Source organism: Amblyomma americanum, chromosome 10 (genome assembly GCF_052857255.1).
Source record: "Amblyomma americanum isolate KBUSLIRL-KWMA chromosome 10, ASM5285725v1, whole genome shotgun sequence".
Lineage (NCBI taxonomy): Eukaryota > Metazoa > Arthropoda > Arachnida > Ixodida > Ixodidae > Amblyomma > Amblyomma americanum.
The window spans coordinates 77,656,072-77,728,160 of NC_135506.1; the positions used below are offsets into that span (position 1 = coordinate 77,656,072).

General features: G+C 45.3%; 2 protein-coding genes across 2 annotated transcripts in view; both read right to left on the reverse strand.

The window, feature by feature from the left end:
- Positions 1–795: 795 nt before the first annotated feature.
- Positions 796–29,095, reverse strand: LOC144107713 (mitochondrial amidoxime-reducing component 1-like). Its single transcript, XM_077640844.1, has 8 exons — positions 28,776–29,095; positions 26,366–26,647; positions 19,927–20,103; positions 15,280–15,427; positions 11,482–11,628; positions 11,344–11,405; positions 6,924–6,995; positions 796–6,389 (listed from the first exon to the last, which is right to left on the reverse strand). Exons 2-8 carry the CDS (start codon positions 26,611–26,613, stop codon positions 6,245–6,247), a joined length of 999 nt encoding a protein of 332 aa, XP_077496970.1. The 5' UTR covers positions 26,614–26,647; positions 28,776–29,095; the 3' UTR covers positions 796–6,244.
- Positions 29,096–62,023: 32,928 nt separating this feature from the next.
- LOC144108430 (neprilysin-1-like) overlaps positions 62,024–72,089 on the reverse strand; it is a 45,434-nt gene continuing 35,368 nt past the window's right edge. The window contains exons 9-11 of the mRNA XM_077641670.1: positions 70,563–70,798; positions 69,160–69,282; positions 62,024–62,587 (exon numbers count right to left, since the gene is read on the reverse strand). Of these exons, the coding sequence (XP_077497796.1) occupies positions 62,243–62,587; positions 69,160–69,282; positions 70,563–70,798 (704 nt within the window). The 3' untranslated portion in view covers positions 62,024–62,242. The remainder of the gene's footprint in view (positions 62,588–69,159; positions 69,283–70,562; positions 70,799–72,089) is intronic.

Sequence of the window (72,089 nt, forward strand, 5' to 3'; positions counted from 1 at the left end):
AAAAATGTACATAATCTTGATTTCCTTTCAGTGTACAGTCAATAGGAGGCAAGGAAAAGGCTATTTTAAATCGGCTTGAGCCCCCAAAACTCCACAACTGCACCTTCAAAGGGGGGAAGGAACAAAATGATTGCGGTTCGCATTTTCTCATACATTGGTAACTACAGACAAGTACGTGGTAATCAACTAGGTACCGGGTAAACAAACTATGATTGCGATCACGAAGACATACAGAAACTGCAATAGCTGTTTGTTCAGTCGCTTGCGTTCCGGCTCATAGGGAAGGCTAGTATGGTTAAGAGGCACAGGTTAATAAAACCGCAAAAAAGTAATTGCAGCTCTTTGTACATGTTACGCGAGTACTAAATTTACTTTTCCTGTTTCACAAGCTCAAAGAAAGCACACTACATTGCAATCACCTCAGCAGTGACGGTGCCAAGGGTAGGCGAGGAGTGGTGGCCGCCACACCACAAATTTTCCTGACCACATTGCAAAGCTGCCTACCGTTTCAGGAGGAATGTAATTGGAAAGGGCACATGTACAACCCTCACTTACCATGTGACACCACTTTTATGATTATGTGGCCTTTATGATTAAAAAGAAGGGGGTCACATGCATTTGTGATATAGCTGTAGCTCTGCGACATAATGAATTTGCTATCTTGAAACGTCTTTATGAAGACCTGTGCCACCAGGACTTCTTTCTTCCTTTCCGGCGTCCGGCTCCCAAACCTGGGTGGGGCTGTTGTGGCTTTTATTATTATGTTTGTTTTTTGTTGTTTTATTTTTTGTTCTTACGTTTTAGGTTTTCACTGCTTTTGCATATGTCGAATACATGACACTGCTTTTGCTATGATTGAGTGACACTGCTATATATTGCTAAGATTTTGTTTAGGTTTATCTTTCGATTATAAGCTAGTGCTTAGTGTAATCTTTACATAAGCTAGGTATTTAAGCAAATTATAGATAAGCCTTCTGCGTTTTGTTTTTAATTCGCCGGAAAGGTTGGATTAAAGCACGCGGAATTAAAGCACGCGTGAAGCGGCGGAGAAATTCCTTTTTAGGCAGTACGGCATCTGCTGCGGATAATCTCAGTAGAGGAAGCGGGTATATGGTACTGCCAGTGGATCAGACGCACTGTCCGCTTCCCCAAGATGGTGCGTATTGCGTCGAGCCCACACAACTCGGACAGGGCGTGGATATGATTTCACGATGGTGCACGCATCGACAACAATGCCCAGGGGACAGGCTACAGACTAGAGCCCTTTGAGTGTTGAGTCGGTATATAGGAATAGATGGTTCGGTGGTGGAATACAGAGGTGGTCTTTTAAAGTGGACAAGCCGCCACGAATGGCAATGAGCTCTGCTATACCAGAGTGAAGCGGCGCCTCTGTAATATAGGAACATGTCTGGCTTGCATTAGGTAGAGCTAGACAGAGGAGACTGGTGTGCAACATATCTTTTGTGCTTGCATCTTAAGCTTTGAAGTGCGCCTACAGAGTGTGCTGGGAAAGGAGGCTCTGTTCCTCTCACATACTGAGCGATGAGCGTTGCACGCAACACTTAGGCGTCGGTTGTCGGTGACCTGGGGAATGTGCCAAGGGGGGGGGGGGGTTCCAAAGGCATTGCGTGAAGAAGAGGATAAGTATATATTATCAAAGCAGTTTGCTAGGGCAGATGCTGCAGGGGTTAGTGATACTTTCAGGCTGTGTGAATTATGGCGCTGCTCCACAAGCTCATCAATGATATTCAGCTGAGCTTATGCTTCTAGTGTGTGAATAAGGGTCAAGCAAGGAAGGCCAGTGATAACTCGCATGACCTCTCTGTGGACTGTTCCCAAACGGTCCGAATATCTTAGGGTAAGGTGCTGGAACTGGGCTTGATAAACGAGCCGAGGCTGCAACACAGAGTGGGCTAACGTTCGAGCCACATTAAAACACGCACCATCTGTTTTCTGGGCAATTCGGCGAAATAGGTGCAGCTTTCTGGCTACCTTCTGCCGGGCTGTTCAAACCCACGGTGCTGCAGGTCTAGAGCCGTCTAGATCGACACCTAGCACCCGCATCGAAGAGGCTGTAGTAAGGAGTTGGCCTTTCAGTGACAGTTGTATAGGTGTGAGCAACAGGCGGGGTCTACCCCATCTGTTTGTGATAGCCATACATTTTGTCTTTTCAACCGGCAGTGCCAGGCCAATCTTGGCGCACCACTGAGAGGTCTTGTCCATAGCGGTCGAAGGCCTATTTCTTGGCTGCCAAGGTCTATGTGTACTGACCAAACCGTTACATCATCATGAAATAAGATATCTGGAATAGTAAGCAGTTGTCATGCCAAGGAAGGGAAGCAGGACGATGTTAAATAATACTGGGACCAGCACTGATCCTTGAGGTACACCCCTTTTTATGGTGAAGTGGCCAACACATTCCTTGCCGATGCGGATTGCGATGGAATGGTCTTCCAAGAACGAAGCCACAAAGTTCTGTACTCGAGAAGGGAGATGAAGCCAATGTAGAATGGTCAGGATCGCTGAGTGCCGACGTTGTCATACGCTTTGTGAACGTCCATGGCTAGAAGCGTGCGGATTTGCGGCATCTGCCTCCGACCAGCACCATGCTTGATAGGTGGTCCAATCCATCCTCGGTGCTGAAGTGAGGGCGAAAGACAATCTGAGCTGGGTGGTACCGGTGATATTGTTCCATCCACCATGAGAGCCGGGCAGCTACCATCCGTTCTAGTACCTTACATAGTGTGGGCGCAAGCGCTATCAGGCGAAGGTTGCTTAATCATGATCTTTTCTGGGCTTGATCGGCACCACCTCAGCATGTTTCCACAATGTTGGGACGTCTCCGGATGTACAAATTGTGTTCAGGGCCTCAAGTAACCACTCCTATGTCGGGCCTTCGATATTTTTGAAAACCTCATTGTAAGTCCATCCAGCCCGGGAGCTTTAATTACGCAGTTTCGTTTGATCTATGGCTGCAAGAAACTGAGCCATGGTGAACTTCTTCATACCTTCAAGGCCCTCTTTGCTTGGAGGCGAGCCCGCTTCTGAAGGAAGAGTATTCGGGTAGATGAATGGTGCTGGTGGTTGGTCGAAGGCCAGAATTAAAGTCCTGACGACCTCTGAAGCGAACTGACTTGGCGTCTGTCCTGAAGCAAGATGCTGAACTTGCGGGATCTTTTGAACGCTTTCCGATTTCCATGAGAAGAAAGGTGCGCCATATCGATGCAGTCGCTGACGATCAGCCAAGAGATGCGCACCAGTCCTTCCATTGCTGGCGAGAAAGGCGCTTCTCATGTTGGCATGCCACAGTCTCGGCGTTGCGACGAAGATGGGTCTCGAGTGACCGCCAGTTCCGCCCGACGACGGCTGCCTAGAGCCGAAGAAGGTGTAGATCTGGAGGCGATCGATCGGCTTTCCTCCACCCAAGTTTCATGAGTGGCAATTTGAAGCACTGCACACAAAATCCGATGGAGCTGATAGCAGGCAGTCGTTGAGTGCCGTCTTGAACAAGTCCCACTCTGTGAAATGGTAACAGCGCTTACGGCACGACGCTGGGAATCGGGATCCAAACTGATAAGACATATTTCGCTGCGGAAAATTTCAAGTACTGTATGTTATTAGCAACCTCCTGCACTTCGTTCCCCTTGCCACATTTCCGTCCTGCCACTCATCGAGACTTCGAGAAGAATGAAATGTGGCGGTATGATACGCGCCACGTGGAGTGAATTGCTCTTAATTCATCCGCGCCTAAAAAGTAGTCCACACTTAGTGAAAATTATAGCCAGACAGTACACTAAACGTCTCACAGTTAGTTTGGGCCGCGATTTTCAGTGTTACCGCTTTGTTTTGTATACGATTTTGTCGGACCTATTTTGTTCTGGCAACACTGCAATTTAGCCCCAGAACACTTCCGTTTGAATGAAAGCTCGCGTGACCCTGGACCGGCGCTTCGCTTTGCCTTATCAAAACCAGTGCGGCGCGTGTCATCTGCATCAGCGCTTTTTCAGTCACAGCGCAAAGCTTTTCAAATGCCGCGACATTGATACCAGAAGCACTCTGGGTCTAGTATCATTCATCATAAGCACCCATGTTTTTTTACAAACATCACAACCATGTAGAATACCGCGCATTCTTTGTTTTCGTTCAAACACTCAGCGAGGCGGCAAGGCTTCGACAAGAACGAATACTACGTGGCGGAGTAATATGGTTTCGCGGACGCACTACTTCCGCAGCCTACGGGTCAAGTTGATGGTTCAGGTAACAGCTGGCAAAATTTTTAAAATGCGACTAAGAAACCAGCGCACTTCGTGCCACGCTGCACCTCATTAGGAATATCGCACACTTGTGCTAGATCACTGTTGGCGAAAAAGATCGTAGTGATTTTTTTTGTGTGTATGCTTCTCACCCTGCGACGTAGAAAATGAGAAAAAATACCCACGCCAACAAGGTACTGCGACAAAATGCACATTTACTTTGCTTTACCAAAACGCTCTAACGATGCAAATACCAGGTGTTTCAGTGAAGACTAAGTAATTATCAAAAATAGGTTTTTGACGTAAAAATATAACTTTTTCAGCATTGTACTACCAGTGTTGATGGATATCGGAAAACCAGTGCATCAATATTCTTAAGCAGCAAGCTGGTTAACTAATCAAACTTTTTAACTAGTAGAGTTAAGCACTTGGTTGCAAATAGAGATTTGTAGCTGGTCGTTAGTATGTAGCCATATCAGTTTTTAGAATTTCAAAAATGCGATTACCCTTGGCGCTGTAGCTCGACAAAATTTGGCTTTGACTAGTTACGTGCACTGGGAAGGTTGCTCTGCTTGCATGCTTTTTGAAAGTGCATGTGTTTTGGCACAATGCAGCCAAATTCTTGCATACATAGACAGACGAAGATGACACAGAATACACAGGACTGGCTCTATTTTTTTAGATGAGTTTGACACAGGTGATCACAGGGTTGATCGTGGCAAGTGGAGATAGGAAAGAGCCCAATGCAGGAGAAATTTGGTTCAACAGAAGCTTTGTTTGGACTAATTGGTTTGAAGTTCTTGTATACATAGCTCTAGACAGACAAAGATGACACAGAGCATGGCATATGGCACGGCACAAACAGAAACACTTCTATAAAACTTCAGTGCCAAACACTGGCATGGGCTGGTCGCTATGTTGACTGCTTGGTGGTGAAACTTCAGGAGAAAAATTTCGCTTGCTCATTATATGCTGGACATGCTGGTTTAAATGGGAAGTACCAAAAAAAATGCTGCTCCACTATGCTTTCCTCTAGCACATTAAAAACAGCAGAGGCCCACGGACACACTACGTACATGTACTAATGTGGAAAAAGCAGACTGCTGTGCAGGGCACTCTCTTGGATAAGGCAATGCACCTTTCGTCCTCGCCATGTAGCCCGTGCGGCAGACTTAACTATGGCGCCCAGAGCCTGAGTGGAGGCGGTCCCTGATGTCGGCAGAGACACGTCGTGCACTGCAGGAGCGCTGCTGCTCTTTGGCCATGCCTATTTACCAAACTCTATCTTACAATATGGATCGGCTCTGCACCGGTGGCTGTCGCAATCTATGGGAGCCTCTTGTAACAGCCACCTTTCAGACCAATCCTGACTCTTCGGTAACGGCGATGCTGACGCCACCTTTTTTGCAGAACGGAGCCTTACGCTGTCGAGTAAAAAGGCATTTTAGTGAACACTTTTGGCTTTGTGTCACCTCTTCAGGCTTTCGATGTTCCTACTGTTTATGGCTCATGCATGCTTGCCTATGGCCCACTTCAATGCTACTACTTCAGCTGGGAGCCAACAGTTAACAGTTCTTATTGACTCCAATAGGTCCCAATTGGTATTTTGAAACCAACTGGGCATTCAAACATTGGTCCAAATTGGTTTCAGTTGTATACAACTGGAACCCATTGGTTCCAATTGTATTTCCAAATGGAGCTTCCAACTGGTTTCAGTCGTGTACAACTGAAACCAATTAGTTGCAACTGTAATTTAAAATGCACTTCCAATTGGTTCCAGGAACACAAGTGGGAATTTGTCATTTGGACTGTTTTTTTTCTCCTGGGCTGTCTATAGGCCAACTTCTATTTTTGACATCGGTGTCCTTTTAACGCCAAGAGCTTTCAAACAGGCATCACGTTAACAAACACCCAGACTGAATAAAGATGGCGTTCATTACAAACTGTAGCAACTCCTACAGCAATAGGCACAAAAAAAAAAATAACTTCCTTCATAACAGTGGCTTTGGAGATACCACAGCGTAGACTGTGTCTCCAACAGTTATCCGGCCATGTGTGACATGATAGGTGCTGATGCCAAATAAGGGCTGTGACTTGTACTTTTCAAGCCCATCCTCAGACTTGTCCACTCGGTACCTGCAAGGGAGAAAGTGAAATGCAGAACCACAAATAATGAGTACTTTACTTCATTACAGCATTTAAAGCATTAACAAAATAATTAACAGTAATAACAGTACTAAATAAAAATAATACTGAATAGAGTTTCATACACTGAAGATATACTCACGCTATCAGGCAGACAGCATTATAGAGTTCTTGATTAGTTTCAACCACTTGGGGTTAAATATGCACTGAAAATCAGTAAATAGCCATTTTTGCCTCTATAAAAACACCACTGCTGCAGCTGGGAATTCAATGTTGTTTACAAGAGTTGACATTTGAGCAAGTTAGTGCTCTATTTTTCCTTTTCAATAACCACCCTGAAGTAAGCATGGTAGAAAGGGCATAGAACTGCCAGTACATGTTTCGTCCTTTTTGTTGTCCTGATCCTCTGTGAAATTACAAAAAAAGAAAAAAGAAAATGAACCTGTAAACTAGTGCCAAGTGGAAGAATGCCATAGGCACTAAGCTACCATGGTAGGTTACCTATGCAAAGAATGGTATGCTTACTTCCGCAAGGTGACCAAGGGCTCCTTGTCAGTCCTGATGCCTGCATCTTGGTCAACGGTCGTGACGAGGCACCTATCATGCAGTCACCAGTTTGATATTGTGAAATCTCTTAAGAGAAAAGTGCGCATGGCAAGAAAGAGAATTTAACTAAACGCAATTAGTAGGCAACCTTATGTACATGTTAATGTACAGCTGTAAGCTGTTTTCCAGGCCTTGGTACAAAAGAAAGCGAGCTGCTAATAACAGAAGGGCAGATAGACACAGACATCTTTATTCCCATAGGTGAAACTTGGCACATAGTAACACTGAAAAATGTGTCCATACAAAGGAATTGTAAGGTTGTCATCTGTGCATACATGTATTTGTTACGTGCTTTGCTCTAGTTTTCTTGAAACGACAACTGAGCAACATTGCTTTGATGCCATGCATCTCAACAGAGAGCATTTGTTCATCGTTTTGCTGAGGGGCTCAGATGCTTCGGCGGGCCAGTTCAGACTGAGCGCATACCTTAGAGCTGTGAGAACATGCCCTCTAAAAGTCTGGCAGTGTTGCTCCAGGAATAGCTCCTTGGAGATGCAGTGGGTGACGACTACGAACAGCAGGCGAGTGGGCAGTTAAGGCTGGAGCTCGGGAGATGATGTATATTCTCCAGTGTGCTCACTTAGGATGACTGATGGACTATCCCAAATCTAACGTCCAGTCCAGCTCAAGTTTTCAATTCTTTGTTATTGTAATCCTTCTGGAGTTTTCAACTGAACTTTTCAACTGAAGTGAATAAGCGAGTCATTAAATCAGTTCATTTCCTCAATATAATCCAGTGTAATCAAGTAATCAGTGTAATTGGCAAAGCGAGGAGATGGGTTTTACCAATTAGAAAAAAGGAGAAACAATGACCACCCTTACCACTTCAGAGAAGAAAAAAATTATTGCACTCAAATCAACCTTATTTTTATGTAAAAAAGATTGCATGCCACAAAATGTGCTGAACAGTTAAACAGCATTTTTGCAATTTAAAATATTTCCAACTTTGATGACTCATACAACCAGAACTAAAGCCCTTCCAGAGCATGCTTTTGTGCATAATTTACAAAGAGAAAGAATACAGGTATAATATTTAGTTTTCTTGAGAAGATAACCTAATTATCAATTTACAATGTTGATTAAATTATACACAATTTGCCTTCAATTAAAAAAGATGTAAAGTACAGATTACTTGCATTCATTTAATATCGGCTAGGTCATCTCTCTACTTAATGCGAGTGTATTCCAAGAGCCAATTGGGGCGAAATTTTTTCTGTGCAAGTGCTACTGGTTGTATACGACATGTTCTCACAAAACTTTATCATTGCAGTAGAGAGGCCTGTACAGGCAGACCGTACAGACTCTCTTTACCACATCATCTGGTTAAAAGAACTAAGGAGACAAAGCAACAGCAGTCAAGTTGGGAAGACTCTGGAGGACTGAAGACGTGTTACTGAGGAGGGAAGAACGGCACATATGTGCCCTAGTCATAAGCAGGATTATTTACGGGCTCCCATTTAAAGAGATTAGAATCGTTGATAGAAGGGCCATTGATACCATCATATGGGGAACCTATAAAACCCCTAAAGATCCCACCAACGACATCAACAGAAGCAAGAGGGTAAAAAAAACCGCCTAACCACAACACAAGCAGGTAGGGATATTCTGACCAGACGAACTATGGCAGGCACTACTAACTAGTGAAGTCCCAAATTCCGACACCTGCAAGAGAGATCTATGTAAACCCGATACCCAGACACATGCACCACAAGCGGCAGAAGGGTAGGAGGGCAATCAGAGTCAAAGCACTGGCAAAAAAATATCAAAAGACCCGGAACCAGTATACATGGACATCGGGGCCTATGCCGAGCCAGGCAGGTTCGCTATTGCTGTGGTCAACAACGAGAAGAGGCAATCATTAGGGTTTCAATCTATGCCAAGGACCCCGCGGAAGCGGAATCACTGGCCATAGCCATCACCATCAGGGCTTAAGACCGACAGGGCAAGTCATCGCACGTCGTGATGGACTCCCAACAAGCCTGCAGGGACTACCTTGCTGGAAAACCTCACCGAAGGGCAAGCACACTATTAAGTACACTCTCAAACTCACACAGAATAACATGAACACCTGGTCATGAAGGCCTAGCCGGAAACAAGGTAGCGAATGATCTAGCCTGAGCTCTCACAAGCCGGGCGGATCCCCATCCCTACCCCATCGCCCTCCTAGGACCGTATGGTGGTAGGCTAGAACACCTTAGGCTAGAAAGACGACACTTCTCACCGCCACACGAACAACTGTCCTCCTCAGATGCCATTGACTGGTGAAGAATACAAACAAACATATCAAAGTCTTCATATTTTGCACAAGACTAGACCCACACAATACCCAAGTTACTGTCCTTGGTGCGAAGCAAGTCCCACGCTCTACCATACATCTTGGGAATGCCAGGACAAACCGGAGAAGAAATTAATATTGCCACACCCGACACACGAGCAGTGGGAGGAGTCCCTGACCAGCGACAACCTGGTCCAGCAAGCCTGGATCATCACCTAGTCCGCAAGTCAGCTGAGCCCTGGACTTGGGGAACCGGGCACCCAGCTTCTGTGAATTATTGACCTATATAAAAGTTTTCTCTCTCTCTGTTCAGCAGCTGGTGCTTATGAAACAAGACGACAACAAGCACTTAACGCTCCGATGCTTGTGCGTGCTCTAGACTGATAGCTGCCGCTGGTCTGGATCTGAACTGTACCGCTAGTTGTTCGCGATGCACCGCCTTGCGAGACGTTCTTCATTATACATAGTATATTTAGGGCCCTTCGTTTTTGGGTTTTATTTTTCCCGGAAATTGGGGGTAAAAATTGGGCGATACTTTTCAAGCTCAAATTCGGGTGGAAATCTATTTATTCAGGTAAAATTTCCGTAATTGGGTTTTTGCGGGTCATTTTTTTGCAGCACAAGACGGTTTACTATAATAGTTTCTTTGCTGGACATAAAATGCCAATTTTTTGTGTATTTCATAAACAGCAGGAACATCGCATGTTCTACTAAAAAATTATTTAGCGATAAAGATTCTTTTCCCTAATCTCTACAAATTCTTCGTTGTGCATGTTGCCAGTCTCCTACGAACCACTCCCCATGTCCGAGCAAGACCGCACATGCCTTTATTTGTACAGTGTGAAAACCTTCAACATCTTAGCGATGATTTTAAATGCGTGAGGTCCTTGGATTACGCTGTCGTTGATAGTGACTGCAATAAGACAACTTGTCAGTAGCCATGTTCATGGTTCTTGCTTTTAAATAACCCTTTTATAAGTTATTCTCAAATTCATCAACCTCATGAAAGTGAAGAGGTATAAGATAGCTAGTTGACCGAAGACACTATTCTGATATGAGCACTGGATATCCTCAATTTTTTTGTGGTGTCTTCAGTTTTTCCAAACTAAAAAACCAACATCATCTAGAAGGCTCATTTTCTGGAAGAAATCAGGTTTGACCCAATTTTGAAAAATATGTTTGGGCTGCAAGAATCGGATAAAATCAGGTTTTATTCGGAAACAAAGGGCCTTAAGTATATCTTCCTATTAAGACAGTTCAGCAACATAGATGCTCTACTGACCACCAGCTAATCAGCAGCTGAAATCACAAAGCTATTTGCTCATAACAGTGGTGGGTCAAATAGCAGATGCAATCTCAAGCTTGAACAATACTGCAGCATTTTTGTGTGAGCAGTAGTGATCAGAATAGCAGAGCCAAAGAGTGCGACAGACCACAGCTTATGTGGAAGTTGTGCTTCAGCTGGAACAGTGGTTCTTTATCTATGAAGGCAATGGTGGCCAAGCTTTGCAGAGGGCGTTAGTGTTGGAAATCTATTTTTGCAGTGCCAGCTTCCCATTGTGGGTACAAGCTCTCACCGCAAGAAATTTAAATAAATACACGTATAATTTGCTTCAGATTTTGAGCATGCACTGAAATCGAAGGCTGGATATTCAAACTAATTTTGCATGCTATAATTAGGTAGTAGCAATAGTAGTTGGTTGCACAAGACAAATTAGATTTACCAACTTTTACTTCACATTAAAAATTAACTTTTTTTTTCAAACAAACTGAACGAAAAATGACAGCCATGCCTTGACTGTTTTCTGTGACGTAGCCACTTCCAATACTATTATGAGCCATATTTTAGAAGCCCACATCACACTATGAACGTGGAGAGCATTTCAGATTCTCAGTAAAGCCAATTTATATTCTAAGATGTGTTAGATTGACTGAGCTATGCCTCTTGCAGTATAGGTTCAGTGCACACTGCTGAATTAATTAAAGTATTGCTCGTGTGATGTGGTGACGCCGCAGTCCCCACACACACACTGGCAGAGAAAGCAGTGAGAACGGACATGTTACCTTGTCGTGCGATGTGAAAAGGCCATCTCTGCATCAGCAATCCTCATGCGCTCCCAGTGGTCCTAAACACAGCAGAAGAGGTGCTCAATCTCCTCACAAACATGCCAAGGACTCAGGAAGCCATGTGTACTCATTTACCTCTGCATAAGCTTCACACCCATCAATAAAGAGGGCTGGTCGAAAATTGTGTCGGCCGATGTTGCTGCCTGGAGGAAGCCTTGGCAAGAAATCTTCAAGAGATGCCTTTGAGAGGACGTGAAATGCTGATTCGTCGTGGCAGGCAACCTGGAATACATTCCATAAAAACCACATGATGTGTGCACAAGGTTCTTGCATAAAAGAGGTCCATTTCTTTTACAGCCTTATTATGACAAAGAGAGGAAGAGGGGAAGAACACTGAGGAACCATACAAGATTCTAAACAGCAGCTTGGCTTCCCTGTCCATTTACTCGCACGAGAGCAGCTCGTTTTACAGCATTACATCACACTAAGAGGTTGCATGCCGAAATGTTGCCAAGAGGAGTTCGTGGCTTCACCTTTGGCCAAGAACATGCTTGCAACCATCTCTGTCATGCGAGATGCCAAGATGACTACGCATAAAAAAATCCAAAACCTGGAGAAGTGAGAATACAATACAGGGCCTACAAATATCTCTTGCTAAAACTTTTGCAACAGTAGCGTGGTTGTATCGTCCAATAAATGCACTCCTGAAAAAATTATTTTTTTTTTACTCACTAATAGCACAGTTACAGGTCATACAATCAAGCAATTTCTCCATGCTTTTTGCAGTCACACTCCCTCAAAGACATATGTCAAGCAACTAGCTTATGCCAGAAATTTTACACTTCTTCCTTCTCTGACAGAGAAAATGAAGCTGCCTCAAAAGCATGTCAGATGCCCATGTTGTGCCAGATGCATGTCTCCACCTCTTGATCACAGGTAGTGGGTCATGCTACACCAGGGGTTCCCAAAAAGGGTACTGCGGAACCCTAGGGTTCCTTGGACTTCTTTTTGAATTCCTTAAGTATCTAAATCCTTGCATGTCTCAACCCTAAATTTGCTCTGGCCACATAATTTTGGGGCTAATCAGACTGTAATTGTTTACTGCAGACTATTACACTTATACAGACAGTCATTACATAAATTTGGACATTTTTTGAAGGGCCATGTGCCTGCATGAGCTTTTTTTGCGTGCATGACAGGAAGGAAGACACAGAAGTAGGGGTGTGCGAATATTGAAATTTCCGAATACGAATCGAATACGAATATCAAGAAAAAATGGCTTCGAATATCGAATATCTGGTCAGCGCAAAAAATAAGTTCAGAAAAGCTAAACAGGCAAACACTGCTGCTCATATTTTTTTTCAAAATAGTGTATGGCCTTTGCAACTGAAATAAATGAAACTAGACTGCCTGAGCACCGTATAAAAAATATCATGATGTGTGCAGAAATGTATACTACTTAATTGAACAGCATAACAGTATCCAACCTGCAAAGTGGTCAGGCAAAATGAAATCCATAGCATGACAAGACTGGAAACAAAAATAACATGATGGCTAGTAAAACCTCATTAATTTGGAGTACAAAGAACCGACAGAAATGTCCGGGTTATTCGAAGGTCGGTTTATAAAACTCCCCGCGGCCCCGAGAAAAAAAAAACTACCGAAAATGCGGTAGTCTTATGAGGCGGCTCTATCGTGCAAACACCTGTAATCACGTGACGAGCACAGAGTTTCGGCGTGCTGGAAGACATCGCGAATGTAAGCGAGGTGGGAACGCACATTGATGTCAGAATGGCGAGACTGCTTCTAAAAAGGAAAAAAAAAATTGACCAGCGACACGTCAGTCATCATCTGAGAGCGGCACGGTGCTGAGATTGGACTACTGGCGAATGCGCGGGCCGAAAATTGCCATTGCCACTGGCGAGTGGCGAAGCTCAGAAACCGAAACTACGTGGCCAGGTTATTTTTTTACCTAGTGACAGAAGCCCTCCGAACGTTGTCACGCCCGCCGTTACGCCCACTTAAGAGGTGCATGGGTTACAGTGCACTATGCAATAAATAGGCTGTATTTTTACAGTATCGCTTGCTCTCTTATGACACCTCGACTCGCCCCTTCGGGAGCCTCACGCGAAATTCCGCAAGTAGGCTTTCCCGCATAGCGTAGTTGACCAAAACAAGATGGCGGTGGTCACGCTCAGAGAGTTAAGGTGACAAAACGAATGCCATGTGTGTGGGCATTAATTAGATAGCATATAACGGAAGGATAAAAAATAAACGCGCTTTCGCGTAGCAATTGTTAGAAGCAGGTTGTCCCCCATCTTATTTGCAGCACGTGTGGTATGTGGGAAAGCCCACTTGCGGAATTGCGCAGGTCAAGCCCAGCGTCATTGGAATGCGATCGGTCCACGCGATAAACGATGGAGAAGAAAGAGAACAGGGCCTTCATATTGTTTTCCTGGAACTTTAAACTCTATATTCAGATAATTTGTCCAGATATTGGGCTTCTGACACAATCAAATTTACGAAAGTCGGTGCAGCATACGATCGCTGCCAAGTATTCGGGAATTTTCGAATATACAGAAATTCACGAATATCATTTCTCGGATACGAATACGAACCAAATATGGAACATATTCGATTCGTATTCGAAATTTCGAATATTCGCACACCCCTACACAGAAGCCAAGAATACTTGCACTGCTCTACAGCACCTTTTGAAAGCCACTGGGGTTCCACAAAGCTAAAAAGACTGAGGAGCCCTGTAAACACAATTATTGTAATAGCACAGCTAAGCTACATAGTAGTGTGTGGGAAGTGGGTCTGAAACAGTGCTGTACTAGCACTTACTGCAAAGACGGCGCACCAGCAAACAAGCAATAAAGCCATGTGATACAGACAGGAACAAGCAAAGTGAAAGAATGATAGAGCACATTACTAAACAGAGATGAGATGCAAACAGACCAGAGTGCAAAGATAAAAATTTTGTTCCCTTACACTGGAAAACAAATGGCCCAGTAAAAAGCAGACCAGATGCCAAAAAAAGCACATCGCACATTAATCGGGATGATGGACCAGTAAAATGCTCGGGCGTCTCTTATGCAGTAAATGCGTCTGTCATGTCACTGGCAGAAGACATGGACAAAAATGATTGCCTTTTGTCTATGTCAAGAGGGTGCGTGAGTGGGTTGTGAATTTTATTTTTTTACCACAAATTGCTGTACAAATGGCCCTAATAGTTTGCAACAAAGATAACCACCTGATGTGCGCACTAACTTAATAATTTCGAATGCCCCATCCTAGTGACGGGTTCTTTACCCAGAGTAACAGATCTTGCAGTCATTAAAATGTGACTGCTTAAACTAGCGAGTTCACAACAAGTGACACAGGATGCCCAGCAATGTTATACGAGGCTTATGGTGCAATATCTTTTGGAGCCCACGCTTTTGCACTCTGAAACTTCTTAGAGCAACTGCTGTGAGGAACAATGTAAGGTCTGTTACACTGCCTAAAGAACCCATCCCCAGAATGAGGCATTTAAAATGAGCAAGTTCAGCATGCAGATCAGGTGGCTGTCATTGTTGTAAAATATTAGGGCCATCTGTACTTTTATTGGTGGTAAAAAATCTAAATCACAGGCCACTCACGCACTCTCTTGAGATAGACAAAAGGCAATTTTTGTCCATTTCTTCTGCCGGTGACATGAAAGATGCACCTGCTTTATAAGAGATGCTCAAGCATTTTACTCATCCCAAGTAATGGGTGATGTGCTAGTCCAATTAATGACGCCATGCACTACTACATCAATGGCTTCACTGCTAGCGATGGCATATAAATGCACCTTAGTGCATTCTGTTGAGACTAAGCAAACTAGAATCCTTTCATCACTGCCACGTTATGAAAAGAAAGATATTCATAAGGAAAAATGCATTATACCACAGCTGAACAGTTTATCGCTTGGTCAAGCGTTTCCTGGTCAAGAATGATCCGCACAAGCCGGATGTCCTCTTTGTTGAGGTACTCCCTTAGCCATCGTGATGCTTCCACAGATACCTCCACTGCTGTGTAGCTGTATTGCCGCATTCTGCATGCAAGATGTGAACAGTATTATGATAAAATGAACAACCAATGAAAGTCTGCAACTCCAGTCTCATACAAAAACGTCTAGAAGAATGCAAGACAATGCAGGAATGATGCCTTAATGCAAGACCTTTGAGCACATGTACACTATGCAAGTGCTCTGCTCATTCCTAAAAAAAAAAGCCATAAAAGATTTTTACAGCTTATGTAATTGCTGCTCCTATACCGGTAAGCAACACAGAGCCTGGCACACATCTATCTGCTCTATTGAAGCCAAGCAGTGAACTAAATAGTGCGCATGCTTCTCAGGAGCATAAAACATGCCACCTGCTGAATGAGTTGGTTACTGCCATTTCAACAACTTGCTCATACCTGCAAGACATTATGTGCAGCTGGCCACCACTGTGCACTCCACACTGAAATGTTTTTCGCGTCTGCTTATTTGTGGTTCAAGGAAACTCAGTTTGATCCTGAGCCCGCACAAAATGCTTTGTTATATTTTTGCATCAGCTATGATCTTGATGGCTAGCCTGCAGCACCTGAGTTTTAAGTGCCCTTTCCAGGCATGCAATTTCTGCGTGAAAAATACCAAACCGCACTTAATACCTCTGAAACCTGTGGCTTAGCCTGCACCTCCCATGGTTGTCTCTCGGAGGGGATCCAACTGCACATGTATGAGTCATCACGGCTGTTCGAGTCAGCATGATTGGCAGTGAGGCGCTAATGAATGAAGTGGTATGCACTGCTGACATTGCATCTATAATGGCAGGGTGGTTTGGTGTTCGCATCAAGTTCTGTTTCCAATTTCAGCACTCATCCTAAGGAACTGTTGAAATAGATCAAAAAGCTTTTGGGGACAGATTCATGAGTTCGGCCCACCAGTTGTTATAGAAGCTATCCCCTGGCCTGGCGTTCGGCGTCTCTAGGACGAAATGCTTGGGAACATGGGTATGTGACCCCAGCTTGAGCCGATCAAAAACATCTTAGTCATGGGCACTCTGTGGCCAAGTTACCATTGTGCCATTAAAATAAAAACATTATGATCACCACTTCTTTTCGTGCGTTTAGGGATCATAGCACTAAAAAAAAAGGTATTAAACTTTGATGAATTGCATACTTCGCTAAAGGGCACAAGTCTGGAACAGGTTCAATGTTATTAATACTTGGGTGTTTATTTTGATGATATGCATTGGGAAACTCAAAATACACAAATGCGCACCAAACTCGTGCGAGGATGTTATGTCTAATTTAGAACGCGTGAATTTTTTTTACTTCGAGATTTTATGCATGTTGTAATTTTCGTTTGCACACAGTCATCTAGATTATTGCAGAGGCTTGGGGCAGTACATATCTGACTTACCTTGAGCCCCTTGAGTGGATACAGAAGCAGGCATTACGGATTCTAACTTCCTCAACTTGTACACAGCACACTATTTTCTCATTCTCGCTAGTTTGCATTCTACTGATTCGAGCCTTATACAAGTTCAATATTTCGAAAATAATTCACATGATTATACAAACCAATGAAAGATTTTCGTTCAACATGTTTACATTACTACAAAGAAACACTAGGGCAGCAACAAGTAAGAATTTTAACTTGCCTGCATGCCGCAACTTATATGGTACAGTAAAAGCTTGTTAACTCAAACTCGGTTAATTCGAACTTACGGTTAATTCAAACTGACGCCCGGGTGCCAGCACAGCCCTGTGTATTCCAATAGGGGAAAACTGCCGATAATTCGAACAAGTCGGCATCTGTTACGGTTAATTTGAACCAGGAGCCACTGGCTGACACCACTCCTTGTAGATAGAAGTTGACCCATAGCGAGTAAAACACGCTCCAAATTTATCATAAATTTAAAACAATGGAAAAGAAAAAAAGCCGAATGCACGAGGCTTACAAAGCCCTCGTTCCGGTGCATTCCGTAGCAGGTTTTCGTTGCTGGAGCACTTGCCCGCACTGCTGATGCTTCGGCGCGAGCCGTTCCAGGTTTTCGTTTTGCTGCGGTCCCGATCACGAGGTGTAAACAACGTAGTATGGCAGTTCGTGCGATGCCGGCTTTTGTTGGTGCCGCGAGCGCAAGCTAAGTGACAGCAGCGTGGAGATGAAGCCCTTGAGTGATGCCAATATAATTGAGGCTGCATGCTCCCAGCAAACGTCACAGGGCTCACGTGCGGTGAGAACAGCCGAGAGTGATGAGTCTGACGGTGGCAACAAGACTATGCCACCGCCAAGTGCACATGAAGTAGCATCGGCGTTCGATGTTGCAGCATGCCACTTCTCTGTCAATGAGAACTCTACGTTGCACAGAAGCTTTGGGCAAGCTGCAGATGATGCTGATGAAGTCTCAGCAGAAGAAACGCAAGCAAATGCACTTTGCCGATTACTATAAATTTTGATAGCCCTTCCCCGTAAATAAACATGTTTTGGAGCATAAATAGCGCCATATATTCCAGCACTAAAGCTCGCTGCTCACGCGAATGCATTGCAGGATACTTGTTTCTGGCACATAACTGGCCGATCAATTTATTTAATTTGATACCAGTACCGGATGAATTTAATTCTCAGAATATGCCCGCCACAAATGTGCAGTAGCGCCTAGCTCGCGATAATGAGTCCAGATGTGACTGCTTCGGGTTCTGCCCGTGCAGCGGGGCACGATAACTGCTCATTGCAGAGCCCATTCGATAATTCGAACAATTTTTCGTTCCCCTTCGGGTTCGAAATAACGAGCTTTCACTGTAAAAGCTTATTACAATTTAGTGGTACACTAATATGAAACGAAATGCCTAAAGATATCAAGCAATCTACCAAGTTTACTGCTGCTCTAGAGAGATTTATGTACAATAACTAATGAACGCTTCTAGTCTTCCCCAAGGTGTAGTTGTTGCTTTTCTGGTGCACTCAGATGTAGTGACATGTACATATTTTACTATGTATTCTTGTGTGCATTTAAATGTTCCTTCAAATCATGCTCTATATGCTTAGTCGTGTACTGTATTATAAAAAGTTTTTACTTTGTTAAGTATTTAGTTCAGTTATATTGTTGTGCATGTCATATAGTGAATTATTTTTTATTGGATCCACAACTAGCCTTTGGCTATGGGTCCAACAAACTGTTTTTGTATTTCATCTCTTATATAAATAAAAAAGCTGTCAAAATATAAAAAATAACATTGCAACTGGTGTGCATCTTAGCAGTGTTTCGTTTGGGGCTAGTAGCCTCATAGTTCACAGAGGAATATTTAGCTCAACACAAAGAACCAGACAAGGGAGTGGATGGGAGGTGTGCTAAAAACCCTGCCCTGAAATGGTGTGCATCGTGGGAGGCCTTCCACTGCTTAAGTGCCTGAAATTGTGAAATAGGTGAAAAATGATCAACGAAATGAGGATTGCCAACTGTCATGAAGCCAGATTATGACCTTAGTAGCCGATAGCCCACTGCTTTTAAAATTTTTACACAGAATAATGCGACTGGACAAATGATTAAAGTTGTGGAAACTGATTGACCAGCAGCTTGGCTACAATAGTGCATCTTCCCATTCAGCATATCTTGAGCGGTATTTCCAATGAAATGAAATCTACAGCCATGAGATGCTCGCCATCTACAGCACAACTTCTGGCTACTGCAAAAAGAGAAATGTCTTTTAGAAACTAAGACATCCAAGAGGCTTCAGGAAATCAACAGATAAAAGAGGACAATGCAACACATCAGCCAATGGGCACACAAAAAGAGAATTTATGAGCACGCTTTGAGATGAGAAAGGAATGCCCAGTTATGCATCATTGTACCGAGCTGAGAACTTTTTTAGGAAATAAAAAAAGGCTGGATACTTCCCAAGCAGACCTTGAATGTGAGCTCCAACAAGTCATGCAACATAATCAGCATTAACAAGAAGACAGAATAAGCAACTTCAACCTGTGACAGCTAACTTGTTCATTAACACAATTCCTGCATTTATAATGATGGCCACATTAGTCACCAACATAGAGGCACTCGCAGCCTTCGAGGTTAATAGATGGGGTGTTTATAAAAAACACTGTTATTATTAGAGTTTTGCTCATTTGGAAGAACTCTGTTGCAACAGAAAGCCAAAAGAATGCAAGTGAATGCATATTTATGATAATCATTCAGTCTGTCTATGTATTTGGTTGAGATACGGCAAGGGAGCATACTCAATATTCCACATACCAGAATGCATTTTTGGCTCCTCAAGATTTGGATGAAAAACTGCCTATATGCTCCTTTTATTTTCAGCAACAGCAGCATTAGCAGCCCACACAGAAACATTAAATGCTTCCTGAGTTTCACTTTAATGTTCAACGTGGCATAGGTTCGTATTAGGATGGAACAAATCATAGCCATGTGCTCTTAGCTGCTACCAAGCATGTGGAGTCCTGAGTAGAAACCATTCCAAACAGCCCACCAGTGGCCTTGCTTCTTGTCCTTTAGTTCACCACTAAAATATGGCAACACACAAGGAATATCTAAAATAACCTACCTCACAGTGAAACAAGGTTTGTTCCTCTCATCAGGGTCAGAGGCATCAATAACAAGTGGTGGGTACCCTTCGGCCAAGAGTGTCAGCTTGCCGTCATCAAAGGTCATTTGGATCAGGCCAAGCCGGGGCTCCTCACGCATGGAGACAAAGTAGTCTCCTTTAACTATCAACAAGAACCTGTAAATAAAAACACATACTATCAGTGAGGTACGAAATGGGAAATGAAAAGGATACTGAGAAGTAACCCAAGCAACAAAGAAGGCAGCATCACAGTGCAAACAAAAATTGAATGGCAAACTTATCTTTACAACATGCCATTAGTTCTACACAGAAAGTAAAAGAGGGTACGTGGCTCCAGGTAAGACTACATCTTCAGAACTCTGCTAAACTTTGGTTTTTCAGCGCTAATCAAGGTATATTTCTCAAGTTGGAATGTTCCCGTGAACATGTACAAAAAGTTTTACAAAATAGGTCAAACAGTTCCTTCTCTATGACCTTTCTCCATGCTCTGTGCCTCCAGAAGCAAGAAACAACATCTTATGACATATAATAAAGTAAGCCCATGATGCAATAGATATTTCAGTTAATGAAGCACAAGAATCCTGGAAGTCATCTGACCAATGGGAGCAGAAAGCTGATTTACAGCAACCAACTTGGAAGGCTGCCGAGGGCGTCTATTGCTACACAATTCTTGAAAATATGACTATGTGGGAGCACAGTCACTATCACAACTCCTAGACAACGAAAACAAACAAACTGCGGGCCTCATCCAAGAAGTGGCCACACGCAATTACCACAGCCTGTCGGAGAGGGAAACGAGGACTTAATATGGCACATGCCCTTGTCACCAGTTGATCCGACTTTGCATAAAACTTAGGCTGCAGAAGAAAAGGCCGATGAAAAGGTTAAAAAAAATTATAAAAGAGAAGTACAGGGCGCATCAAAAGTACCCATGCCACACGGTCTGCTTTTAGGCCGTGTAATACTAAGGCATTTACATCACCCCTGAAGCTCTAAATCTATGTAGGGGATAGAAGAAGTATCACTCTCACCTCTGAGAAATTTGACAGCTCTACAGACATCTCAAGTCTCAGATTATACTGCTGAAAACAGACCCTGGGAGCTTTTAATCCACCCTGTACATTAACATGAGGTCTGATGAGGATATGAACAAAGAAATATCATTATGCGACACTGAAATCAATTTTAACAAAGCACACACCACTCACTAGCCTTTTCATCTATCATTTGAATTATGAATGAATGAATTTTGAATTTTTATGGCACAAGGGCATCTGTGGCCAAAGAGCGCCATGGCACAAGGTTGTTTCTTCTACTCAGGGTGGGGTCAGAGACCCATTTCCCAAGCATTTCACCCTAAAGAAGCCGAGCACCAGACCAGGGGAATGCTTGTACTCATTGTAGCACCAGTGGGTACCTGGCGGCATTAGGGATCAAACCCTGCACTTCCCGCGTGAAAGGCGGATGCTCAAACGACTAGGCCATTGCTGCGGTCAGAATTTGAATTAGCTAACTGATTAACTTGTACTGAATAAAAAATATTCTATGTAGTTAGTCTCCACCTCTAACAAGAGAGTTGAAATTTAAAATGCCAGATAGAGTCAAATTATTAGATTTACAAAATAATTCAAGAAACGATGCCAGGGTTTTACCTATTATTTGGAACCACAGTAGGTTTCACTGCAATATTATTATTACATCCTCAGTGTTTAAGTCCATTTCTTTTAGAAACTCCCTATCAGCCATGCACAAAAAAGAAAGTGACACACACCATTCAAACAAGCTTTTATAAAATAGAAGGCAGGACAAGCTGCCTTTAGAAGTATCCCTAAACATGTGTAAAGAAGCAGCAAGGTGGAAGGTAGCAGTAGTTTTACTGCACACCAAATAATATGCGAGTGCAGGGCAGCTAACAGACCATTTCTTTTGAAACGAAGCTTGAGCTCACAAGTAGTGTTGTTCTGCTAGTAGTTCAGAGACAACAGTAATTATTACAACTGAACACTGCGCATGCAACTTTAATGCAAGAACACGAAAAAAAAAGCGGAAGCAACAAATGCACATGGCTTCCTAAAAATCTTAAGTAAAGAGCAGCGCACAAATTTGTATCAACTTCTCATTTTCATTCTTATAGCTGAGGTGGCATACAGAGCTTCCAAGACAGTGATATGATGGCAAACAAGCAATCGCCTCTTGCCTAAGGAACTGAAGTACCAGCGCATGAGGAAAACCCCCATCTTTAAAAGAGCTATGGCTCTTTCCGTGCCACTTTCACCTGTCAAGAATAAAAGTATAGGTGAGGGCAAGGAAATTTTGAATAGTGCACGGAAGAGACGAGAGGAAACTGACAGGAACAAAGCAAAATTTTGGATGAGCATAGATCCCTGAAGGCTATATAGTGAGACAAAAGAGTGAACCAGACGACTGAGAAAACAAAAAAGGAAAAGCTACTTGTGGAATAAGCTGCAAAGTTCAAACCATGATAAATGCCTCCACAGGCTCTAAAAGATGGCAGCAAAATCACCTGAAGCAAAAAATGCTGCAAGATTCAACTCTGGTACGGTGGTACAAGTGCTACAGTATATTGAGCAAACGAAACAGAAGGCAATGTCTGTCGCCTCCATGAATGTCCCAGCATACTCTTTTAACAAAACTATGCTGAGATGTAGATTAGAGGGTGTATAAACAACAGAGTCATTTATGCAAAGAATGTGAACAGAGTGTCACCATCTGTGAAAAATATGTAACAACATGACCCCTTTCATGTGCATGTCTGTGCAGTGCAGCTCTGGGAAGGGAAGCAGCTTGAAATAAGTAGCACCCAAGAGATGTGCAATCACAGAGGAAGCCATGGTCGCCTGAGATGGTAAACCTTCAAAGTGGTGAGCGTGACATGATGCAATCTACCCAGTCAAGGGAGGAGGACAATGTAGGGACAACAGGAGACTGTTATGTGTTGAGCTACTGATGACATGGACGAAGTCAGATGGCAACAAAGGAATCATGCCCACAGAACAAGGGAATGACAAGTACTCGACTATCTTCACTATACATAGCAGATGCCGTGGTACTCACAGTTATCAACCCTCAAATGCAGGGATACTAGTCTAGACAACTTAGCTGCATTTCCATGACCCAAAGCCAGAAGAAAACAAATGAGACAGAGAAAACTATAGAATCAAAAAAAGAAAACACCTTATGTGAAACTCTGCTTCAGGGACTCGCAAATTAACAATCCGACGTGGAAGTGAACAAGACGCAAGGACACCAATCCTTTACTACTTTCAGAGCATTTGGAAATATGCGCCTCTGCCATTGTTTTGCTTTCATGCATTGAAAAAGAAAAACACACACACTTATTTGGAACACACAAAATTAAGAAGTGATGTTGAAGTGACACCTCCACTTTGTGAAAACAAATGAAGCATAAGGGAAGGTCAGCAAAAAAACTGCCAAATGCTACTGCAAGTTACAAAAATAGGTCATTCAGCTCAAAACGATTTTAATTTCTCCACAAAGCAGATTGTAAATCGATGAAAGCAGTTGATTTCTATCCAATCAATACTAAATGAAATCACTCCTACTCCAGTCTCAGCCACACATACAACTTGAGTCCAGCTTCATGAGAACTGTACTTTCACAATAGACAGTTTAATTAATCAAGGAAATGAGAGCTGATTTGGGTTGATGTGGAGCTATTAACATTGCATTCATAAGCTTTCAAAATCTATCAGTTACCCCTTGGTCTAATCATGTTGCGTGAGGTGCAGCAAGTGTAGAGATTGGCCCATTGTTTGCATATCATTGAGACAACAGGCAAATGCTACCTGTCAGGCATTAAAGCACAGACAAGGATGTCGCAAGAATACCTCAGTGTTCGGGTGACGTTCTCCCTAGAGATAAAAGTATGACACACTAACAAAATATTTTCGCTGAACTTTATGATATCCTCTTTTGAGACTTGTCTCCATGTTTGAAATGACTACCAGGCCTCTTGCCCCTCTTTGAAACTGCAGCAGTATCATGCCCCTAGCTTCTTAGCCCACTTGAATACATCCCTCATGTGCTACAGGTGAATGCAGGAGCTTTAATTGATGACATAACACCGATGTTGCTTAAGCTCTGTAAAGATCTCTGAAACATGCCTATTGTTTTTAACATAGCAAGATGTACAATTTCTCCTCAATAACACACATCACTGACTAGCTCTTTTAGGCTACCAGTAAGTCATACCATTAATTTAATCTGCATGGCCAATTCTAAATACACAGAGTTGCTACTTTACCATATTTCCTGTTTATTTTGTTTTATGTAAGCTTAAGTGCAGCAATCCAGAAAACCTGCAAGGCCACTACAGTAGCTCATATTCAGGTGTGCAATAGTTAGTTTTAATAAATATCAGCAAAACAAAAATTCATTACACCTAAGCTTACTAACTTGGAATATCATTCGATGAAAGCTGATTGGCATTAGTAGCCGAGGAGATGTGGAGAGGCAGGCCCATTTTATTGCATACGCTCACGTGCATACTCTGCCTTCTTCCACTTGTGGTCTCGGTTCAACCACGTTCCCAGCGCAGTTCACGGATTCCAGGGCCACTTGCATGAACAAATAGCCTAGTTCTCAGCGTTGCCTTATTCACAGTCTAAACCCTTCATTGGTTTTGAGGAAAGGCTAATGGGGGTCAGTGGACACCTCAATCACATTGTGTGGGCTGGTGTCCAACTACAAATTGAGGGAGTTAGCAGCTTTCCTTTTCTCAAAACTAACAGAAGGTTTAGACTCCATTGGCTTTGAGGTACACAGCTGGTGTGCCGGGGGTGGTGCCCACCTACAAAGACCTGGCTGCCACTGCACCCCCTAAATTGCTTCTACTAAATGTCTTGTACAAAGCTGCTGTATAACAACAAAAAAATGCGCCATATCTTAAGCATGTAAATATACATCAGTCAGCATGAACTTGTTTTCAAGTTTTTTTTTTGTAATTTAAGCTATTTTCTTTACTTTGACTGCCTTTATTTACTTCTGACAAAACTTAAATCAGCACACCTCTCTTATATCAACACACCATCACAAAGTACACTCCATGAAACCTTGCCTTTTCAGATCTCTCACACTCACAGCACCACAAAGAAGAACTAAGGCAAATAGTCAAGAAAGTTGCCCACAATATAATGCAGCTGCCAAATGAGAAAATAGAAAACATCTATGCTTTTTCATTAAAGGGCCCTCTCTCAATGCCATATACCAGCATGTGGTTGCAGACGCCAGTAACAGAAAAAAATAAGGAACAATTTATTCTTAATTTGTCATCTTACCATCAATCTAAATTTGATCCAATGCAATTTTGCACTGATGCATGTAATGAAATCGCACTTCTGATAAGTGAAGCATATGTTTCAATCTATTCGGTCAAGGACTACAGTGAACAAATTAGTCTCCTTAAAGGAACCCCTCAGTATCCATGAAAAAAAAGGGGGGTTAGCCTTCAGGCACATAGACCACCTGGACACAATTTAAATAAGTGTGCTTGGGGAGATGAAGCTTCAGTCTGAATGCCTCCTGTGCCCCATAAAGGTCCAAAGGGATCCCAGGCTCTTATCCTCTGGCCTGTCTGTAATCAACAATTTTCTAGTAGCAGCCCTGGACCTTTTCTCTGATTTTTGTTCTGTCCTGCTCTTGGGATTGGCGGAAACTCAACCTGCTCTTTACCAGCACAGCTCTTCAGTGGTGCACATGCTTAGCCTGACAGGTGACCTTTTTGTGGCCCTACAGGACCCTGCTACTTAGGTACGTGCCTTCAGAAGGCTACAAATCACATACTGTACGGTTTTTGTATACCAGTCTCTTATGGTGATCTCATCTGCTGGTATTGACACTGAACGATGGTGCTTAAGCTCTGAGACAGAAAACTTGTTCAGTTTTAACAAGCAGAAATATTCAGACAAAAAAACTCAATCGACATTCACGCTTATAGCAATGAGATTTTCAGCGGTGGCTGAAGTGGTGCAAAATGCTGAAGCTGTTTAAGTGCTCAGTAACTCCAGGCAGGGGTGTGTCAGTAAGGGTGTAGGTTAGGCATGCATCGCTCATGACCGTGCACCATGTGTGCGATGTGCCACGAAGAGGCATGCATGGCTGTTCATTCATCCATATATGGTTCATCGTGACAAGTGCAGTGAGTGAGGTTGTGAGGGTGGAGATATGGCATTCGCAGTGTTCGAACAGCCAGGTGCAGTAAGCAGTCATAGGGTGTGACGGTGTGGAGAATGGGATTCGTGGCTGTGGGGTGCAGTGTGTGTGAATAACAATGCCAATGAGAACACCATGATTTTGTCAAGTGTTCCCATACATGCGGCACTGAAAAGCACTCCTGAGCGGCAAACAAGTAAGCAAAAATTGCAGGTGATATTCGAACCTGTCCTTAAGTTCCTTGTACACTGGGCCCGCTACAGTGCAGTCTGCATAGGGCACCTCGATTCCGGCGACTGACTTGATGGGGTAAATGAAAATGTTGGCCAAGCGTCCCACGGGCACAAAGCTGTTTCTACTGGCAGCCCTATGCTTCAGCAAAAGGTAAGCTGTGGCAGCAGCAGCTCCACCCACTGCTGCAGCTGTCAGGGCGATGGCACCAATCTGTGGGGCTCTCAAGACTGAAGAGGCCATTGCATGCTGTGTGGTCACAATGCACGGGCCCTCCCTGAAAAAGAGAACAAAAATAGTCTTTAAAATTTTGACAATGGCACGCAGTTTGAGTTAAGCACTGAAATTGTGCTGAGGCAGTTGGTGGCTAATAACCAATGATAAATTCTCATTATAGGGCATGAAAAACATCAGATACACATGTCTTGTCGTGATGCCATGCTGTCATATCTGGTGATGCATCACCAAGATGACCTGAAAAGGCTGCCTCGATAAAACTCTATACGTACTTCTCCATGCTGAGAAAGACGGCCATTGTAGCGTGCAATAAGTACTTGCACTGTGCATCTGCAGTGAATGGCAACTTTACAGTGTGTCTGATAATGCCTTACAAGAATCCCTGTGCAACTAGAAGGTGTCTCGTCGCCCATCTAGGCGGTCAATGTAAAAACACTTTCTTTTCAGCAAGGCAAGCATTACAAAGTAAACAACAAAGCTCAGCCAACAGTCCCAGAAGTAGCAATGAATGTTAGTCTGGTTGCCTTGGGAACAGCAGTCCTTCTGGCTTCCCCATTCCATTAAAACAACAAACTAAAGCGAGTGATGTGATGATAGATTTTTATGGTGCAAGGGCATGTTTGGCCAAAGAGTGCCATGACACAAGGTATTTTCGATTACTCAAGGTGGGGTCAAAGAACCATTTCCCAAGCATTTAACTCTAAAGAAGCCGGGCACCAGATCAGGGGAACGCTGGTACCCATTGTATCACCGGTGGGTACGCGGCGGCACTGGGGATCGAACCCCGGGATCGCACCTCCCGCATGCGAGGTGGATGCTCAGACCACTAGGCCACCGCTGCGGTCCACAAACTAAACTGAAAAGAGACATGTAGCAATGAAACGCTGAATGCAGAGGCCAATTTACTCAAGACTGACCCCATATTTTCTCAAGTCACTAACACTACAAGCACACAAAGTAACGCTACTGAAAAATGCAAACTGGCGCCCCAGAAATAGGAATGTCTCAATGAAATCAGTTCAAGTATTAGTGCTGCTTCCCAATCCAGTCATCAGGTAATGATGCCAGCAGATGCAGCATGCACATCCCCTTATACACTTATAGGCATTTCATTTGACTGGTTTGAATGATAGTGCTGAAATGAAATTTTTTCCACCAACATGTGTCTTTTAAACTTTTGTGGCCTGATCCAATGTGGCACATACACCTTCCAATGACTTTATGCCTGATGTGTTCCAGTTTCTGTCCACTAGTTATCAACCCATGTCAGTATCATGCTGGAGAAAAAATAACAGCTGCATGCAAAGCAATGGTCATGCCTGCTTGCTCATATTTCCAGGCCAGACATGCAGGCGTAATCAGTGTCCTGGCAGAGAGCGTGTGAATGTGCATGGAATAGACCTGATGCTTTATCAGAAAATGATTTGCTCATATTTGTGGGCAGTATTGCCCATGCAGTTCAATTAAGTCCCTCATAAGTCTTTATTCTAAAGTGTGATAAGTAAAACACAACATCACAGCAGCAAACATAGTTTTAAGCTGACAGCTTTTTCCAAAAGAAAAATGCAGCACATTTAAACTTTCATTTCTCCAAAATTAATTAAGATCACATTTCCTAATATGACTGTCAGTGCTTCATGTGAAAAGCCAAAAAGGTTTGTCGTCACGGCACATACGTATAACGAAAGAAACAGCCGATATCTTTTCTAGGCAGTAAACAGTGTTGATAACTGCTTGCTCGACACTACCTAAAACGGCACTTGACTCGCACTTTGGCCACCTTATTACGGCTGCATGGCTACTACGAAGTCAAATGCGGACACTGCCTACGACTACAACACAATCATTTTGTTTACATGCAGTTCAAGTAATAACCTACCGTGATTTATGGTTGTGCATACAAGTAACCGGCTACAGATCGGTGTCAACAACACACCAAGCAAGGAATAACGCACCACGGTTCGCATCTGATTTCGGCCTCGGCAGTACATGACAGCTACGAAAGCTTGAGAAAGTGACCAAAAATAAAAAGAAATCCTTGGTGCCCTTAATATGTGCATAATTCAGCTCGTTTGTCTGTCTAGAGAGCTTGATGTCCCTGTAATGCGCATTACAGGGGCATCACTGAAAAACAGGCAGCCAAACGGATCCCGTACAGAGTTGCTCACCAACACTTGCTGAACACTCCTGAAAATGCAACGCCAAGGTCACGTTCGCTATCGCCGGACTGCAGCAGCCAAAAGGTTTCAAATAACCGCGCCAGCCAAATGCCGTCGAGCAGTCAGTAGGTCCCTGCACTCCTGTGCTAGCACAGATGCCGCAGGCGGTCTGGGGTGAATTCGTGGTCTGCAGACGTCCCCTCTTCGCTGCACGATAGCAGCCACCGATTACGTAAGCATACAGTCGTTGATACGAAGGCAAAGGCACTTGCGCGCAGACGACAGAGGGACGAAGCGCGCATTCTGCGAAAACTCGCGACCTCATCAACCTCATCAAACTAGAATATAGAGTGCAGTGCTGCCAACCTCGAAAGCCACTTCTCCCCTCTATTTTCACTCAAACTTCCCTAGATTTCCCTAGCTCCGAAAATTAATATTCATGCATGGAAAAAAGGTGCGTAGTTGAATTGTGAACTCTTTTATTTCGCAGAGACCCTCTTACCACACTTTGGCAGCAACTTTGAATACAATAACACATTGATTTCCCATGCAAACTCGCGTACCACGTGATCACGGGTAAGGAAAACATTAGTTAATACCAAAACCTAATAAATCCTGGCCTAAGCCCTGAAATGAATGAAAATCTCGCAGTGAACACTTACGCTCACCGGCTGCAGTCAAAGAGCGAGAGAAATCCACTTTGTGCCCAAATGTGGGCGTGAACAAACAAACGCTAAAACGTAGGACACGTCATTCGGTTGGCATCCCGACTGAGTTTCACTCCTGTATATGCATTTCTTTTTTTCATGAGGCCAATTAAGCGTTCGTTCACTGCAAAGTCATAACAGTTGGCCCCTCCTAGAACCCGCTTTGTGTGAAGCGTAGCTGCCAGGGTTTGCGTCACCAAGCTGTTTCTGGTCTTTGTTTTCATCAGGTTGATCAGAGAGAAAACTCTCTCCACTGTTGCACTGAAGTGCGGCAAACAGAGAAGCTTGTAGACGAAGTCGCTCAAGAGAGGGAACATTGGGCTCCCGTCTCCTTGCCTGGCGTTTCTCACTCGTTTCCAAAAGCGTTGAACGCTAGCAGCTGCCGGCAGGTCCATTTCTGTATTGCGGAGCAGTCTCCATTCTGCGTCAATTTTGTTCATTTCTCTTTCTGGCACCAGAGAAGGAAATGAGGTGGCAAGTGGGGCTATTGAATAAGTCCGCTTTTCGATGACAACTTGCGGGTCAATTGCCTCCAGTCTCTTCATCCGGACGTTGTCCAATGGGAATCCGGTTAATATCTGGCTTGCCGTACCTCGTACCTCCTCCCGGCCCGACCACGCCACCTCGATCCAAACAACGCTTTCCCCTCGTGCACATGGCGCATAGCCAGATTCTCAAAATCAAGGTGGTGAAGAAACAGTGAATAAGGAACCGATTCACATCGAAAAATAAAAAGGTCCATGCGGAAAGTAAAATTTCCCTAGATTACAACAAAAATCCCTTTTCCCCTAAACAACGTTCAAATTCCCTAGATCTAGGGGAAAATCCCTAGGGTTGGCAGCACTGATAGAGTGTGTCAAACGACTACGCCACCTGTGTATCAAAATTGAGGCAAAAAACGGGTAATTTCCGCTAGGATCGCTGCGAACGGTATCGTAGTGGGGTCAGGGAGAGCCTGCGGGTGCGGCATCTCACGTCGACAGCGTGAGATGGCGCCACCGGAGCACTGGCTGTAAAGAACCCGCGACATACCTGCGATACGCGCTGCATTCGCAGCGCCGAGCTGTGTGCATCTGGTGTAACACCGAAAATCGGACGTCTGCAACTCTAATGCATATTTTCTTAAAACCTACCTCTCAAGGCAAAGAGCCCAGAAAAGGTGTAAAGGCGGACATGCCACAAGTTTGGGCGGAGATAAAGCCGACCCGACGAAGAGACAGAACTGCCGTACGACGATACGGTTGCATTTCTAAACGCAGAGCTCACAAACAGGGCAGAAGTAAAATTGTGGATGAGTAAATCGCTTAATTTTCATCCAAAATTTTCGATGCACGTCCAGGCGCAATCACATTCACTGTTAAAGTTAGCCAAACAATTGCGGCACGCGTACTTAGGCATCCTGAACAGAGATATCCCGAATCGACGAGGCTTTATTTCATCAAATTCAGCTTTTATTTTCCAAAGTTCACATTCACTGAAATCTAGAAAGATAATTCCTGCCACTGTAATGGCATTAGTAGGCGGCCACGGCGGTTCCTAAAATTTCATAATACACCTGCAAAAAAAAAATGGGGGGGGGGGGGGAACTGCACCAAACAATTTTATTGGTACAGCAACCGGGCAGCCACCTCCTTCTCAAGGCACTGCTTACGGCTGCTTCGAGAGAGGCACTATGAACAACGGCTTATCTTCGTGTGCAATTTCTTTTTACGTCGTTCCTGTCGCGATTCGTTCAACTTTTTGCATAAAAGTGCAGCCTTGTCAGCACATAGAAATTCATCAACTCTGCTGGGAGCTCATCTGCGTGCTGGCTGCAACCTAAGGCATAACCAAAATTTGCCTTCACAAGCAGCATTACATCTACTATGCTGTCATTGCAGAGTTCCTCGCGACTGAAGAAAACAGTGAATATACCCTATAACTTCTTCACTGCCCGGAAATGTTCTTGCGAAGGATACAACAACCCTCCCTTGCCACATATCACTAAGCTCAGAATTTCTGCCTTCCTTATTGGAGCTTTCCAATAGGCTTTGCAGTGCGTGCAGTGATGACGTGTCAGAAACTTTCGGGCAATATACCATGCATGCCATATAATGTGTAAGGTGGTCGTCGCTCTTCTGCTCTAGATACTCTCTGTGCTCAGCAGGAATACTCTGAAGCATGCACTCGGCTGAAGCTAGGCTGCCTTTCTCGATGAGCTGGTCGATTGCAGCAACCCTGTCTTCTTGAGCAGGAGCATCGCATGCATCCAGGAGAGAACTTATTTCTCCACTACCTCCATCAAGGTCAGCATTGCCTGAGCGCACTGTCTTGACAAGATTGTAAAACGGCAAGCAGTTGACAATTAGAAACTGTGTTGGTGTTGGGTGGTCGCTGGACTCGCACGATTGCCTGATTATGCCAAATAAATTTTCCAGCGGATCCTGGCTCAATCCGGATGTCATGACGTACTTAAATCCCTGGCTGGAAAATTCGGCGTCTTTCCTCATCTTTCGGCACGGTAAACAACGACGGCTGCTTTCCCTTAGTCCACTTGTAGCCGGTTTGACACCCGCGGGAGCAATGAAGTGTCGTTGCCGTTGACGGTTCCAACTTTTCACGCATGAAGAAGGCAGCCGGCGAAGCAAACTAAAATGATGCGCTGAAAAAACAAAGAGCAGCGGCGGCTGCGTTTTTTTTTTTGAGGAAAAACGCTAAGGCGCCCGTGTGCTGTGCGGTGTCAGTGCACGTTAAAGATCCCCAGGTGGTCGAAATTATTCGGGAGCACTCAACTACGGCACCTCTTTCTTCCTTTCTTCTCTCAGTCCCTCCTTTATCCCTTCCCTTAGGGCGCGGTTCAGGTGTCTCCTAAGATGTGAGACAGATACTACGCCATTTCCTTTCCCGAAAAAACAATTATATATATATATATACTCATGAAGGGAGCCAGCACTCACCGAAACGAAAGTGCATAGGGCAATGTTTAATTTTTTAAATGTGTTGTTCTTATCAGTGGGATAGTAATACTTTGACTAATCTATCAATTGAAGAAAATTACTTATAAAGCAGCAGAAAAAACAACCATGCTGCCGGTGGGATCCGAACCCACGACCTCCGAATATCGCGTCCGGTGCTCTACCAACTGAGCTACGTCGACGGCTGTCCAATCTGCTGTTCTCATGGGTATTTATGTTTATAGGGTGTAAGCGAACCTTGAGAGTGTTCACCAGCGCCACCCTCGTCCATAGCGGCGGACGTAGCACGTCCTGTATTACCGCGAATGTGACGTGGAATGTCATCTAACGGCGAAAGCAAAAACTGTGCGAGAGCCCTCTTAAGCTACCTATGGCATCAAGACTGCAAGAACCGAGACCCTCGTTAAACTATTAGCAGACAAGGTAAAGGAAATGTGGGGCTCGTTTTGACAAACTTATGAAGGGAGCCAACAGTCACCGGAACCAAGGTGCATAGGGGAATGTGTAATTTTTTTATTGTGCTGTTCTTATCAGTGGGATAATAATACTTAGATTAATCTATCGCTTAAAGAGAATTACTTATAAAGCAGCAGAAAAACATTAAACATTCCCCTATGCACCTTGGTTTCGGTGACTGTTGGCTCCCTTCATAAGTTTGTCAAACGAGCCCCTCATTTCCTTTACCTTGTCTGCTATATATATATATATATATATATATATATATATATATATATATATATATATATATATATATATATATATATATATATATATATATATATATATATATATATATATATACAGCTACGACAAACTACACCACTGATGACGACATCAGCTTGATTGACAGCTACAGTACGTGTGACACTTCTCTGCGAACATCCCCGCTGGCGAGTCCGACGTCACTTCCGGTGAGTGCGAAACGCGAATCAGTCGTGCTGGCGAACCACTGCCAGACTGAACACTTGTGAACCACTGCGTAGATCGGACTGCGTTGTGTTCGTTCGGGTCTTTCCGCAGCTACGAAATGTTTTTCTGCGCTATATATGGCTACTCCAACAGAAGCGACAGTTCGAGGTGAAAGAAGCCGACAAACACGCACTTCTTCCGCCTGCCGAGGATCATGGCAGACAAGTGCGAAGAGAGAGAGAGAGAGGGTTTATTGATAGGAAAGGCAGAGAGGTTGGCCTGAAAAATAAATATCTGGCCTGCTACTATGCTCTGGGGGACGGGAAGAGGAGATAAAAGAAGGTCACGATGGGGGACGATGATGATGGGAGGAGGCAGATGAAAAACTACTTAAAAAAATAAGGCACACTTTCTGACATCACAAACGCGAGACAAGGTCCGTGTCGCTCAAAAAGCGTGAGAGCGCTCGCGTTGCCTTTACAGTTCTAAAACTATCTGGCCAAGCGCCGAGGATCAAATCCTCCGAGAGGGGCCTTTGTCCATAGACTTCAAAGCAGATGCGAGCATGAGTCTTTCACGTGCATACGCTGGACACGCCACTAAAACATGTTCTATAGTCTCTAGCACGCCACATGTGGTACATTCCGGGGAGTCCGCTTGTTCTATTAAGTGCAAGTATTTGCGCGTGAATGCCACGTTTAAACGTAGTGTACGGATAACGCATGCAATAGGGCGAGGTATTCCGCGAGGAACTAAAAGGTCATCGTCGGATCTAGCCGTGTAAGGCGGATGTGGCGGGTGTCTGGCAGGGCCCAGTACCTAGCCGTCACTCTCCTCATCAATTCCGAAAGGAGACAAGTTGTGTCCACTATAGAGAACGGTACAGCTGTACGCAGGCCACTGCTGAAGGCGCTCCTTGCTTCAGCGTCGGCGGTCTCATTTCCATCGAGTCCGCAGTGTCCGGGGATCCACTGAAACACTATACGGTGGCCGTTTCCCTGAGCAAATGATACGAGACTAATGATATCAAGAGCCAGAGCTTGGTAGGCTGTGTGGCGTAGGAAGCATCCTAAAATGTGTAGCGCAGGTTTACAGTCAGTGAAAATGCACAACTCCTGAGGCGGTTCTCCGCAGATGTGGCGAATCGATTCCCGAAGCCCCACAAGCTCTGCAGCGGTTGAAGTAGACTTGTGTCCCAAAATGAATCTGCGGGTCGTCTGTTGTGCAGGGATTGCGAAAGCTGCTGTTGATGCATTTGGAGACGCAGATCCATCCGTGTAGTGTAGACGTTCACACATTTGTGGTATTCTGACCAGATGTAGGCAAGTGCGAGTTGTTTCAGTCCGCTAACCGGCATCGAAGACTTCTTGATTATGCCAGGGACATGCAGGCAGACTGAAGGCTGAGCCATTACCCATGGGGGCTGCAAGGAATGATGCGGCAGGGCATAGTCCTATGACAATTCGGAGCGATGGAAGCGCAGTGCGCGTGCAAAACTGCTGTCCGGTCGCTCATCAAAAATCTTCGTCAGCGGGTGACAGCGGTGCCGTGTAAGCGAACGTAAATATACACGAAGTGGTTCGTGTGACAGGTAGACCGATATTGGGCACGCACGAGATCCCTCAATCGTGCCTTTGTTCGAGGCACAACGTGGTAATCCGAGGCATATCTTGAGCGCCTGTGCTTGGACACTCTCTATAGATGTCCGCAAGCAGAAAATACTCATGTTAGAGAGTACAGGAAGGCTGTAACGAATGTAGCCAATAAAAAGGGTATAGTAAAGTCGAAGCAAGGAGCGCTCCGTTGGGCCCCATTTAATGCCTGCCACAAAGCGAAGCACATGGCAAAAAAGAGTGTCTTTTCTTTAGCATGTTTATATGCCTCGACCATGACAGATCGCGGTCAATGATAATGCCCAAAAATCTGTGGTGGAAGACGTATGGTATTGCAACCCCTTGAAGAGTTACCGGGTAGTGGCAGACAGACTTGCGCGTGAATGCGACCACAGCACATTTTTCAGCTGCCAAGTGCAAACCCTGACGCCGTAGGTAGCTTGAAGTAGATGACACGGCACGTTGTAATCTCGCACGCATTTGCGGACGTGTCGAACCCGACGCCCAGATGCAGATATCATCAGCATAGGCACTGATGTGAATGTTAGTGGGAAGTTCATTCACCAGCCCAATCAATGCCACGTTAAATAGGGTTGGGCTAAGAACTCCTCCCTGAGGAACTCCATGACGAACCTGATGACGGGTAGTCTTCCCAGGCGGCTGATCTTCCAGTGTTCTGGAACGATTCCGGAAGCCCATGTATCATTGTAGTAACTGAGCAGCACAGTTCGGCCTTCCATGCCAAGGTGAGAGAGGGACGCGTACGAAATCCCGTCAGGACCAGGTGCAGATGGACGCCTACACGAGGAAAGAGCAGCTTCTAGTTCAGGCATCGTGAATAGCATGTCATCTGGTAGTCATCTGGTTAAGGTGGTACAAAAGCCTCCAAACTGTAACTGTATTAATCGTCCTAGTGCTTTCGCACTAAGACGATTAATACAGATCGGCACACGTTGTGGCTGGCTCCCATTAATCGAGCTGATCTGGATCCCAAAAACCCGAATTTATGAGTGTGCGGAGCGCACTTCGTTACACGTATGTGGCCTGCATGTACCGGGAACTTGTTTTGCAAAGAAGTGGAATGCGAAAGCTGAATAACATTGCTCTACTGCTAGGACTCTCTCATAAATTTCGCTATGTTTGGACGCTGTCTGATATGCCGCGTCGCTTCTTTAGGCAAAGCAGGGCTAGTGTACCTACATCAAATCTGATCTCATTTGAACGCGACTACTTCAACAACCACCGCATATTTGATGAACTGCGCAAATGATTTGTTTTTTTAGGGACACCGTCTCATTTATTTGACGCCAAAAACCCAGACGAGCAACGGCGGCAGTGGAAGCGTCGTGCCGAGGCCGAGGCAGCCGTTCCTCAGACACAGCCGAGCGGCGTTGCCGCAATCGTGCCGGATGTTCTGGCGTCACCTGAGCCAGCAGAGGAGGTCGACGCCGTTGAAAACGAAACAGGTGAGTCGGCCTTGCACTATTCCTTACCTTAAGTAGTAATTATGTGCATTTCACCGGTTGGCTCATTGGTTTCTCGTATAAATAAACGCACTTTCGCAGGTGTTTACGTGCAGACCGAGATGACCATGAGCGACATCAGGGCATCCGAAGAGGAATGCGCCAGGCTCAGTGAGAGCTGAGAAAAAAGAGCCTAGAAATATCTGAGAAATCCTTGAGGTCTTCCCAACCCAAGGTTGTGTATTATACTGGAATGCCAAGCTTTGTGGGTCAAGCAGATTGAGTTGCGAGCTGCATCGCAAGTTCTATGAGCACAGTATGTTCCAAACAGCCACTTTTTAGTGATTAGGAATTTTTCTGCCACTGTTGAGTGGTTAACCCTTTGTGAGTTCATATAAGGTTTCCTAGCAAAAAAAGGAAATGCTTTGACTTTTTGAGTTCCTGAGGGCTTCACAAATGATACTAAACAAATTTCAGAATTATAACATGTCTAGTTTATTAGAAAAAAGTGGGACGTATATGTCCCACCGGCACATTCCGTGGCTCTCGGAAGTGGGACAACACTGTCCCGTTGTCTCATGAAGGCACCATCCTGAGTTCACTTATGTGCCTATTTAGTGTGAAAGGCTCCAAAACAAGTGGCACACAGGGGCACCTTGCACGCCCCACACATGAACTTTGTGCGTACCTCATTTCCTGTGGTGGAGCGCCACCTGCACCTTCGCCTTGTGGGTACTTTTTGTGGATTGTGGCCGCTCTCTGAATCGAATTTTCTCCGAGACTCCAACCATTTTTGGCCGTTCTTTCGGCCCTCCTTGTTCTTACGGAATGGTCCTGTGCTATTGTAGTGCCTGAAGGTTTGTCCATTTATGAGTTGCCGTCCTAGAACAAGCCGGAACCACAAGTATGTTATGTCATTGTTGGCACTGTATTGAATGAATGCATTGACGACAGATGCATCTAACAGAAAATTAAATATCCTATACCAGGTCTTCTGGGAACGCCTATCAGAAGTATAGGCATTTCGCTTTTGGTCAAATTTATCTACGGTCCCCATCGACATGTTGTAGTCTGCCAGTGCTTTTGGGCAGATGAAGGCCACCGAAGAGCCATTGGCAAGCTTCCACGTTACTTCCACAGTTTCCTTGGGAACATGGAAATTCGAAAAGAGGTGAACATCTTTAATGTCATTCCACTGATATACTGTCGGCTGACCTTTGGAGCGCCACAAGTATTCACCCTTCTTTAGCTTGTTTTTTCGCTTCAATTCTTCGGGCAAGTCATTTCTGTTGGTGCGAACCGTCCCTGCGGCTGGGGTATTCCTCTCAGCGAGATTCCATTAGTCGAGTGCACGTAAAATAGTTATAAAAGGATAGCTGCGTTCCAGGCTGCACTTTTTCTGACAGAGAAAGCACGACATGCTCACCAAGGCTTTGATTGGCCGGTCTTTGTGCGTTCTTCCGTTCGTACACCTGAAATTGCGGCAAATAGCCCGTCTTTGAGTCTGCCCTGCACCAGATTTTATACCCTCTCTTTATGGGCTTCAGTGGAAGGTACTGCTTCATACTAGATTTTCCTTTGAAAGCAACCATGCTCTCGTCAACTGCTTGGTGAGATGACGGCGAATATTCTTCCTGAAATTTCTTGTTTGGTTTATCAATCAGGGGACGCAGCTTAGCAAGCCTGTTATAACCATCTTTTCCTCTTTTCTTTTCTTTGTTTGGGTCGTTTACACGAAGGGAGTTCATGATATACTGAAAGCGCTTGAAAGACATCACTTTGGAGATTTCTTAACAGTTGAAAAGAGAATCACGGCTCCAGTAATAATAAAAGTGATGTCGTGGTGACACGCTCTTCAGAAGCAGCAACCAAAATTATGCGCGTAGCTCATCTCTTGTGAGTACCGCCCACTTCTTAGGGTATGTTTGTGCCCCGGCACTGTTTGTGCGCTCTAAAATCATTTCGAATATTTTATCGTCGAAGTAAAGATCAAAACAGTCGGCTGCCCGCTCCACTGGCTCTGTTGAGTACTGGGGTAATATGATTTTGGAATCCCAACGCGGATCAGCGGTTCATTTGTACTCCAGTTGTCCCCAACTTCCTCTTCTAGTACGCCATCTACTTCGTGATACGGCTCGACTGTTTCCCGCTTGCTTTTTTTCCTCTTCTTTGAAATTGTTAGTCCCCGTTTCTTTCGTTTGCCTGTTGATGGACCAGCTTCGTTGTCATCTTCGTCGGGACTCGAATCTGGTGGTGCAAGCTCCGGAACGAACTCATCCTCGCTACTCAGTGCCTCGTCCTCGCTTGTTTCTGACTGATCTGGCAGGCTGAAAAAAGAGTTCCAGTGCCTCTTCGCGTGTGAGCGAGTCCACTGCAAAATCATAAAACCAGACATCCCCAGGATTCTGGACCATGTGACTCGAAAAACCGGTCGCGCCATCTCGCGACAGCCGGCGGCGCGGCGGCGCGTAACTCAATGGCGACGAAAAATAAAAATTGATATTTCGTCGCGCATAACAGTTAGAAATTATCTCTCTCGCCTAGATGTTAAATGCATCCTAAAGTTTCATTTAGTCGAGTTTCATCGATGTAGCTTACATATTGCGTTTGCCATGAGCAACGATCTATGACAGCATGGAGCCTATGGCGAGGTCCTGAAAAATACCCCACTTGACTTCAATTTATCGCTCACTACAGCCCTATTTTAAAATATATCGACAAGCTCTAGCAGGTTCACGTAGGGTAATGTCCTACCTTTAAGGAAGTATAAGGTATTTTACATTTCAATGGCGTAAAAGTCTTCCTGCGCTATTTCACTATTGATCATGCATCATCAGCTTTTTCATGAAACGTGTGGCGCCCTCTCTCGGTGCGTTGGAAAGGCACACGTCCCTGCTCGCGGCCGGGCTCGAGTAGCGGAGGCGGCTCGATTCCGGCCGTGCCCTGCTACAGTGTCCCTGCTTTGGTAGGTTGCTTTGGGAGGTTGAGCCTGCCGTACGAATGCGCAGTTTTATCAAAAGTGCCCCCATCGGAGGGAGGCTATGGCCATGGGCTGCTGCATAAAATGCATAAAATCGTGCTGCATAAAATCGTGGAGCGCAGTCCATGGTTGCTTTTTGGATGCGCTATGTTTCTGTTCCCTATGGTGCGAAGCACGAGCTGCACGACATAGTCGGCGCCTCTGCGAAAACGGCCCGGAAAGGTCATGGACGCACTCTTGCCTCCAGGCTGTCACAAAAAAAAAACTTACAACCGCTAATGTGTCAGCCCTGGCAAAGGGTTTCTCCACACACAGACAAAAATCTCCCAAAAAAGACATCAGAATTTCTGCAGAAGATTCTTTACTGCCTTCCGCCAAACTAAGGAATTCCACCAGCCTTGTTAAAAGCACAGCGCATGGCACAGGTAGACAGTGCCACCAAAATCAATTTCGGACGAGTTAGCGTGGTTACGCCAATTGCAACTAGGAGTGCTAGCACTTCGGTTTTCAGTGCTCTTTCAGTGTTCGGTTCCGTTGCGCATAGATGCAGCTGATGAAGACGACGATATCCAAAATACAGCGCAAGAGACTGATATTTTATGACGCAGAATGTTCGGCTGCGGCGGTGTGGCAGTCAACGGCGGCAAAAAAGCGCTCCGCTGCCGCCGACGCCGGCGAATCGCCCGGAAAAACGCTCCATGCGGGCCACGCTTAACGCAGTAACCAGCAAAACGTATGCGTTCTCGCCGCCTCGGGTTCGAAACTCACTCGCGGCCGTAAAACATTTTCGATTATTTTATTTCAGGTCATGTAAATTTCTGACATACAAAGAGGCCACGTCGAAATCCAAAATTGAAGCCTCAGTGCTGCAATGAAAAATGCCTTTGTTCGCGTCTCCGCGGGTTCGACTCCCATTCGTGGATATTTGTGATTGCCTTTTCTGCCTCTTTTTTTCTATGCTCGGGACGGAGTGGACATACATAGGCAAGAGATGATTTTTCTAGGCTCTCAACCTCCGGATTAGTGCTTGCGCACTTATAGCTGCCGATGGAATAATTTTAGACAGCCCGAAGAACAGCTCAAAGAAAGCATTTGTAGAAATTCGCGTACCGGGCATGGCTACGACTTGAGGTGAGAACGTATCTATAGCATGAATGATTAGAGCTGCATTGATAGAGCATGCTGCTAGCGGCGGTGAAAAGGAAGAAGCGGATGGTTTGAGCGGCCATCGCCCCTCACGCTCTCCTAACAACGTGCCTTAATTCCCTGATCCTTATGAACGATAGATATCTATGCTGTATTCCTAGTTGTAACGAGGCTAGGTGTAACGAGGCTTGTTGTAAATCTAGTTTTGACGAGGCTGAAAACGAAGCAAGCGAAGTTAGTTTCTTTTCGAGCTGAACGATTCGCGGATGAGTTGTCGTCACGTATGTTGCTATCGAAATGAACTTATTTTAAAGTTCTATAATTTACCTATTACTGAGCGTTGTTCATTAGGACGTGGTTGCATCTGAGCCCTGACAACCTGAATGTGTTCAGCCGAAAAAGGGAAAAACAAATTATTAGAGCTTTCAGTATATTTGAGTTTCTTGCAGGAATGTTTCGACTCAGAGAGTCAAGGAAAACTATGTTATCACGAGGTGAATTTTATTTGATCAAGAGCCGACTAAAATTACCTGTTGCAGTTGAAATGATTTCATCTGTAAGAGTGAAGACTCGGAGCGGGTGGTAGGCCCTTGGGGAAGAATTACATCTCCAGTTAGCATCAGCAAGCAAGCCATTTAAATATATTGAAATAGTTCATAGTAACCGTTTTGATCACAGGTGGGTACTGGGAAGGATACCAATAAAAGAAAGCGTTTTTCGCTTCTTTCAGATTTAGTAGGAATGTACGCGTATACTAAACCGTAAGCACCGACCAGAAAGACATGTAACCAGTAACGTTTTTTGGTTCTTACGTTTTCCGCTTCGGTTCTATTTTATGCATTATTTGGGCTTGGTATTTGTTATTGCGCGTTTCTCTTAGTTTTATGGCACGGCTGTGCCTTGAAGCTTCTACTTTATCACCGCGCTTTTCTTTGGCGCGCCGGGCATCTTCCCGGGCGTTTGCTAGGAGCATGCTTTGTTTGAGTCGTTTATTGTTCGTAACTATTTCTTTTTGTCTTCTTAATGCTGCATATTCACAGGCTAAGTGTACTTAGCTGTGACGGTTACGGGTCTTCTCATGTGTGCATAACTTTAACCGAAAGTTTGTCTTTATGTTGATTTGTATCTGCTGAGCTGTTGATTTTCTGTTAATCGTCCATGACTCCCATGATTTTTATGGAAAAGCCTAATGTCTATACGGCACTCTTGTAATAAAAGGAAGTTGGTGCTGCATGTGTGTGGTGTAGTCTTGGCTGCAGCATGTCTCTCCACGATGGCGATGCTGTAGGTCTGGAAGATATATTTCCAGCATGTGTAGAATTATTTGGTGATCCTAAACATCTTCACAAAAACAGCGCGTACGAAAGTGCGGATGGCAAGGGCACGCTGCATGCTATGATCCCGTCAATATAGTTGTTTGAAAATACACAGACATACTATCGGTTAGCAAAAGACAAAAACCAACGCAAATTTGGCTGCGGCACAATGAAAGACATTTAAAACTAAAAAAAACCCTCTCATTTACGGCAAACGTTATCACGACTGCGGCTTTCAAAACCACTGAAGGATTTCTGTGCTAGGACAGGCTTAGTTAGGCTTTTTTCTGGGCGCTGTACAAAGTGACACTGAAAGGCACGCACAAACGGTGCTACTGTTCCCTAGTCAAAGCTGATTCGGCCAAGTCCGGGAAATCAGCTTCGAAGGCGCAGCAAAGGTGTCTGCATTGGTGTAAGGGGTGGGTGGACAATTTTCAATTCTCAGAAAATAAGAATGGTTTAGCCGGGGCGAACCCATGTGCATGGAAGAAACACACGCCAGAAGTGGAAACGTTTTGCATTCCATACGTGAAAGGCGTGAGCGAGACGCTGGCACGCATTCTCGGTAAAGAAGGGTGCTAACAACGCACAGTCTATTAAGTGGCTTTACGACTACCACCATCGGACGCCTTCTCCCCCCCCCCCCCCCCCCACCAAACGGCCGTCACCCAAAAGAAAGAGCCCAAGAGGTTGTATACCAAATGTCCTGCTCGGTCTTCCCGGAATCGTACATAGGGGAAACGAAGAACTTCGCCGAAATAATGAGGCAACACAAAGCGGACGTCCGACAAATGAACCGTGACCGCAGCGCTGCGGCCGAACACTGCGAGGCATGCGACCACCGAATGGACGTTGACGGCACTAATGTACTGGAAACCGAAGCTAACCCGCACAGGAGGCTTCTACTTGAGTCGTGGCACATCCAACAGACAGGGAAGAATGTTAATCGCTCCCTGGGGACACTTCCCGCTTCTTACATCCATGGTTTGCAGCCACTGACCCGGATGTCTTCAACACGAGGGCTTAAAAAGCCGAGGTTCGAACCATCCGAGGGTTTGTCGACAGCCCGGCGCCGAGATGCGGCGATTTCCCTGTTAATCCCCGTCAGCAGGAAGCGTGCATGGCGAGGCAAGCGGGCGTAGACCGGCGAAGGCAAAGACCGAGCCAGAGGAAAGGAGCCAAGACGTTCTTCCGAAACCGCCCGCCCCCCTTCGCCCGTCTAAGGAAACCACCGCAGTGATAGCGTAGCATAGCGCATGGTCAGCGCGGACGCGGCAAGCAGACGCCGCGTCTAAGCCGCGACGGCGTCGAAGTCAGAGGATGGGGCATACCAACGGGTCCCGAGAAGCGGGCCTGCTTAACGAAACGCTGAAGCGTGTTCAGAGGCAGCAACGACAGGTTGGCGCCTCTTTCCAGATTTTGCGGGGACGCCTGTCAACAGTCGTCCCGAAGACGAGTAGTCTACTACTCGCAGCGGTAGCGGTCGGTTGAATATCGGTAATTGGCGTAAAGCTGGGAGCCGCATGGGAATGTTTTGATGTATTTTTATATGTTTCTCTTTTTACTTTTTAAGGGAGAGAGTTTGAGTAATACTGTGGAAGAATGGGGCGTGGCACGTAAACCTGTTGGCCCAAGCATTTCGAGGGTTCATTCCCGGAATTACATTTTCTTATAGCAATTTAGATGTGCTGTGTATTTCAGGGAGAGGGTTTGAACCTTGCCGAAATTGGAGGGCGTGCCATGAAGTTTGTAAACCAATGATGGGTTAGTTTGCTGTTGATTGGGCGATGCAAGAGGTGGGCCGGGTTTCTAGGTCTTTAAAACCAGGGTCCGGAGCCATGGGAGATCGTTCTGAGCTAGATTCAGATCCCTTGCATCTTCGGCGGTGCCAATGAAGGAAGATATTCCCTTAGCCAGTTCCATGTAACCGCCATCGCCCCCCATACACCTTGCCCTCGTCTCCCGCATCCTTTAAGCTCCTCAGGACCTGGCTGTCTCGCTACTGTCTGTCATCAGCTGCATCTGGTTAGCCAGTTCCCTGCGTCCATTGACTTTCTTCTGCTGAAGTTTTGATGTACCACCTGGTCGAGAGAGTCATTGCCAAAACGGTAAGTAACAACCTTCCCAAGCCATTTCTTTAAGCACCTCGGTCCATGTTACGTTTTGTGTTTGTTTGCATGTCCTGATTACACAATTCAGGGCGGTCTGTAGAGCTTGTTGGTAACTTTTTTTTTAATTCCTACAGCATGACAAGCGTAGAGCTTACATGCGTGTGCAATCACTGTGGATTTGGTTTGTGTGGAAGGATTGTCACGGAAATTCAGTGTGGGGTCATCGTTTCGATTAAAGAAGATAAGAGGCTTAGGCAGAATTCGACACAACCAGTAGGTTGGGAACCAAACGCGCTCGAGGCCACAAGCACGCTTTGGTGTTTTGGGGAAAGGAAATGGCGCAGTATCTGTCTCGCATATCGGCGGACACCTGAACCACGCCGTAAGGGAAGGGATAAAGGGGGGAGTGAAAGAAGAAAGGAAGAAAGAGGTGCCGTAGTGGAGGGCTCCGGAATAATTTCGACCACCTGGGGATCTTTAACGTGCGCTGACATCGCACAGCACACGGGCGCCTTAGCGTTTTGCCTCCATAAAAACGCAGCCGCCGCGGTCGGGTTCGAACCCGGGAACTCCGGCTCAGTAGTCGAGCGCCCTAACCACTGAGCCACCGCGGCGGGTAATGATCTGGGAACAAGAACAAACAAAGGACGCGTCTTCGTTTGGAGCTATCCACGAGGGCCACGATTAAACATTAATTCTTTCGCATTCCATGATTTCACAAGCAGTCTTCAGTGTCCTCAAAATTTCTTCGTTTTTTTTCTGACATATAACTGCGAATTTGTAAAGATAATACTTGTACATAGTTCCTGACCACTCTCCCTCTTATAGTTTATGGCTATAGTTATTTCATTTCTCTAATCTGCCTGATATCCCTTTATTTGCGCTGCCCCAGCTCAGGTGCTCGCCGCAGGAAAAATCTTTCCTTCTTTTCTTTTTATTATTTGAATAAAATCACCGCTACTACTACTACATAGAATTGCCACCCATCACAGTTAGCATTCAACATTGCACATGCGACCCGTGACACACCGCCGCGGTGGCTGAGTGGTTATGGCGCTCGGCTGCTGGCCCGAAAAATGCGGGTTCGATCCCGGCCTCGGCGGTCAAATTTCGATGCAGGTGAAATTCGAGAGCCCCGTGTACTATGCGTTGTCGATGCATGTTAAAGAACCCCAGGTGGTCGAAATTTCCCAAGCCCTTCACTACGGCGTCTCTCATAGCCTGAGTCGGTTTGGGGCGTTAAACCCTCATAAAACAACGACCATAAAAAATGTACACAACGACCGGTCGTTCATGTTTACAGCATGCAAACAGCTTAAGGCCCTTGCTTACATGGTGCTAATTGCGGTTTACGTAGTGCTCTCATATTTTATTAGGTAAAATTACAACATTTGGCCAGAAAAAAGCAGTACAGGGAGACGTCGGAGCAAATGTATTATTATTCCAAAGGATATGCAAGGCACTGCAGATAATTTAGCGAAGCTTAAAGAGATAACATGCAAAGGTCCGAATAATGCAGAAATACAGCAGGCGCCTTCTGCTGAACATAATAATTCTGAAGTACGTAATTAACAAGTAGCGCTATCTCTCTTGTTATTCATAACTTTAGCTCAACATTTTCAACATAAATGTAGACCAAGTGAGGACTTTATTTACTAATGTACGCATTCCAGTGTTACCGGATACGTTGTCATTCACAAGTAGACATGATGCAAAGCATGCAAGGCGAGCGAATTAAAGAGGAATCGCTCGTGGGCGATGTAAAACGGTATAGCATACCTACTGACAGAGGAGTGAAGCGGCAAGATTTGACACATAAAAAAAAACCTGCAGCTGGTTCGCTTTCCCATCTCGAGGAATAAAAATAAGCGCACAACAATATGTTTGGATAGAACAGATGACAACCTAAACCTTGCAAGTGCAGAATATTTGCAGCGCGCGCATTTGTTTCTTCAAGCTTTCCTTAGCATTAGCTGAGCGACTCTGAATACCAGGTGTTACCTGGAAGACGTTTCAAAAATATGCGTTTTGGCTTTAAAATATGGCTTTTACGGCACAGTATTACCAGTGTGAATTGTTTCCGGTGAATCGTTTTAACTATTCAGCTGGTTAACTAGATTTTAATAATTAACTTTTAACAATTGCAGTTAGGCGCTTAGTCGTAATTTTAGATTTGTAGCCGGTAGTTAGTAATAGCCATATAAGTTTTTAGAATTTCCAAAACATGGTTACCTTTGGCCATATGGATCGACAAAATTTGGCTGTTTCGACTAGTTACGCGCACTGGAAAGGTTTCTTTGCTTGCATGCTTTCGAAAGCGCATGTATTTTGGCGCTAACTGGTTCTTGAAAATTGGCTTTTGAGGAGAGGAAATGACACAGTAACTGTCCCGCCTATCTCGGCGGGCACCCAAATTGCACCGTAAGGGAAGAGATGAAGGAGGGAGTTAAAGAAGAAAGGAACAAATAGGTGCCGTTGTGGAGGGCTCCAGAATAATTTCGACCAACTAGGGATCTTCAAAGTGCAGTGATATTGCACAGCGCATGGGTGCCTTTTGCGTTTCGCCTCCATAGAAGCGCAGCCGCTGCGGTTGAGTGCCAACCCGGGTACTCCGGCTCAGCAGATGAGCACCTTAACCACTGAGCCATCGCATGATGTAGCCAAATTTTGTCGATCCACTGCGATGAGGGTAATCGCGTTTTCGAAATTCTAAAAACTGATACGGATATTAGTAACCTACCTCTAACTGCAACTAGGCGCCTAACTAATAGTTAAATGTTAATATCAGAATTAGTAAACCAGCTTCCTCGCGGTTTACTGCCTGTTAACTACTGGGTAACTACCGGTTAGCTACAGTTTGCGGGCACTGGTATACTATGCCGCAAAATCTATATTTTAAAAGCGAAAGCTTTTCCTGCTTTCGTCGGAGCGATTTCGCCGTCACCTCACGTTTGATCTTGAACGTCCTTGCTGCGCCGCTGCCATAGCAACCCAGCAAGTGACTTCGCCGCGCCGCCAAGCCTAGTCTTCGCCGTCTCTGCGCAGGGGCTCCACAGCCGTGCAGCGGCTGCTGCCTGACCACGTTATCTAGCCGAGTATCAGCTGGATAAAAAAATATTACCTGTTGCTCAACTACTGCTGAACCTTGTTAGAGAGCGAGAGCTGTGATGTATCGTGCAAGCAGACGCGGCTTAGCGTCTGTAGCGTTGAGTGCGTTCCGCACACTGGATGAGCAGTGCGCCCAACCTGCCACCCTGGCAGGTGGCATTTGAATTAATGGCTGATCGCGAGACGTTGGTCAGGCTGCGGCCTATTGCTGCAGTGCCGCGTGTCTGCCACAACGTTGTGAGCGCTAATGCGTGCAGCCCACATCTTTCTCTCACCACCATCACGTACCTCAAAGCGCTATTGAGGCGCCCACTTACACAGGTGGCCAGTTATATGCGCCCTTCCTTTCCACAAAATCACCAAGAAAGTTGTCAACGCCAACACCAATGAACACAATGAACGCCGACGACTTTCGCTTTGTTAGCTGAGCTAATCCGAGAAAGCTTAATTTTGATGATGACTTAGTCTTCTCTGTAACACCTGGTATGTGTTACTCCTGTTATCTGTATAAGAGAGCCCAGAAAAATTCAAACCTTTTTCTTTTGCATTTGTTTATTGATGTTTGAAAAAATGTTGTTAGCTTGCATATAAATAAGCTGCGAGGAATATAAACTTAAGAGGTGTCTTGATCACGTTTTCTTTAGGTTTTTAGGTTTTCATTGCTTGACTAAAATGTGTTAGAGAAATTGGTAAAATTGCACAGTAGGAGGCCCCAAAGCGCGGCAGTCAGGGAGACTTCCTATAACAAAATGTCTCCGCAATTGGTATACCGCCAGTTTTCACTCGGACTCACAAAAGGGACGACGAAAGGCGCGAGTGGACTACCTGCGCCGCACACACCGACAGGCACGAAATGCTGTATACGTCGACGCAGCCATGTACCCCAATTCCACGAACGCGGTGGCGGTAGTTTTGGACACCAACTTCAAGGAAATCGCCAGCGCCTCTCTACGCAACTGCTCTCCCACAGTAGCAGAAACAGCCGCAATTGGTCTCGCCATCCAGCATGGCGATACCACGCGAAACGGACTAAAAATTGTTACAGACTCCCAGTCGGCGTGTCGGCTCTTCCTCACTGGCAGACTTCCACACTCCACCGCTCCCATTCTGACTACCCCACATGTTAAAAATTCCTCATGCAAGCACCAAATCACTTGGGCTCCTGGGCACGAGGGGCTCGAGGGAAACGAGGCCGCGGACAGTCTAGCTCGAGATACACCAACCGAGCGACTAACCTCCCCGACGTCACCCCTCTTCCCTCTATGTACGGCGAACGCCTCCTCCTTCTCCGAACGCAAAGGCAAGTCTATCCCCCATCACACTCGAAGCTAACGGCGGCAGAGGCGATGGGCTGGCGACAACTACAGACGAACACCTTCCCAAACCTACACAAATACCATATCATGTTTCCCGATAGATACGACGGAATCTGCCCCTGGTGTGGCGGAATTCCAACAACATACCATGTAACATGGGGCTGCTCCGGTAGCAAGCCCCCCGAACTAGACAAACATCAATCCGAGGAACAGTGGGAGTCTTCCCTGCTCAGCTCCGATTTGGTGACCCAGCGTAGCCTGATATCCCAAGCAAGAGCAACTGCGGTGGACATTGGGGTCCTGAAATAAGGACTCCACCCAAAATCTGTTTTTTCCCGCCTCTTTATCCTACCTTTCTATGAATAAATGTTTTCTACTACTACTACTACTACCGCCAGTTTTGAACACTCGACTTCCAAACTTAGTGATGATGCCAGAGACAAAGCATTTTTCATAAATATATTTTTTCGCGCTAAGCGGGCAGCCTGAGTCCAGTAAGGTAGATAACGCGGTCAAGATTTTGAGCAAACCCTTCAATCCCCAGTAACTTAAGTCCTCTAAGGCACTCATTTTGTCACAAATGGATATGTTAACATTTGCATATATTACCATTCAAGTTCATTGGCTCTTCATTTCGTAGTGACATATCTTTCCTTTGTGTTTTCTTTGGTTCACTTGTGCTTCGTTTTGTCGTTCCTCGGCGTGTGTGAGTTTTCTTGCGCTAAATGCTTCACCATGCCATCTTTTTTTTACAGAGCAAGGGATACCTTATAAAATGGAAAGGATATTCCAAGTGGCATTGCTCCGTTGAACCAAGAAAAAATCTGAACGGCGCCTGTCTCCGGGAATTTAAGCACCCAAGCAAGCCATCGCCACAACGACTGGAAGCTGCTGCTGAGGAATTAATTTACGCTGTGCAAAAGAAACTTTCCAACAGCCGTCGATCCAGCGGGCTTGTCAAGGTGAACATAGACCTGGACATCTTTAGATGGGTTTTCAGTAGGAGAGGAAGGCCGCTCGAAAGGGGTTGGATTGTTTGCAATGAGTCAGACTTTTCAAAGCTGAATCTTCCCTTTGGGTGGCATACTCGAGAAACGAAACTTGGCAGTGCAGTGGCAATTGAGTTCCCAGTGCGTGTGAAGGCTGCTGTGACACGACAGAAAGCTTGCAAGCTCTTTCCAAACGGCTATCCTGTGGAAAGTCTGCAAATGTTCCTTGTGTCGAAGGTTGTTGCATGCAGAACCTAACCCACAGAAATAGTGAGCCTTCCGCCTTTCACATATATGTTGCCAGCAAACGTTTTGGAACTTTGTTTTTTTTTTTTCGATATAGTATTGATTCTTGCATTTCAATTTGTGTTGTTTAGAATTTCTTAAAAATGAGTTCGGGAGCTTTGCGCTTAGAGATTTCTGAATGTGCAATTTCATTTACATTGACAAATAAGACAGTTCTGGAAATCTTTAGCAACAAAACGGTTTTGGAGAAATCTTATTTTGAGACAATAACATCTTTTATTCCACTTGGCATGTCCATCCCAGAGAGTTTAAAGGTTGCAGTAGAGACAAGATTTAGAAGCCTCTGCTCCTCGGTAGATACTCAGTACAGAAAAATTAATGGCCGAGCAAAAGAGGGGTTCCTTAAAAAAGAGCGCCATGTAAAAATTCCCTTCGATAAGGAAAGTTCTGTTCAAAATTCAAATAACAGTGTCAAGGACATCATTATTCAAGCTTTACAAGAAGAAGTGAAGCGAATGGAGGGTGTATCAGAACGGTCTCTTTCTGAACTGCGTAAGTTCATTCAGGATTTTGAGGCAAAATGCCTTCAGCTGCAAAAAGAAAACAAAAGCCTGTCATCACAGGCAAAAAACTGCCGCTTGCTCAACAACTGCGGAAAAAGGGTCGGGGAAGGTTCGAAAGCACCGATAGAAGAAAGCTGCATTCTGTAGGCAGTGTGATAGTTCAAGGGCTGGAAGAATTTTGGAAAGTTATGGCTTGGACTTATGCCAGTTGGTTGTAGAAGACCTTCGAGGGCTACTGCACAAAATTACTTTTTCTGACATTGACGGAATCTCCGTGGAGCGAGGAATCAAAAAAGAATACCGCAGTAATGGTAAAACTGACTATCAGGATCTTTCTTCCCCCGAGAAGAAAAGCGTCCGTGCAATCACCGCGCTCTTAGACAACCACTTTGTAAGCAATGTTTTTTGGGAAAAAATGTCTTCAGCTGTCCCTAATTTACCCTCGCTCCGTGTCATCAATTCATACAGGCAAAAACAAGACGAAAGCACTGCTGTGTTTAAAACCCTAGGAGAAGCAGCTGGCGCTCAGGTGTCTTTTGTGCACGAACTTGAAACTGCCGTTGCGGAGTACGCAGTGAATAGAGGTATGACAGGAGAACAGCTCAAGTCGCAGCCAATTTTGGTCAAAATAGAAGGAGATGGCTGTGTAGTCAGCACACGAACAAGCTGGACAACTCTATCTTTTCTCCTGATTGACAGCAGCCAGAGGCTGCAGAGCCATACCTTACATCGCCTGCTCGCAGTCGTCGAAGTCTCTGAAAACTATTTTCAGATTAGAGAAAGTTTGAAGGATTTGATAGACGAAGTTAACAGTGTTGTGAAAAGGGGCAGTGTCAGCTTGGAAGGACAGGAAGTTCCCGTCATAGTCTGTCTGGGCTCAGATCTAAAATTCTTGCTCATGGTTCAAGGATTGCAGTCAGCGTCTTCTAGGCACCCATGTCCTTTCTGTCGTATTAATTTAAAGGAACGAAGCAGAGCTGGGGCAAACACAGAGGAGTGTAATAAGCCGCCTCTTCTGCGCACTCTAAAAAACATGAGGGAGGACGGCATTGTTGAAGAATTCGGAATGAAAGACGTTCCCCTATTCAACATTGAACCTGCATTTGTGGTTCCAGACATTTTACACATGCGCATTAGAGTCGTTAATCGCGTGGTTGATGGATTGATTGTCGAAGCAATGGACAAAGACAAGCGCGATAAAGTTACGAACTTAAACACCAAGAGCACTCACGTGGAAGCAATTGTGCAGGCAATTAATAGCTGTGGTGTAAAATTTGAACTGTGGCAGGACGAAAGAAAAGGAAAACATTTCACCTGTATTCAAGGAGACTCCTGCGAGCGCCTGCTCGAAATGCTGCCAGAGAGGCTCACTGGAAAACTCAGCCCGGAAACAGAAAAAAAAATCATCTCACTTTGGAAAATGTTTAGTCGCATTTTTGATCATTTTGAACATAACACGACCGGCGAAAGCATCGAGCAAGAAATAGCCAAATTCCATAAAACGTACTTAGAACTTGGAGAACGAGGGCATAAGGGTTACGGGGCTGAAAGAATGACGCCATATATGCATATTCTTGTCTGTCATGCCTCAAATAAGCATAAAGAATTCAAGTGTTTGGGGTGGTTTTCGAGCGAAGGCATTGAGAAAAAGAATGATATTCTGAAGCATTCGCATCATGCAAGATCCAATAAATGGAATGCGGCCGCCGATGCGCTGAAGCTGGCAAAACGCCTTGAGAATAGCGCGCACGTAACAACAAGTCGAGCGTACAAAAAACACGATCGTTCATACTGGGTTGAGGGTATGATTGAAGAGAGTCGCACAAACAGGGCTCGAAGCGCTCCTGAAATGGAGCGCGAGGATACACCTCCCGCTTGCATCGAGGATATGGACGCGGTTGAACTGCGGACCGAATTGAAAGCTGCTGGCATTTCAACGAAAGTAAAATCAGTTCCCAAACTGCGTGAAATGCTTCGCAAAAAGAGAAAAACGATGTTTTCAGCAGTCGACTTGACTTCTATTAGTAAAAATTGCCTGCAATTAGCAATTGCCTGCTCGCGATGTTCCATAAGTCTGTATGCCTCATTTTTTATCGTTTCTTACTTTTTTAATGAAATATTCATCAAAAATTTTAGTAGTGCACTATGTGCACACTTGCAGCTTGAACGGTTTACTATGTCTCTTCACTCAATGCTAAAAGTCGCATTCTCGCTGGTACGACTAAACGAGAGTGAAATGCTTTGTTTGTGCTTGTGGCGACTTATATGTGCAGTAAATGTTCTTCGTTCTTCGCCATATTTGTGATAATCTTCCTTGATGTGCAATATTTACACGCTGTATCTGTATTCATGTATGATATGTTTATATTTTTGTATCGCGCCACGCTGTGTTGTTTTGTGTTTTTTGGGTTTCATCAAGATTAGGCCAATTGTGTTTTATAATTACTGCAGTGCACGCTTGAAATGCCTTCGCAGTGCACCTCTGGCTGCCTATGTTCCCTGCGAAACGGCGCGGCTCATGTGGCTGACCTCATTGTAGCGCGAATGTTGCACCTCTCCTTTCCTCACAACCAGCCTAGTGATGTGTGGCGGTTGCAAGTGGTACACGTCTATGTAGAAAGTGTAAAGTTTTGGCGTACTTAATATTTACTACCGACACTTTCTCAAGCTGGTTCTGTGCATAAGTGCATTGTGTATTTCTAGCAAACTGTAGAAATGTATCGTTTAGACTTTTTCTGCGCCATGATGTGATGCGATAATAAATGTATTCTGTCATGTCAAGTAAACTGCCGCTTTGATTTTTTGTACGAGTTTTTGTAGCGATTATTACGGCAGCATTTCGAGCCTTCAACGTGGCGGCGCCGTGGTGGTGGCGGCACCGCCACCCTGTGGCTGCGTTGACACCCTGTAGATGCGCCGCCACCCTGTCACGTGGTTGGTCACGTGGTGCGGCTGATCACGTTGTTGGTCACGTGTTTAGTCACGTGACCAAGTTCCACTCGGGCAGCTGTAGCTATCGCGTCACTCCAGGTTTAACCAAAGCTAAACCACCGTTATTTTTTTTTTGCAACTTGCACAAAAGGACAGGAACAAAGAATTGAGCAAAACACTCAACAGGTTAGGAAATTCGGTAGGCTGAAGAAGTTAAACTGAATGTACGCATTGCTACATTTAATTTTCGCTATTTTCAACTTCACTCCTGAACCTAATATGGCCTCCTTTTGGAGATTCTCATTTGCGATGGCATGTTCTATCTGCGTCCGCCTCAGCATTCACAGTTGACGGCGAGGGGACCGAATTCCCGGGGGTATTCAGCGTCGGTCGTAATCGAGTCACGTCACCATGCTGGTGAGTAACGTCATGTAGATCCGGGCGTCAGGGTACGTTAGTAAATTTCAGCTTTAACATAAGTGATGTGTCTGCACTTGGATCCCAATTTAGATCAGTTACGAAAAACAACAGAAGGAACGAAGAGGACCGGGTGGGACGCATTGCTGCCGTTATATGATCTCTAATCGTCTTTGAAACATTTGTCAGGCAGTGTTTTCAAATACGTGAAAAGGTATGTTTGGCGCATCACAGCTCCAGCTGCCGCTGAGCGAGTTCTTACAACGTGAAACAGCAATGCTTGCTTTCCGATCCCTCATAGTTATGTCACACCCAAAAATAATTGTGGAATCTCCTTCATCACGCTTTTCCATAAGCCGTATAATATTTCCATGCGTTTTGGTTTATGGTATATCGTCCCAAAGCGACTCAGGCTATGAGGAACGCCGTAGTGAAAGACTCCGGAAATTTCGACCAGCTGAGGTTCTTTAACATGCACTGAAATCGAACAGTACACGGACCACTAGCATTTCGCCTACATCAAAATCCAAGCGCTCCATAGCGATCGCAAAGTACAACATTGATGACTTGACTACACAACTCCTCATTGCGGCAGCACTATGAGCAGTACTTTTGAACAAAGAAAAGAAATCGCGCTGAAATTAAGAAATTTGGGGAACACTTAGCTCCGCCTTGTTGGTATGATGCTATAGCATTAACAGGTCTTTTCTGCGGCTTGGTGTCCTCTGCATATTTTGTATTCGAAATTTCAGGCTATTTCGCATGGTCTCATGACGTAACATTTAGCCCGGCGAGCAATGAGCACTCGACCGTATAACCAGCCAACAGCCACCCGCTAATGCACCTCCCTTCTCGGACATGTGACGGCGCTTGGTCATGTCACCAGGTATCGTAATCTAGTATCTTAACCCCGCTCAGCCACAGCGTTTAATGCCCGGATGCATGAGGCGTTTTTACGGCGTGAGGCCGGCGACTTTCACCCGATGGTGAGCGCCGCCACCAATGTGGACCTACCAGATAATTTTCGCACGTCGTCCGACGACGGTTGATGAGGCGGCGGCTGACGCGAGCGAATAGGTGCGCAGAAAGCCCGCTCTTTTCCGATATGACTGCTTGCGCACGCCGCCGTCGACGAGGCCGCCATGGCCGACGAGCACGTGGCGACTTGGGGGGCGGGCATGGAAACGTGACTGTCTTGAAGATAAACGATTCATCAAGCATAGCATGTCTTTTTTTTATGGGGACATGAATTACTTTCGTATGAAAATGGGCGCGCGCGTTTCCTCAATGCCGGTGGAAGAAAACCACGCGCGCAAAAAGCCTGTGTTGTCTCGAGCGTGTGGTTCTCGATATCTGGACATGTTCATGCGGAGTAATGTGATGAAAAAAAAATCCGAGGGATCTGGTTGCATGTTACATTCTCAAATTTTCTGTTTACATTATCCCTACGTCATAAGACAGGCCGGTGATCAGCCATGGAACTTAAAAGCTTCACATCCTGAGCCGGCCCTCGCCCTCCTAACCAAGCCAAACTTGCGACAAGCCAAGTGGGAGCTCCGCGTTTTTGCGCCACTGCATGCAATGGACTCTACCGTGGCGCGCGCGCGCACACCCACACACTCAGCCCAACACACACACACAACATGCAGAAAAAGGCAGTGAACTAGGGCGCCAGAAAGTCACGTGCATGCAGGTACAATTCCTATACAAGCGCATCCCGAAAATGGTTACACGTTTAAATGGTATTATTCAATAATTTGTACGCTGAGCAACCTGTCACCATACTTGTGTATAAATGCAGGAAACACATGTTGTGTGCAAGCAGCCTAGGTAAAATGATCAGCGCCGTTCGTAAGTAGAAGGCAGCATATTTTCATTTTTGCGAAAGCATAGCAGCTCATAAGGAGGAAAATCAGGCGTTGTCCTCCCCAGAGGTTTGGAAAAACCACGTGACCTAATCAGAAAAAGAAAAATTAAGTTTCGTAAATAAAATACTTTCCGAAGTGGGTTCCGCACCCACGAAGGGAACCCGCCGCATTGGCTCAGTGGATAGGGCGCGATGTCAGTGCACGCTAAACATCCCCAGGTGGTCTCAATTATTCCAGAACCCTCCACTACGGCACCTTTTTCTTCTTTTTTTTTCACTCCCTTCATTTTCCCTTTACGGCGCGGTTCAGGTGTCAGCCGATATGAAAGAGAGATACTGCGCCATTTCCTTTCTCAAAAAACCAATTTTCAATTTTTACTTTCAAGGTTAGTTTCTAAAATTGGTTTTGAGGAAAGGAAATGGCGCAGTAACTGTCTCACATATATCGGTGGACGCTCGAACCACGCCGTGAGAGGACTGACCTCTGGCCCACTTGAAGGTCAAAACCGTAAGCACCGCGAAATCGTTACGAGGTAGCATAGTGAAGCTTTCGCATCAAAAGTGAAGGAAAATAATGTTGCCGGCCGTGGCAATTGCTATCTAATATCTTAACCACCCGAGCTGCAGCCGGCGGAGGAGAGAGGGAAATGATATCGAGGAGAAATATAAAGGGGAGCGATAGCAAGGAAGCACAGGATCGAGTATTCGGGTGTGGCTCAATCCCCAGTCCGCTTTCGAAGGGGGATGCCATTCACATACCTGGCTTAATATCTCATATGGGCCCTTGAGGCTTGGGTGTTACGCATATTTTTGAAAGTATGGCGGAGTGCTTGGCGTAACGCACTCTGGCACAGGTCAGCCCGGTATTGCACTGCCTCCGGGATTGGCCCGTGGCCTACGGGCTATTGCGCGCGCTTTTCTTCTGTCTCTTTACTCCCATCTTTCACCTCCTACTATCAGCACGCAGGCAGCTGGGCGTGGCTCCGCATTGAGCCAGTAAGCAAGCCCGTGTTTTTCCTTTCGTCCTTCTGTCGACAACTCAACTCAACTAGAAAAAAGGAAGCACAGGGGCTCGAGCTGGGTTTGGGTATCGTCGCCTTCATCAACTTCCATTCGGGCGGCGTGAACTGATCAGCTTGGCTGGCCATTGCATTAGAGCAGCACGCCATCGCCGCAGCCGAACACCACGCTGCAAGCTTTCTCCTTCACAGCTCGTCAGTAGACTTAATTGTTGTCCGTAATTTTTTCCCCGTTGCGAAAAAACTTGACAATTATGGTGAGTCAGGTTATAACTGCAACCTCTTTCGAAAAAATAAAAACACTGACGTGTAAACAAATGCGCAACACAAGGTTCTTACTGATGCTTATACGGCCGCTAGTTCTGTTCTGTCACCAGTCATCAGATTTTCTGTACAGCAAAACACCATTTACCATGAAGACACAGACCGTGCCACGGGGAGAAGTTGGGTGCAGCGCTAAAAAAATTCTATTCCACGCATTATGCTCTGGACTCACTAAAGTGATAGCTGGGCCTTGGCACAATTCTGGAACGTTTAGCCATATCTTGTGTGATGTGCATATATACCGCCAGTAGTTTTTGATAAATGGCCCCTCAAAGTCGGACAAAGACGAGGCGTGTACACCGCTTCAACCCCAACCCGACTTCTTTCTTTTCTTGCACCGCAGTAAAGGAACAGACTAGGGGAGCCGCACAGTCAGCCCGTTTCGAACACGCTGGGTGGAAAAAAAAAACAAACGCGAAGGGTGCCCCCCTCCCGAAGAGCTTGGCTTGAGGGGAGGACACACAAAGCGGACAATGGGCGAAGCTTACTAGCGTCTCTCTCTCAAACCGGGAGGAAGAATGTAAGAGAAGGAGGAGGAGCTCAACTTCATGCGGCCCGTGGTGGCGGCGTTGTGAACTAGGAGCGGATGAACCAGAATCCTGGCCATGAATAATTCGAATGTGTCACATTTATAGATCGGGCCAGTTAAGCCTAGCAAAATAAGGATACGCGTTTAGAGTACCATCGAGCGGCCCATTGCTCTAATTTTCAAATTCCTCGCACCAATGCATGCAATAAGCATTCCTTTGAATGGGCAGAAAAGGAAAACCTTACCATTCATGCCGAGCTCTCCTTGATCGAGTCCTACGGGAGCGGAAATTCTGAGTGCAACACTGAATAATAATAATAATAATAATTGGTTTTTGGGGAAAGGAAATGGCGCAGTATCTGTCTCATATATTGTTGGACACCTGAACCGCGCCGTTAGGGAAGGGATAAGGGAGGGAGTGAAAGAAGAAAGGAAGAAGGAGGTGCCGTAGTGGAGGGCTCCGGAATAATTTCGACCACCCGGGGATAATATTAATAATAATAATAATTGGTTTTTTGGGGAAAGGAAATGGCGCAGTATCTGTCTTATATATCTTTGGACACCTGAACCGCGCCGTAAGGGAAGGGATAAAGGAGGGAGTGAAAGAAGAAAGGAATAATAGGTGCCGTAGTGGAGGGCTCCGGAATAATTTCGACCACCTGGGGATCTTTAACGTGCACTGACATCGCACAGCACACGTCAGAAGACAACACAATTTTCAATTACGAGCCTGAAGCGTCACCTATGGAAGCACTTCAAAACATCAGCAGAAAACATCTTCAGACACCCACGATAGATGACAGCACTTTACTGTTGCACAGCGTTTGACTGGCATCGGTTGTTAAAGCAGCTTTGTCAGAGTAAAAAGCGGGACCTATCTGTCCCGTTATCCCACAAAGGGTTAAGGTGGCCATTGCGCATTGTGTGAGTCTGGCAGTTAAGCTATGAAGTCTTTATTAAAGCGATTCAGAAGATAATCTTGATGAGGACCATGCCTATAGTGTTTTTCATGGTGCAATGATTTCAAAGAGCTATGCGAGAGAATTTTAGATTGAATAGTTTTACACAAACCTGGCTTTCCACAGTGAAGTTTGATCAATGGAGTCAAGAAGTCTACAGGTCATGGACTTATGTGTTTTGTTTTGGTTGTGGTTGAGAATGCTTTTCAGCAATATTCTGTTGGACTCTTGTTTTCTGAGGAAGCCTGCTTTCAGATATCAGGTAGGCTGTGTAAAATTACCTTCTTCCAACGGGCCTCCGCGGTGGCTGAACGGTTTTGGCGCTCGGCTGCTGACCCGAAAGACGCGGGTTCGATCCCGGCCGTGGCGGTCGAATTTCGATGGAGGCGAAATTCTAGAGGCCCGTGTACTGTGCGAGGTGAGTGCACGTTAAAGAACCCTAGGTGGTCGAAATTTCCGGAGCCCCTTACTACGACGTCCCTCATAGCCTGAGTCGCTTTGGGACGTTAAACCCCATAAAGCCAAACCTTCTTTATCTGCTTAGTTTTGATACAAGTTTGTTTATAATGAAATAGTAGAAATTCTAAATGGTAGAAGAATTGCTCTTCGTTTTCTGTTACATACAAAAATTTCTATAAGAAATGTGGCTCATGCTCCTATTTTTGTTTGTTGGTGCCATATAAATGACCATGAGTGAGATCAGGGAATCCGAAGAGGAATGCGCAAGGCTCAATGAGAGCTGAAAAAGAGAGCCTAGAAATATCTCAGAAATTCTTGAGGTCTTCCCAACCCATGGTTGTGTATTAAACTGGGATACCAAGCTTTGCGGCTCAAGCAGATTCACTTGCGAGCTGCAGCTAAAGTTCCATTAGCACAGTATGTTCTAAACACCAACTTTTTAGTAAATGTGGAAATTTTCCTGCCACCGTTGTGTGTCTAAGGTAGCTATTCCACACTGTGTGAGTCTGGCAGTTTAGCCATGAAGTCTTTATTAAAGCGATGGAGAAGGCCATCTTGATAAAGACCATGCTTATAATGTTTTTAATGGTGCAATAATTTTAACAAACTACACGAGAAAGTTTTAAATTGAATAGTTTTACTCAAAACTGCCTTTCCACATTGAAGTTTGAGCAATGATGTCAAAGAAGGCTACAGGTCATAGACTGATGTGTTTTGTTTTTATTCTGAGGTTGAGAATTTTTTTCAGCAATATTCTGTTGGACTCTCGTGTGCTGAGGAAGCCTGCTTTCAGAAGTCAGGTAGACCGCTTAAAATGCCTTCTTTAAATGTTTAGTTTTGGTACACGTTGGTCCCCAAAACAAGTTGGTTTATAATGAAATAGTAGAAATTATAAATGGTAGAAGAATTGCTCTTCGTTTTTTGTCACATACAAAAATTACTATAGGAAACGTGGTTCATGCTTATATTTTTGTTTGTTAGGGCTATGTAAATGTTAACAGTAATACCTGTGCTCAGCATTGAGCTTCATGCGTTGTAAACATACAGATGTTCCTTAGGCTTGTTACTGTATAAATGTTCGCTACCTGTCCTTGTCTTATTAATGTGACATGTACAGTTCTTATTGACACATTTGCACGTTATTATATTCATGGGAAGAGTTTAATAAACTTTCTTGTTACCTTCGATAAAGCAAATGGGAGATCAGGTTCTTGGGCACAAACTGTCTCGTCTCTTTCACGCTTCTTGCTCCTTTGCGTCTCTGAGAAAACTCTCTTTTTTGTTGCTCTTTTGAGAGAGAGAAGAATAATTCATATGAAGCCAGACCGTGCAGTTAAGAAAGTGCAGTTAAGTCTCAGTGCGCTTGCGCATGCACAGCAGAAAGTGCAGCAGATGGCACTGCTGCGCCCAGCGTTACACTACTGGCTGCGCCTGTGGCCGGACTCCCAGTAGTCCTTGGGAAGGCGCGTGCCTTACGGCACACTGTCTGGCGTGCAGCTCAGATAGCGAGGGCCTCTCCTGAGTTTTTCTACCTCCACGGCCCAACTAGAGTCCTCTGTAGCGCCACTCACAGCAGTTGGCGCGAAGAAAGTTGCTCAAGTCCTTAATTAGAAACCGTCCGTGGACTGGCGTGGTTTCTATTGGTTTTCGGATTACTCGAGGAGCAGTTTTATTGGCTGTTTCGTCCCTTAGGATGAGTTACAGCAGTCTTTGCATCCACTCTACGGCGCTTTATAACATTGCGTAGTTGTATCAGGTTCGAAAAACGGCGCCTATAGTAGCGTTCATAATCACCATTAGTAGACTGTTCCAAAAGAAAGGGGTGCGTCCATGACAAGAAAGGAAAAATATTGCAATTTTTCACAAGTTAAATGCACAGTGACGACTAATGGAAGTTTCACCAAAAACGGAGGCTTCATAAGGTATAGTCGGATGCAACTTAAGTCTGCAGTGAAGCTTCGCCCACTGTCAGGACTGCTGCACAGACTTCTTCCACGACAACAAAGTAGTCCGCAGTCAAAACTCTTCTCGTTACCTAGACAAGAAAGTAGTCACAAGAAAATAATTATAGCTCTAGAATTTTGATACCTAGCTCGTTTAATGAGGTCAAACATTAAAAAGCCAATTTCGTTTACTGTTGTGATTGGCTATCGGAGTCATACAGGATGCCGCGGACCATGGCCCAGTGTTAGCAATTGCTGTTTTTTTTTTAAGTTGTATCCTGCTATAGAAAAGACTGAAACAGCAAATTACATGTGGCGCCCTCTTCGGGTGATTTGCAAAGTGCATGTAAAACGAGTGTGTCGATCCCGAATTTCAGCCGCGGACCCCAGACGGTACGTTACCTAAACGACCATTCCCATCCAAATGGTGGCAATCCATTCTTCTCGGTTAGGATGTCACTAGTTTGAATCGACTGGACGTAAGGTCATTAAATCAGATTTTCTTGCCGACTATACACGTCATGTGCAGCCGGACAAATGCCAACACAACCAGAAAGAGGCAGATAATCAGTTTTTGCCGAAAATTACAATTGTATCCCCAGGTGAAAAGTCCAAATGAGATTGTTTATGGTCCCATTTCAAATGGTTTAACGGTTTATTGGCCCATTTCCTGTAGCTACTGGGACGAGTAGCTGCAGGACCAGTAGCTGCTGGTTAACATTTATTTAGATAAACCACCCGTGTAATATTTTCTTATATCGTTAACCATTCTGAAGTTACAAAAAGTTTTTCTTAAAGATGATAAGCACACTCCAAAAATTACGGAACACAGAAACAACCTATACTAAAATGCGTCACCCTTCAAGACCAGCCACATCTGTCTATAGTAAGAACACACCGCTTTAAACGTAGCAAGCGCCAGCAAGAGCAACAACAAAGCACTGCAATACACATTACACATGAGAAACTTTATATACACTCGTATTTAAACTTTTACTATGAGCGCATGCTTATATACTCTCTCATTAAGTGCGTGCACAGGTGTTAGTGGAGAACAGTTTATAAACATAATGTACTCACTAAATATTAGCGCTATTTCGGCAATTTATAGCAGAAAAACTCCAAGAGATTTAGCTGAAAAATTTTGTTAATTGAAGAACACCAGTACGAGATAAACAACAGAAAACGCTGTCAATCCAACAACAAAAAGTTTTCAGTAGGAGCTAGTAGATCCCACTTCAGAACCAAAAGCTCCCAGCAGGGACCAGAAGAGCCCATAAAAAGACCAGTGGATACCTTCTGGGAGCATATAGACCAAATAAAACCGGAAGGCTTATTTCTGGGGACAGAGGTTCCGTCTGTGTTTCTTTAAGGAGGTGGTGCGTTAAGCAGCACAGAGCTTCAGTCGTATTAAGCGGCGTCGCTCAGTTGTTGAGGTCGGTAATAATTCTCAGGCAGCACAACACAATGTGCAGATTGTGAAAGAGCGGATTCTCATCGCCTTGAAAAAGGCTTCAGTTGACGACACACAAGTGGAGCAAACAGACGGGCAGCTGACCCTATCGCCGCAGCTTGCAGCAACAAGGGCGCTGCGCCGTCAACGGCGGTCAGCTCCAGAAGGAACACTTGCTGGCAGGATTCATGCGTGCTTCGCGGCTGCAGCCGAACGCCGCTGAGAAGGCGTTCACGTTCATAGCAGGCACATTGCAGCGCGCTCGCGCACTCGCAAAGCGGCCATTGGGCGTGCGGCTGTTCAGCTTGCATTTCGTCATGCAGTGGCCCACAAAGAAGAGCTGCACTGCGGTCAGGTTGAGGCCCGGAAAGGTCTCGGTCTGCTGGCCGCTGGCCAGCCTCCGGAAAGCTTCGAACGCCGTCGCTGTGCCCACCAGATCTGCCATGTTCTCAGCCTCAGCCGGATCACTGCTCTTGCCCGTCCTGGTTGTCAACCACGCCTGCAGCGAAAAAATTTGGTTTGAAAATGCGGGCAGTATACAGTGTTCAGCTTTTAATTTTCTTAGGTGTTCATATAGCATGTGACCAAGACGGTAACACACATATCTGAAGCATGTCCAACGTTTTGCACAAAACTTGCGAATATTGGAAAATTGTAAATTACATGTTATGAAAATGTCGAAGACAATGGTCCAATGTTTCGATGTGTAGCAAAATCTTTATTTTGAAGTTTTTACATCGCTCGCAAGGAGCAGTTAAGGCTGCCCTAGAAAAGCAATGGGGAACGCTTTTGACGAGCGCAAAAACGTTAATGGTAAAAAAATGCAAGCCTGCGGACGGGAGATTTGCGGATATATTGATTGTTATATTGAAATCTTACAACATACAAAAAAACTGTGTTCATATACTCTTTCCATTAAAAATTGCTTTTATCTAGAATTGTTGGGTATGACAACCCTCTTTTAGGAGCAGAAGGTGTGTGGGCAGCGTCATGTCATACCGGAAGCCCATCCCCATGGCAGCGACCAGCATGAAGCCCATAGTTTGGAATGGGACGTTTGAAACGCTGACGCCGTCACCGTTTCTGGCGGTGTAAAGGCGCACTGAACCAGGCATATTCGTATTATCGAGTACAGCGGAATTGGGCTAAGTCTGTTCAAATGTTAGGTACGAATGCGGAATGCATCTAAGTGCCATCGACATCAGCTAGAGGCTGTGCGATGGAAGCGCCATTATGAAATGTGCGCACCAACGTTCCTAAAGTCATCGCACTGTATGAAATGAAAATTCAACTGCGCGAATTAATTCAGACCACGCACGATAACTGACTGCAGGGCTCTGCCTTCATATTGTCGCCGGTAGTTTCGGCCCCATAGGCTACACGCGCACGTTGGCTAGAGTACAGCGCGGATACTACTAGTCGAAACTACCGGCGACAGTGAAGCACTATGTACGGACGTGCGTAGACTGCCAACGTCGTAAATCGCCCCCTGAAAAACCAGCCGGTCTACTCCACCCTCTTCAAGTGCCAAAGACACCTTTCAAGCAAATTGGCATGGACCTCCTGGGACCATTTCCGACGTCTACTGCCGGGAATAAATGGATAATTGTCGCCACCGATTATCTAACTCGCTACGCGGAGACGAAAGCTCTGCCCAGGGGTACCGCCGCCGAAGCGGCTCGGTTCTTCGTTGAGAACATTGTCCTCAGACATGGCGCTCCGGCACTCATTATAACTGACCGAGGAACTGCCTTTACGCCCGAGCTTTTGGAAACCGTTCTCCGCCTCAGCGGTACCAGTCATCGTAAAACGACGGCCTATCACCCTCAAACCAATGGATTGCCGCAACGCCTCAATAAGACAAACGCAGACGTGCTCTGTATGTACGTTCACGTGGACCACAAGAATTGGGACGAAATTCTTCCCTACGTCACGTTCGCCTACAATACGGCACAACAAGACACCACTCGCATGACGCCTTTCAGCCTTCTTCATGGCCGACCAGTGACAACTATGCTGGCTGTCATGTTGCTCCCGAATGCCGATGGCGACGATGTCGATCAGGACGCCGAGGAATTCGCACAGCGCGCAAAGGAAGCTCGCCAACTAGCGTGTGTGCGCATCAGAACTCAGCAGGAGTATGATGCACGACGCTACAGTCTTCTCCACAGACATGTCATGTATGAACCTGGCAACAAGGTGTGGCTCTGGACCCCTATTCGCCGCCGTGGGCTCTCCTTAATACTACTACGGCGATATTTCGGGTCCTATGTTGTGCTGAGACGTTTAACCGACGTAACGTATGAGGTGGTGCCAGACGGGTTATCGACATCCAAGCGACGCCGGCAACAAGTCGACGTCGTCCATGTTGTACGTATGAAGCAGTACTACTCGGACCGATCTTGACCTCCTACTTCTTTTTGTGACCACCGAGGTGATCCTTCCTGAGGAGGGGGGCAAATGCCGCATGCAAGAAGACGCCAAAGATGACGAATAGGTCTACGAGCGCGACGCTGGAAGAGGAAGAAGCTGAAAGGCGCCGGGACTCTTGCTGGTTGACCAGTAAACCGTTTTTATCTTCAGCTCTCCTCGGGGTTCTACCGAGTCGTGACAATATGTAGTCACGGCCACTGATCCCCGACAAATTTTATACTCTAAACAGAACGTGAAAGGGAGTTCGCTAGAAGACAGCTTACTACCTTTGTACTCTCAACAGGCGTATTCGTGTTTGGAGTGTACAATCTGATGTCTACCGGAACTACTGCTTAACTTCCCCGCGTAAGTTGTTACAATATCAATGCCTTGTGTTCTGTTTGCGGTGTATTTTTGTTAATTATGGTTCTTGTTGTTCTTTTGTACCGCTCTGCGGTGGTTCAGTGGTTATGCATGCTGCTTGGCTGTTGATCCGAAAGACGCGGGTTTGATCCAGACAGCGGCGGTCGCATTTCGATGGTGGCGAAATGCTAGAGGCCCATGTACTGTGCGATGTCGGCGCAGGTTGAAGAACTTTGGGTGGTTGAAATTATCGAGAGTCCTCCACTAAGGCGTCCCTTTAGCCTGAGTCCTTTTTGGGCGTTAAACCCCATAAAATCATAAACCATTCTTGTTTCATTTTAATTTTGTTTGTATTAATTGGTGTCAGCTGGTAAATATTTTTGACTGTCTGCTGCTTTGTTCATGCTTTTGTTTCTTAGCTTTTTTGTTCTACCTTTACACATTGAATGACGAATGATGACCGCATAGCATCTTTTATGTTCTCTGTTTTCGTTACATCTGGGGTTTCATTGCTTGCTATTTGGATTTTTTGTCTGTACCCCCCCCCCCCCCCCCCCCCCATAAAAAAAAGTTATGCCCTCAAGCGTGGAGACCTTTGGGGTGTTTTGTATAAATAAATAGTTTTTTTAAAGCGAAATTTATTTCCCCAGGGCATCAATGATTGGTGAAGGTTTGATGAATGATGTAGTAGAGAATAAATGAATAGAAAAAGGCTAGCTAAATAACAGTGCGCTCGAATTCGTCACTTCCTCTTGTTATCACGGCATCGGAATCTCCTCTGATCTTACTTGGTCCCTTTACATTAGCACCATAATTAACAATGCTGATCGCATGCTTGGTTATTTTTTTTTGAAAGCGAAATTTATCGCCCTAGGTCATCAATGATGGGTGGAGGTGTGATGAATGATACAGTAGAGATTAAATGAATGGAAAAGGTTAGCTGATTTCACGAAGTACAGTAGAGAACGATGGTACGGTCCCTGCGTCCAGGCAATGCATGAAGAAGGGTTGCTTGGCGAAAGACCTGCTACCATCAGGTGCCGGATCCTTGTAGGCTTGAGTGCTGGGCAGTCCCACAGTAAGTGAAGAATGTCGGCCTCAATGTCCTCGTGTTTACATATCGGACACCCTTGCCGAGGAAACAAATCTCTGTGCTGAGGCCACTTCCGAGTGACGGCTGGTGTGAGGGAAACCCCGACCCGGATCCCACTAAGCGCAACCTCCTCTGCACGGGTAAGACCGCGGGGGAGGGTTACCGCACACGGAGGGATGAGAGCACGTGTGCGGCGCTGGAGGAACTCCTTTATTGAAGAAAGGAGGGTAAAGTTGTACAAATTAAGGAGCCGAGGCGGTGATTAGTCTGGATTCGCAAGGCGGGTCGCTAAATCTGCCTGGCTTTGATAAGTCAGCAGATCCCGTGGGACCCACTCAACACGTACTGGCTGCGGGATGCGTGCCGTGAGCCGGTGGATGTCCTGACATAGCGTTGGATAGCGGCTAACACGTCGTAGCAACCGGACAACTTGAAGGGCTTCAGTGCGGATGACAACGCGGGCCGCAGGGAGCATAGTTATGTCGGCCACGGAGCAGAGTGCTTTTTGAACTGCAACGAGCTCAGCACAAAGGGACGAAGGGGGTTCCGTAAGCTGAAACCAAGAGGTTTGATTCATGGCAGGTCTGCACGGGCAGTAGATAGCTGTTGTTGTTTTGCAGTCTTGCATGCTTTCGTCTACGTAGACAACAGGCAGGCAAGCATCTTGTTCCTCAAATTTCTGGCGAAGCAACGATTCCGAATTAGCACATGTTGGCCGGCGATTATCTAAACAAATAGATAATAAATAAGTTTTTGTTAAAGACATTTTTTTTTGAAGTACCACGCGATATACATATAAAACCCCACTTTAATAAAGCCGTGCGAACAAGCTTACGTTGCAGAAGAGTAGCGTGTCTGGTAAGCAGCCGAAAGGTCATGTGTTCGGTTCGCTACTAAATTACCTCAATCTTCTCTTCAGCGCAGTTCATTTACTTTGTGTACTATGCATGTCCTAACGACGTTTCAGTCACGTCGCGACGTTTTCATCGCCAGCTATCTTAATCAGTTTGAGAATTCCGCAGCACTGTGTGTGATGTCGCGACCGTCTCGACCAATCCGGCTTTCGTTCACAAACCAGAGACGAGCCCAACTGCGCCGGGTTCTCCACTGGACGTAACCCTTAACATCGCATTGAAATAAATACCGAACATGGGAGCGCCTGACACCAGCGCGTTTCAAGGGCGACGCTTCTAACCTGACTATTCATTACAAGGGCAAACAGAAACAGGCACGCACACTACGTACACATACATACATACATACATACATACATACATACATACATACATACATGAATGCATACTACATACATGCATACATACATGAATGCATACTATATACATACATACACATACATACATGAATGCATACATACATACATGAATGCATATTACATACATACATACATACATGCATACACACATACACACATACATACATACATACATACATACATACATGCAGGGGCGGCTACACACGTACACGTACATACATACATACATACATACATACATACATACATACATACATGCATACATTACCCCATCGAGCTGTATTTTTAACATTTGCGCTTCTATGCAAGCTTCGCTAGCACAAGTTAAACAAGCTATACTAAACTCTACAGAGGCTCACAAAATAAAGCCGTAAACTTAGTAGAGTAGGGTTGAAATAATTGTGTAATTAATCGCCGGCATTCACCAAAGCCTATTCAACGAATACCGTTCCCACGTCGAGTTGTTGATAAATACAGTCTCATCCTATCATCTGGTAACTGACTAGGTTAGCTTAGCTGGTAATGCGACTGCCTCGGGCAAGCTGCTGTTCCGGGATTGATCTCCAGACGAAGGAGAATTTTTCCTGAACTGTAAAATTTCTGTCAAAGCCGCATAGATTTCATTTTGAGCCGTGTTGCTGCGCATGCATGAATGGTAATGATTTGATTTAATTTAGGGATTTAACGTCCCAAAGCAACTCCGGCTATGAGGGACGCCGTAGTGATGGGCTCCGGAAATTTCGATCGACCACTTGGGGTTCTTTAACGTGCACTGACATCACACAGTACTCGAGCCTCTAGAATTTCGCCTCCATCGATATCCGACCGCCGCGGCCGGGATCGAACCCGCGTCTTTCGGGTCAGCAGCCGAGTGCCATAACCACTGAGCCACCATGGCGGCTCGAATGGTACTGAATAACGACCAGTGTTTTGATGTGGCCTGTTTCTTTTGTGTCTGTGTCGTCCTTGCTTCCTTTACGTTGCACTTCTCCATGAATAATGTTTCCCGCATTTCTAGCTGGCGGACGTAACTTGTGATGCTCTTCGAGCTTGTCAGTACAGAACTCCCATGCATGGCCGCCAGGCTAACATGCGTCTGCACTAAATGCGCGTCGAGGTCAAGCACGCGCCATCATCGTCATCCTCGTGATCAGCCTAACTACATCACGCACAGGACAACAGCGTCTCCCATATTCCTTCAATTAACTGTGGCCTATGCCAGCTTTCTAACCTAATCCACACACCAGGCTCTTTGCCGCCCTTTGTTACGCTTGCCTTATTATGGAATGCACTGGAATACCCTGAAAGGCTATAGGTTATCTTGCCTTCCAACCACATAACCGCCCATGCCCACTTCTTTATTTTAGCTAAGATATCACTAAACGCATCTCTTGCTGATCGGTAACGTTACAGCAGTCACTGCCCTTTCCATAGCTTGCTGCGCTGTACTCAACCTCATTTCATACCTTGTCGTTAGCCTACAAGTTTCTGGCCCGCTTAGGTCCATTCAACCGTCACAGTGGCCTTTTCTTTCCGCACCTCCACTTCAACTTGCAGAGCGCAATGTGGTTGCTGTAAAAGGTAGCGAGCTAAGTGGCGATAGGTGTGGAAGGCTTTGGAGGGCATTCTTCGTAACACGGGACGAAGGAGGCCCACAAGCTGGTTAGCAAAGCCGTACCACCCACCGCTTGGCCAGGCCGCTGCATTAGGTCTTATGGATACAATTGTCTCATTCATCAAGATTCTGTTCTGAATCGTGGGCTTTCTGGTTTTGTTAAAAGATTTGTGTACAAACGCAATGCCTTTGTTAAACCAGCGTTGGTGAATATAGTTGAATATGAATATAGTTGTCGTCCAAAATGTTTTCGGCGTGAAATGCGGGCACATCTCTTGCAAAGTTCGGCTCACTCCCCTGACACTGCAGCTTTACCTTTGCGTGTGAGTCACGTAGGCACTGCACCCTCTGGTTGAAGGGCCCCCGGGTGTTCTCGTGGTAGCAGTACATTATTGGGCCAGTGACGTCGTATCCGGTCATAATCTGGTGGGCCAAGGCCTGAAGTAAACACGCGCAGGCATTGCGAGGATCGGTCAGTGCGGACTAAGCTTAAGCACAGGCTGTTCGTCTTCACGCACCTTATTAGAGTTTTGAAAATCACGCCGTCAGCAATTTAATACGAGTACCCGGTGACCAATATAAACAATATAGGCGAGCGTATGACTAGCCTACCCTGAAATGGGCACTGCTCACTTTCACAATTGTTTTTTCGAAAGCAGTTCCTTGGACACGACTGTAGCGCTGGGCCAGCTGAGGCACTGCGATTTCTTCTCAATGCATTTCACACGCCAACTGGTCATTGAGCACAAAAATTTGAAATATTGTGCTTGAAGGAAATCACACGACAATAATTCCCTAAATTTCTCCCGAAGAGAGTATCATTATTGTTTCCTGCACTATATATTTATGGCCCGGTCATTTCAGCGTCTGCCACGTGAGTGGTACGTGCGGGGTAAGATCGTATATGCGGGCAGCTACCTATCGGCTTTCTAATGGGTACAAGCTTTCCATTGTCGCAGTGCTCAACTTTATTTTGTTTTCGCTTATCGTTCGTATATTTAGTTTTATTATTTGAGAATGTCGTTCACCTCCAACTTTTCGGTCTGCCTAGGGGAAGATCAAAAGGCACTTAAGTGCCTGACGAAGAGTCTGCCTCCTCCTTGTTTCCCTTTCAGGATCACAAGAAATTCAGCGCAGAAAACAAACAAAATAGAAATGAAGACTAAGTGGTTACACTGTCGTGTATTTTATTGAACACCTATATGCCGTTAAACAAATACACAAAAGCAAGCAGATAAAATGAAAGGAATGGTTGCGTCTGGAGTGGCAACAGGTACACAGTGATGTTCGTTTTGAAAGGTTTCAATGGCCTGCTTTTTTGGATAGTGTTCTCAGGAGGAAGATGGTCATAAGTTAGCCTCCCAGTGATGTAGTTTCTGCGAAGTTTTTGTTTATTATAATTTGTGTGTCATGTATTGTAGCTATGTATTTTCGCAAGATATTCTTGCGGCAAAATGTGGCACGATAAAAATGCATCTGTCGGTAAATAGCTAACATATCCTTCTATTTAGAACGTTCCATACAATAAGCACTTGGCATTTTGTAGGCAATTTAAACAATCTAAATTCTAAACTGATCGCAAAAACCCAGGCGCTCAGAGAGGATGGATGGGTTGTTAAAGTCGATGTTCTTGGCGGACTTGTCCGAATGGTTTTATCGCCCTTGTTATACATTTTCGGTCATTCTCTTTTTCAATATTCGCTTTTTCGTAGACTCACACTGCCTAGGCCCCCGTAGTTCAAAGCAACGTTGCCCTCAGGGTCGAAGAAAGCGGGCAGCAGTGCGCCCGACGGAATGATCACGGCGTGGCTTCCTTCCACGTAGTAGGGGCTCGCTCTGCTCATGTTGAAGTGAATGCGCGTCTGGTCGGACCACTTCTCCTGTGCCCTCGCCGATCGGGTTTTGAGCCATTCGACCAAGAACACGCCGCTCGGTGCCGTGTCCGGGAAGGAAGCTGCGGGCAGAGAGAGCGGTGGATGTTCCAAGCGGCTATGTTCTAAGTGAAGCAGTAAACGTGGTAAGAATAATCGGTAAAACATATTCAGGAACCTAGCAGAGATAAATGCTCAGGTTGTCAACAACGAATAAAAAGCAGATGGCAACGGCTCAGACCGTTTCGTTCATTCAAGATACCCTCGACGCATGTTCACCACCGTTGCCTGGTGATACGTACGTGGCCTATATATAACTGAAGCCTGTGATAACGGGTGACTTCAAAGAAAACTGATTAAGGAGGAGACTTGGAAAATTGTGATGTGGCAGCTTTCTCTGTGCAACTTATCGACGCCGTTGGTGTAGCGCGGGAAAATGCCGCCGCGGTTGCTCAGTGGTTATGGCCCATCCCTTATGAGTTTCGTGATCTTTCCGTTCGCTGTCCGGGGCGGTCTCTTAGAAAAGTACAGGAAAACTGCATTATAAAGTCCAATAAAACTACTAGAACGTATGCGTTACAACGGAGCACGCCTCCAATACTGGAAGACAAGGCGCGTGTACTTTCTCTGCAGTTAAGTGAGTCATTTGAGGGCAAATTATCTTGCACTGTGCATGCTGAGCTGAGCGGTGGAGCAACTTCAAAGGTCCCAGGTAGCACCGCACATTAAAATAGTGATATAAATATGTTATGTAAGTTGCAGTAATGTCACATGTTACATTGTAATGTTACATTAACGTTAAAACACTTTCTGGAAACTAACTCGTTCTTCAACAGAGCCCAGCACGGTTTCCGAAAATTTCTTTCATGTGAAACGCAACTAGCATCATTCACTAACAGGCTTCATATTGTCATTGATAAACGCTCAATAGCTTACTGCATATTTCTTGATTTCACGAAAGCTTTCGAAAATGTTTGTCATCGACTCCTCCTTCATACTAGCCAAACTTAACATTGAGCCTAACATCCTACTTTGGCTTGAACAATTTCTTTTAAACCATTCAAAGATTGCATCATCTAACAATCGCAACTCCTCATTATGTTCCGTTGGCTCTGGCGTGCCTCAGGGCTCTGTGTTAGGTCCTTTGTTGCTCCTAATATACATTAATGACATACCTGACTGTGTATCTTCTAACATTCATTTATTTGCTGATGATTGTGTTGTTTTTCGGGAAATTAACAGTTCGGACAATACTAATGCAATGCAACATGATATGGATGCTTTTACTAATTGGTGTGACTTGAGGAAAATGGACCTTAATACATCTAAATGTAAAGACTGACGTGTCTCTAGAAATTCCTGCAGTCCTAGCGT

What these genes read in the sequence shown, in the direction of transcription:
- LOC144107713 (XM_077640844.1), bottom strand. Translation starts at nt 26,613, where the DNA reads ATGGCCTCTTCAGTCTTGAGAGCCCCACAGATTGGTGCCATCGCCCTG. An exon ending in AAACCTTGTTTCACTGTGAG is followed by an intron (nt 15,428 to 19,926) that starts GTAGGTTATTTT and finishes TCTTGCATGCAG; the next exon opens with AATGCGGCAATACAGCTACA. An exon ending in CGATAAACTGTTCAGCTGTG is followed by an intron (nt 11,629 to 15,279) that starts GTATAATGCATT and finishes AATGTATTCCAG; the next exon opens with GTTGCCTGCCACGACGAATC.